Below are 60,948 nucleotides of genomic sequence, written 5' to 3'. Positions count from 1 at the left end.
GGTGAAGCTCAGTGCCATGGGAGGCCTAACCTGAGAATAGGGGTGTTGTTGCGCTACCTGTTGGTGCTGTGTTGCTGCTGTGCCATTTTAGATTAGGGACCCTTGGCATGGTGAGTAGGCTTATGCATTTTGATCAAAAGGTGTACAAAGTGCCTTATTTACTATTTAAAAACTATGCTGAGTAGCATTAGATGACTGTATAGCATGTAGGTGTGCTTTTTTTCTTTTTGTCAGACTATTAATTTGTGCTATTGTTCTGTATGTTTTATACAGTTATCAGAAATTGCTTATATATTTTAATGTACCGTAATTTGTTTTAAATGTAACATATTACATAAATATATCAATACCTTTTACTCCCTCTTTCTCTATTGCATAGCAGTTGGTGGTATATGGCATTTGGCAGCAACTTTATTATATATTGTTGTCCCTGCCTTTGTATTTTAGATAACATTTTAATTCATACACTTCTCCTTTAACTAAATATAGCACTGCCTCTTTAAACATTTCAAGCAGTCCCTCCCATCTCATCTCCATTAGGCACAACTACAGGGCGCACAGTCCAAAAGAGATCACTAGTGCTGCGCTCCCAGCAAAGCCATTGAGAGGTAAGAATCATTACTGCAAACTACATAGTTCTGCTGGAAAGTGTGGATCAGTATAAGGATTTGCTGGTTTTATGCTGAGCTCTACACTGCAGGGTGAAAGGCGTGTTCTCTGCGATCATGTGAAAAGCTGAGATGTTTATTCAGTCAGGCTGGGATTCTTTTAGAGCTAAGGTCACAAGAACCGGTCTGAATTCTAGCTAGTTCTGTGCCACTGCAAGAGCTGCACTTCCCATCAGATAGCTTAGAAACCAAGGATCTAGGTTGATTGTTTGGTAACCTTCATCACGTATTATATATGTCCATGAAAATTAAAGGCCCACACTAGATTTGAATGTTTTGTGTGTAATGTAATAATGACCATTTGAGGCAGAGTTCACACTTTATTTGGTCAGTTATTGTGAGTTATTTGACCAACACAGAACAGGTGCAGATCTTTCCATTACACTTCATCTGTGAGTAGGCTTCACTACTAGTTTTGGCTCACAGTAAGGACCTGTTCACACCACTGTATTTTTCTGTCCGCATCCGTTCCGCAGTTTCGGGCCGTGTGCTGTCTGCATCTGCACTCCCATTCCTGCAAAAAAAGATAGACCATGTTGTATTCTTGTACCATTTTTGCAGACAAGAATAGGCATTTCTATCATAGGAAAGGACATTCTGCAAAATGCAGAACGCACGCCGCTGGTATTCATGTTTTGTGGTCCACATAAACGGATAGCGTCGTTTGAATGGACCGTAACTGATGGAAATAACTAACCGAATAACTGAAGTGTGAACTCAAATACACTTAGGCTGGGTTCAGACCTGAGCGTTTTACAGCGCGTTCCTACGCGCTGTAAAACGCTCAACAGGCAAGAACCAATGATTCCCTATGGGAATGGTTCTCATCTGAGCGTTTTACAGCGCGTACGATCGCGCTGTAAAACGCCCGACGCCCCAAGAAGTACAGGAGCTTCTTTGGGGCGTCTTGTCGCGCGTTTCCTGCACATAGACTTCCGGGAACGCGCGACAATGGGCGTTTGCTTGTTCCGGAGCCGCGAATGTAAACGCGCATACAATCGCACATAAAGAGCGCTCCATCCCGAACGCGCAGGTATGAACGCAGCCTAAGGGTACTTTCACACTCGCGTTTTTCTTTTACGGCATAGAGTTCCATCACAGGGGCTCTATACCGGAAAAGAACTGATCAGTTTTATCCCCATGCATTCTGAATGGAGAGTAATCCGTTCAGGATGCATCAGGATGTCTTCAGTTCAGTCGTTTTGACTGATCAGGCAAAAGAGAAAACTGCAGCATGCTACGGTTTTCTCTCCGGCGAAAAAAAAATGAAGACTTGCCGTATCCGTTGTTCCGGCATGCGCATGCGCAGATCGGTAGAAATGTACAAGACGGATCCGTCGGTCCGCATGACAAGCGGAGAGACGGATCCATCCTTGCAATGCATTTGTGAGATAGATCCGCATCCGGATCCGTCTCACAAATGCTTTCAGTCAGCGGCGGATCCGGCGGGCAGTTCTGACGACGGAACTGCCCGTGTGAAAGTAGCCTAAGTCACCATAGCCTTTTTAAACCATTCTTATCCTACCCATACAATTTCATATTTCACATAAGAAATGTTATGCTGTAAAGCCAAGCGGCTGATGTGACAGTGTCGGTTATGCTGCCTGCAGCCATCTCCTGTGTTTGCTCAGTCTTTTAGAGAATACATTATGATTTATTTTAAAGCACGTTTAATTCCAGGACATTGAACATATGAAAATGGTTTACATGCATAATATAATAAAGCATGAGCTGTGTGACATACTGGTATAAAGAGAACGGACCCTATTTACAACAGAAGGGAGAAGGGGACAATAGGTGAGGCAGGGTTATCAAAGGTTTTAGGCCACCTGCACACAAGTGCAGGTGAACGTACATAAGATGCCTAAGGTCTCTTTCACACAAGTTTTCTGCACGGGTGCGATGCGTGACATGAACGCATCGCACCCGCACTGAATCCTGACCTATTCTTTTCAATGGGTCTGTGCACATGAGAGTTGTTTTTCACACATCAGTTCTGCATTGCGTGAGAATTGCAGCATGTTCTATATTCTGCAGGTTTTTTTACGTAGCCCTAGCCCCATAGAAGTGAATGGGGCTTCAGCGAAAAACGCAATGCATCTGGAAGTGAGTGCAGATGCAATGCATTTTTCACTGATGGTTTCTAAGAGATGTTGTTTGTAAACTGGACGCAATTGCAGACAGAACTGACTGAACTTGCTTGCAAAATGATGCAAGTTTCCCTGAATGCACCCTGAACGCATCCGAAGCCTAAGGCCTCTTGCACACAAACGTATTTTCTTTCCGTGTCCGTTATGTTTTTTTTGCAGGCCGTATACGGAACCATTCATTTCAATAGGTCTGCAAAAAAAAAAAAAAACTAAAGTTACTCTTTGTGCATTCAGTTTCCGTACGTATTTTCGTTCCGCAAAAAAAATGTCCTATTATTGTCCGCATTACGGACAAGGATAGTACTGTTCTATGAAGGGCCAGCTGTTCCGTTCCACAAAATACGGACCGCAAAATACATACGGTCGTGTGCAAGAGGCGGGTGCTGCAGTTCTGACATGCATTCAGGATGCAGTTTAACAGCCTCATTAAACCCTGGTGTTTCTGCATAGTGGAAATGATTTTATTAATTTTAGCTAGATACAATAAAAACAGCATCCATTCCTGAATGCATGTCAAAACGGCACCCTAATTGCGGTTTTTGGTGCGGATTTGAAATGGTTTTGCCGCAGATCTCGCCCTTCAATTGTAAAGGGTAAAATCCTCAGCTAAAACTTCAGACATAATTGACATCCTATTTAAATTGAAAGGCAGGAAAAAATCTGCAAAGTGTACATCTGATAGTGTCATCTCATACACTTTGCTTCTACTGTAATATGCTGTGGTTTTTCCACACGGGAATCCGCGTGGAAATATTGTACGTATTCCTCAATGTGTGCAGGTGGCCTTGGGCTTTCCAGGAGATGCGAGTTTGGATGTTGGGGGAGAGTCTGATGTGTTGGGGTAGGGAGTTTCCAGCGTGTGAGGGGTGCACGGGAAAAATCTTGAAGCCAATTCTGTGAGGACCAGACAAGAGAAGGGCAAAGGAAGTGGACTTGGCAGGATCGGAGATGGCTTACGTGGAGGTAATAAGAGAGTAGAGTCTGATTCACATGACTGTGCTTGGTCTGGGAAACGCAGCTTGTGGACCAACCACATCTCCCCTGACCTGAACTGAGTGCATCATTGTCATTTATAATAGTCAGTTCCTATCTGACTAGTGTACGCTGCCTTGCAGAGTCTTAGGCATGGTACCAGTTTCTAAAATCTCTAACTTCTGTTAATCAGCAAACACATGTGTAGTCTGTCACTTTAAGGGTATGTTTATGCATGGAAGATCTGTTAAAATTCCTGCAACTGAACATCTGTTCCCTATATCTGTATAGATTATGTCTGCAGCATGTGCATAGAATTTTACAAACCCTATTCAGATATATGGAACAGGCAAATACATTTCTGCAGCAAATCTACCTTGCGTCTGAACGTACTGTAACAGGACTTTAACGCGTGCAGGTGCAATGGTAAAAAGCTTCATTGCATTGCTTCTTTAAAGAGTAACTAAACTTTTAATCAAGTTTTTTTTATTTTTATGTTCCAATAATATATTATTTATGGATTTAGTATTTTTAATAGAGATATTTCCCACCCTCCCCACCCCCCCCAAAGAGCAGATTTCCTGCGAGCATTAAATTCACTATTCTCTACATCGCTGACTTCTCAGTGGTGTATGGAGTACAGACTCTACACTTTATGAATGGGGCCACAGCGCATGCAGTACGGGCAGGAGGAGCAATGTGTGCCCCCCGGAGGTTTACTAAATGCTGGCATAGCACATGGGTACCCTGTAACCATATACTATGCCAGGATTAGCTGAGCGGAGCGGGCTCCTGCTTCACTAAGCTAAGAGCCCTGCATGTCAGGTTTTAGCACAGGCAGGAGCCCGCTCCACTAAGCTAATCCTGGTATAGTACATGGTTACAGGGTACCCATGTTCTATGCCAGCATTTAGTAAACCTCCGGGGGGCACACATTGCTCCCCCTGCCCGTACTCCATGTGCTGCGGCCCCATTCATAAAGTGTAGACCCTTTACTCCGTACACCGCAGAGAAGTCAGCAATGTGCCAGGAGAGTGAATTTAAAACGCACAGGAAATCTGCACTTTGGGGGGGGGGGGGGGGAATATCTAGAGTAAAAATACAAAATCCATAAATAAAATACATTTTAGGGCATTAGGGACATTTTAAAAATAAAATAATTGATTAAAAGTCTCGTTACTCTTTAACTCCGGGTTCTACATGGAGATCTACTATGGTGCTAAGCAAAGTATATGTTAAGTAGAGTTAAAAAAATGTGCCAGGGAAGGTTTTGGGTGAGGAAAAGCGCCAGGGGAATACTCAGAGTAGTAGGAAGAGTTGGAGGAAATCTGACATTTAGGCTGCACCCTACGTGATCAATTCAACCACGATGGGTGAACTGTGTATATTATGAGGGATAAAACCAATAGAAAAAGTTTACACCGAAGTGCATAAAATGTGTAGGGGCGGCAAAGAAAGTGCCAATATAAGGGGCTAGTGGTGTGTTGCTGGTTGGTTAGTAATTGTATATATAGAAGATGAAACTACATCATTTCGAGTGAAATATATACTATACTAGCTTGGAAGGTATATTTTCTACTTCACCAGGGAGGGGAGTAGGAGATAAACTCAATACACTCGTACCCTCGCCTCCCTCGCCGAGGTCGCTTTATAGATGTAATAGATTCCTTATCCCAGAATGGTAGACACTGATTGCAAAGGATGTGGCATCAAAAGGTTGCTTTATTTCAATTAAACTAAGGTTGATGTGTTTCGGGGAAGTATATATGTCCCCTTCCTCTGATGCTTGTATATCTAGCTCCTTTTTCAGTCCCTGTCTACCATTCTGGGATCAGGAATCCATTACATCCATAGCGCGACCTCGGCGAGGGAGAAAGTGGCGTAGCGTGGAAGGGGTGCCAGCAGGGCCGCAACGCCAATTAGGCAACGTTAGGCGATCGACCCAGGCGGCGCGGCCCTGCTCACAAGTGGGGGGGCGGCGGCAGGTCACAGGGATGTAAGCGTTTCCATTGTGGAAGCGCTCATCCCAATAGTCATCTATATCGCCATCCTCAGGACAGCGATACAGATGGATGTGCTGCGGGGGAGGGAGAGGCGTCTCCCTTCCCCATTCCTCTGATCTCGCCGCCTGAGCCATATACAGCTTGGGATACAGGCCGTAAGAGGCCTGCAACACATCACTGCTGTGGAGGTAAGTATAAGTGTTTATTTTTTTATATGGTACAATACTGGCTCTGGCTACTGTCACATTATTGGGGGGCACTTGTTACTGGCACATGAGTGGGAGGCTATCTATCTGGGGCATATCTTACTGGCACATTATTGGGGGGCACTATGGGGGCACATCTTACTAGCACATTATTGGGGGCATCTACTGAGGCCACAAAGAAGGAGTGTTTTATATGGGAGGCTCTGTAAAGGGGCATTTTATACTGGGGCACATAATGGTGGATACTATGGGGAAGGGGAGAGAGGAGTACTATGGGGTCATCTACGGCGGCACTAAGAAGGTGTATTTTATACTTTGAAATTATGGGGGAACCTGAGGGCATCTATTGGGGCACTATATATGGGGCATTTTATACTGGTACATTATGGGGGCACCAGGAGGAAAGGGGGAGAGGAGCACTATGGGTGTATTATGTATTGGCACATTATGGGGGCACTATTGGGACATTAGCTCAACTGGGGGCATTAAAATGGGGTATTTTTTGCACTGTCACTGGGGGGTCTAGGGGGAACATGATTACTAGTATGGGCACTATGGGAGCATTATTACTTCTGGGGCACAGTGGGGACATGTTGGGGGCACTGTAGGAGCACTTACTACCATGTGTGCTCTAGCAGAGAATTATTCCTATTGGTGGGACTTTTGAGAGCACTATTACTGTGGAGGCACCTTGGCACAGTATCGGCTTACCACAAATATTTTTGGGGGATGTTATGTTTACACTATTAGTGTCGGGGGCACTATTTGCTGGGCTCAGTTATTTTAGGGCACTGTGTGCCATTAATTATTAAAGGGCACTATCTGCATAGTACTACTATCAGGGGGTGTATCTGTTTCTGCAGTATAATATTGGGGAGCACGGCAGGCAGAGTATTGGGGATAGTAGGATGATTTGTCCAGAAGATGGGAGGATGATGGAAAAGTAGTAAACTAAGATTATAATTTTTTTGTCAAACTGCAGAGACGAGAAATGTCTGAAAAGTAGTAGTCTGGTCTGAAAAGGAGAAGATGAGGAAAGAGAACATCTACATCAAAAGAGACATCACTGGATGTAAGAGGTATGTGCACTGCATTATCCTGTATGTTCTCTAGTAATGGGAGGATGGATATAGAATTTGGCCCACACTGTAGCAGCCTGGCCCCAGACTTCAGGTCACACTCTGTGTGTTCTGAATTCTGGGGGCTCACACCCATCTACTACATTATCTGTACACAGGGAGTTATCACCGTGTTATCTGTGGTGTTACATAGGACTGCATGTGATATCTACTACATTATCTCCAAAAGGGGCGTGGCCACAGGTTGGGTGAGGGGCACAATACTTGGCTTGCCCCAGGTGCTGGAAACCCACGCTACGCCACTGGAGGGAGGTGAGGGTACGAGTGTATTGAGTTTCTCCTACTCCCCTCCCTGGTGAAGTAAGTGGAAAATATACTTTCCAAAACTATACTATATTTCACTCAAAATGTTGGCGCCCATACACATTTTATACACTTCAGTGTAAACTTTTTCTATTGGTTTTATCCCTCATAATAAGCAAAGTATATGACAGATAACGTGACAGAACAGTCCAAACTGTTGCATGGGGATGTCATCCCCCACATATGTCTCTAAGGCTACTTTCACACTAGCGTTCGGCTGTCCGCTCGTGAGCTCCGTTTGAAGGGGCTCACGAGCGGACCCGAACGCTTCCGTCCAGCCCTGATGCAGTCTGAATGGATGCGGATCCGCTCAGACTGCATCAGTCTGGCGGCGTTCAGCCTCTGCTCCGCTCAGCAGGCAGACACCTGAACGCTGCTTGCAGCGTTAGGGTGTCCGCCTGGCCGCGCGGAGGCGTGCGGATCCGTCCAGACTTACAATGTAAGTCAATGGGGACGGATCCGTTTGAAGATGCCACAATATGGCTCAATCTTCAAGCGGATCCGTCCCCCATTGACTTTCAATGTAAAAGTCTGGACGGATCCGCTCAGGCTAATTTCACACTTAGCTTTTTTTTGCAAATATAATGCAGACGGATCCGTTCTGAACGGAGCCTCCGTCTGCATTATTATGATCGGATCCGTTCAGAACGGATCCGATCGAACATTAGTGTGAAAGTAGCCTTAGATATGCCATTGCATAGCGATACAGTAACCAACATGACACATTGGCCACTGTGTTAAAAAACATATATGGTGTGGTATACATTTTTCTTTTAGGTGGCCCTGTGTATAGGAAAGCACAGTTAAAAAATGTACCCCATTTGGTGTATGTGCCAGGAGCCATCTGGGTGCATACAGAGAACGGGTTCACATAGCCTTACCAGCTGGGGCATTGCTGGCTCAGGGGCTACATCCAGCCAAGTCTCATTGTTACAATGTTTATCAGAGAATATGTTATTAAAGTTAAATATTACATGTAGAATCCCTGTAAACTTTGTCCTGTGATCAAGGTCAGTAAACTCTAAGCTACTATCTACAACACTTGTTAATATCTGATTTTTCAGGACACTAAAGATCAAGCATTAGAAACGTTCACACAAAGATGGCAGAATTTCAGCATCCTCCGAAATCCACAGGCTTTGTCTCAAAGGTAAGAAAATAGTTTCCCTAACAAACTAAATACAAATTAGTTGCATTGTTTTCATGATGATATGCTACTAATTTTTAAGCTCCAACTGTTTAAAACTGTTGTTTTTTTGTTTGTTTTTCTTGTTTTATCCTTTTATGTGACTTTGTTGATGTCAAAAATATTATTAGTTGTTGATCATAGAGACATTTAGTTCTATGATGAACTTGCATAACATTTATATCCCACAGTCTATATCGTAAATGTCACATTGGACTAGCATATATAAGTAAGGATTTATAGACGTTAACCCCTTAAAGGGGTTTTCTGGGATTTTGATACTGATGACCTATCCTCAGGATAGGTCATCAGTATCTGATTGGTGGGGGTCCGACACCCGGGACCCCACCGATCATTTGTTTGAGAAGGCATCGGGGCTGAGCTGCGATACCAAGCACAGCCGCTACACAATGTACGGCACTATGCTTGGTAAGCACAGAAAAGGCTACGGCGCTCACAGGTGTCTTCTCAAACAACTGATCGGCGGGTGGTCCCAGGTGTCGGACCCCCAACAATCAGATACTGATGACCTATCCTGATGATAGGTCATCAGTAGTAAAATCCCAGGAAACCCTTTTTTATGACCGCCGACTGACAGTGGGCAGTGCAGGTCCCAGATCTGCAGCAACGTCTTTTGGCATTGCAGCAGATGAGGGGGTTGGATCACTGCTGCAGCACTCCAGCGCTAAAAAACAGCTGTTACTAAAAACCTGTTTTCTAAGCACTGGCTCCTGCTTAACAGGCAGACGAAGCTCTGACCTGGCTGTTAACACTTTGATCATGCCCCATACTGTGGCATGATCAAAGGGGACTCAACTCTACAACCAGGTCAATGTCTTTCTGAGTGACCCGATTGTAGCTGGGAAAGCGGAGTATAAACCATTAGCATACCAGAGGATAGTAATATGTTATAAAAGTGAAGTAATATTATAACCCGATTAAAATGTTATAAATAATGTAATACAAAAAATGTAAAAATAAACCACCCTTCACTCCCTTAAAGTATTGTCATTATATACTGTAAAATACATTATATTGTGAACACATTAAATACAATTTTAAAATGTAGGTGTCCGAATGACTGTAATAACCTGAAAAATTAAATTATAAGGATTTTGTGTAAAATGTGAACGATGTAAAAAAAATACAAAAATCACTTTTTTTAATAATAATTCTGCAGCAAAAATAAACTGTAAGTTATAAGTATCCCTGAACAATGTCAATAATAATAAAAAATTTCCCCACGCCTCCCCAACGGCACCACCTGGAGGGTACCCTGCCTTCTCAGGGACAGGAAACAACTGTGAGATCAGCAGATAAAAGCCCCCTCCCTCCCTCTTACCTTCTCCAGTTGTTTCCTGTCCCTTTTTAAGGCAAGAGGTGGATCAGTGCAGGGCCCTAAAGGGATTCTGTCACCACATTTTACCCCCTACAGTAAAACATAACTACTTGTAGGTCTCCCTGAGCTGTATTAAATTATGCCCTTATTAACTAATACAATGTTGTCAACTAGCGCTACACCACATAGAACTCGCAGCGGTGTATTAGCAGTCCCGTGACCTGCTATGTAAAGTAGTGTGCAGACCAGCTGTACAAAACGCAAATATATAGCTGTATAAAATAGTGTAACACCGCGCGCTATAGTGCGACTAAAACCAAAGAACTACACAGAGCGCCTTCCTCCTTATCACGTAATTAGCAGACCGCTACAAACATATATCTGTGTCCAGGTCCTACCTTCATTCAGATCTCTCTGCTGCGGTGCAGTGTACTGTGATGGTCCACGTGTCTATTCTGTATCTGGTACAGGGCAGGGGGAGTGGATCCAGGGGAGGATGGCTGTAGCATCGGCTTTGTATTAATATTTAAGTATTGGGAAATTCGCCCCGGCCGGTGGCAGAATATACCCGTTACCTGTTAGATTAACGCTCACGTCTGAGCTGGTGACGTCACCGCAGGTGAGCTACGGGTAGCAGTGGAAGTCAATCCTACGCGTTTCAAGTGCAACGGCACTCTTCGTCAGGGAATGTTACATCCACTGCATTTATAGACCATGCTGTCCATCCTTCCCACCCCTCTGTTTCCGTAATAACTATTCAAAACCAAATAATTCAATTTCTGAGTTTAAGCCCTTTGGCAACATTGTATCTAGATTAAATATCCATTCTGTCTCTTTTTTTGATTGCTTCTTTATATAATCTCCACCCCGGGCATCCAGTTCTACCTTTTCTATGCCCATGAAAGACATACCTTCTAATTGTCCTCCATGTTCCTCCGTAAAGTGCCTAGATAAGGGATGTCCTATAGATTTTTTTCTTTATATTGTTCATGTGTTCGCTGATACGTTTTTTTATTTTTCTCTTGGTACGTCCAATGTACAGCTTATTACAGGGGCATTTGATGGCATAAATTACCCCTTCTGTATTGCAGGAGATATGACCCTTTATCTTTTGTTCAAAACTGCCCTCATAGTTTTTTATGTGCTGTATTTTAACTGTATTCTTTGCTGTATTTCTGCATGGAGCACATCTTTTACAGGGAAAAAAATCCTTGTGGGAGATTTCCTTTTGTATTTGTCTTTTTCCCCAATATTCCTGCACCTTTACTAGTGGAAGCAATCTTACTACCTATATTGGTTGCCCTTTTATATATGAAGACTGGTCTTGCTGGTATGAGGTTACCTACAATTTTGTCCTCTTTCAATATATCCCAATATTTTCTTACGATTTTTTTAAGTATATAGGTTTGTGTGTTATATGGGATTATAATAGGTGGTATTTTGTCTTTCATTTCTATTTCCTTCTGTTTTTCATCTTCATTTTTCTTTGTTATTAATTTTTCTCTTTCTATCATTTTTATTTCTTTTTTCTGAGCTTCCACTATATCCACATTATATCCCTTTGCTGTAAACTTTTTTCCTAAAATTTCTGCCTCTTTCTCATATTCTTTAGTTTCAGTGCAGTTTCTTCTTAGGCGAAGGAATTGACTCCTGGGGATATTATCTAACCATCTGGGCAGGTGACAGCTGTCTCTATTAATATAACTATTTGAATCTGTAGGTTTTGAATAGGTTTTTGTGCTAATATGGTGTAGATATAGTGGAAGCTCAGAAAAAAGAAATAAAAATGATAGAAAGAGAAAAATTAATAACAAAGAAAACATCTCTTTTTATTTATTTTTTTGTTCTGTTTTCTGAACATGATTATGGGGGCTGCCATCTTGCCTGAGCTGTTCTTAACATCATCACTATATTCTAACCCCCCCCCCCCATAGCTTTTTTTTTTATAGTTATGTCTACTGAACTGTGTGGGGGCTCATTTTTTGCAGTATGGTCTGTAGTTTTTATTGAGTGTGTGTGTGTGTCTTTTTTTTTTTTTTAATCAAATTTTTATGGGGTAAGAGAAGCAGTAAAATGTTGAACTGGCCATTTTGATACTTTTTTCCAATTACGCCATACATCATATTGTAAAAATATTTTTATATTTTAATAGTATGGGCGTTTTTGGATGCGGTGATGCTTGATGATTATATTTATGTATTTTTATTTGAAGGAAAGGGGGTGATTTAAATGTTTGTTTTTACTTTATTTTTTTTACATTTATTTTATTTTTACTTTTTTGTAGCCCCTCTAGTAGGCTACAATGTCCGCTACTTTTTTTTTTTGTAAGTAATTCTCTAATTGCTGATCTCCTATGTTGGCCTGCCACCTTCTGGCCAATGTAGTAACTGCAGCTCTAATACCCTGGATCTCGTCGGAAAGACCCATCCTATTAGAAGTAATGTATAAGGTAGATATATCACCCGTGGGGGATATATGACATCAGCGCTGATACACAATCAATTCAGCTAGTCCTACTAGGTTGACACTATGCTTGGTGTCAGTCTAATTATTCATATGAATTTGCTATGTGAGCTAGTTGTATTAAGATGTGAGTGGCTGTCCTTGTCAATTGAGGTGTGTGGTCGGTCACTGGGGGTGAGCAGACAATGAAGTTGTTAACACTGGAGATAAAGCGGCAAGTCAGAGGTGAATACTGGTATAATCACTATCCTGGGTACCTTGTCGGTTCTTTCTCTGAAGCGTTCCTTATGTCGGTGTTCTATTGTGTTGTTTTCTTCTATATTCTTCTTGTTGCTTCCGTTTGATATTCTTTCAAGTCCCGGCGTACTTCTTGCTCTCCTATCAGCAGCAGCGCGGCCCCGGCCGGAAGCACGCGCGTCGCGAGGGAGCTTGGTCCGTTACCCGGGAAACCGCTGGTGGTGACGTCACCTGATACGAATATGGTGGCCTCCGTGGGGCAAAAGACTGTAACCTACGCGTTTCGGAGCCAAAGCGGGCTCCTTCGTCAGGGTCAGTCTGCTTGTTGTGCGTCGGAGGGTTAAATAGCTCGTCTGGTTTCCCATGGCAACGGGTAAACACTGTTTTTGGAGTGAAAGAAGTGCCGATTTGTAATGGATATGCTGGGTGCGATTGATTTCCTCATGGATTATGTAATCTATTCTGTGTTTGTTTGTATGATTATTATTGCAATATTCATTGCTAAATAGTAGTATAAAGCAACGGTTAGGTTTTAGGACACCAATAGTGTGTTGTTTATTTTTTATATATATATTTTTTATATATTATATATCTATATATTTGTTGGTGGTTATTTATTAATGAAAAGCGAACAATTCAATTTCCTGGTTTAATCCATTAGGGGCTAGGCTGTTGCATCTAAAAATCCACTTGCTCTCGGCTCTGGACATAATTTTAATGTAGTCGCCTCCCCTCCTATCTTGCTTCACTTTTTCTATGCCACCAAAACAAGATCCTGAAAATTTCCCCTGGTGGAATTCTGTGTAGTGGCGTGATAGTGGGTGATTCTCTGATTTCTTTTTAATATTATTGACATGTTCTCTTATTCTAACTCTTAGTTCTCTTTTAGTTCGCCCCACATACATTTTATCACATGGGCACTTGATGTAATAGATGACTCCCTTGGTGTGACAGGTAATATAATCCTTTATCGTATATTTTTCTTGTGGGGTGTTTATTTGAAATAATGGTTTTACCTGATGCTTCAGGCTTTTGCAATTGATACACAATCTACAGGGGTAAAAACCCTTCTTGGCACATATTTTCGGATTTACTGTGTCATTCTTGATGGAGGGGGCCACCAAATTGGCCAAGTTTGGAGCCTTTTTGAAAATGAAGGTGGGGTTATTGGGGATCTTATTACCAATAATTTTATCATACTTTAAAATATCCCAATATTTACGTATGATTCTTTTAAAGTTTTTGACCCCTACGCTGTATGTTGTAATGATGGGAATTTTGATATCATCTTGGTTCTCGGGTCGTTTTTTCTTCTTTTTCTTTTTCCCTAGGTTTTTTTTCCTCTAGTAGGGTATGGCGGTCCAGGTTTTCTTCGGTTTTGGTGATAGGGATTAGTTTTTTTAGTTTGTAACCTTTTTCTGTGAATTTAATATTTAGCATGTTCGCCTCTTCTTGGTAATTGGTATTGGTGGTGCAGTTTCTGCGTGCTCGTATGTATTGGCTATAGGGAATATTGTTGAGCCATATGGGTAGATGGCAGCTGTCCAGGGGAATAAATCCGTTAGTATCTGTTGGTTTATGGTATGTTTTCGTATGTAGTTTCCCATTTTCGACAAATATGTTCAGGTCAAGGAAATTTATTTGTGCCTTATCATAAGATGAGGTAAATTGTAGATAAAAGTCATTTTTATTTAAATTGATTAAAAAGTTGTCAAGGGATATAGTGTCCCCTTGCCAGATAAAAACAATATCATCGATGAATCGCTTCCAGAGGACCAGACCCGCACCGAGTCTCCCATGGGGAAAGATGGTGAGCTCCTCCCATCTGCCCATGTAGAGGTTTGCGAAACTCGGTGCGAATCTGGTCCCCATCGCGGTCCCCCACGTCTGGAGGTAAAAGTCAGGTCCGTATTTAAAATAGTTGTGGTCTAAAATGAACGTGATGCAGTCACCTATTAAATTTATTTGGTCACCTGACATGGTATTATCTTTGTTTAAAAAGTATTCTACGGCTTCACGTCCCTTCGTTTTTTCAATGACTGTGTAAAGGGCAGGTCACATCAAGAGTACCCAAAATGAAGTCTGCCTGCCACTGGATACCCTCTAATATTTGTAGGATGTGTTTTGTGTCTTTCAAGTAAGCAGGTAATTTGACTACTTTGTCCTGCAGCATAACATCGACATATTTTGATAGGTTAGAAGTGAGGCCTTCTATACCAGAGATTATGGGTCTACCAGGGGGATTAGTTTTATTTTTGTGATCTTGGGTAGGTAATAAAATATGGGTATTCTGGGGGTTTGGTTGTTGGTGAATTGGATCTCGTCTTTTGAGAGTGCACCCAAGCTTTTACCTTTTAGGATTAATTTGTTCAGTTTGAAAGTGTATTGATTTGTCGGATTGTCTCGTAATTTTTTGTAAGTTTTTGTATCTGAGAGTATTCGTAAAGCTTCTTTATGGTAATCATCTATATCTAATATTACTAGGCCTCCTCCTTTGTCGGCTGGCCTGATAATGATCTGGTTGTTTGTTTGTAAGGATCTAATAGCACTTGTCTCACCCTTGGTGAGGTTCTGAGGACCTTTTTTCCTGTTTTGATTCATATGGAGGAGGTCTCTAGTAACCAATGATTGAAAGGTAATCAATGAATCTGAATATTCAGTGATTGGATTAAATTTTGATACTGGTTTTAGGTCAGTGTGTCTGAATTTGTCATCTGAGATCGGTATAATATTTGTGTCACTTTCTACTGATCTGATATACTCTTTATTTTTATTTTTATCAGATCTAATCCTTTGATGGGTGCTGGCGGTTTTAATGGAATCGCTCTTTTTTCTTTCCATTTCAATGGTGTTTTTTTCCGGGTGGTTTACTTGTTTATTCAATTTAGTAAATTTTTATTTTTTAATGAAGAATTTTTTTAGGGCTAAGTTTCGCAGAAATTTCTTGACCCCAATAAAGGCGTCGAAGCTGTTAAATTTCGAGGTGGGGGCGAAATTTTAGGCCTTTATGAAGGAGGGAGAGTTCTTCCATACTGAAGGGGGTGACTGCTTAGAATTGAATATACCTTCTCCCATGGTTTTCTGTTTCAGTGATATTTTAGTTAAGTCCTCGGCCTCTTCTCCCTCTTTGTTTTTTCTTTTGTTGGATTTCGTGCGTGAAAAAAATCATTTTTAATGGTTTTCTTTATTGTTTTTTTATTGTTATTGTTAGTGGTGGTAGCTGTGTGCTCTGGTTTGTATAGGAGCTCCCTCTTTGTTCTGGCGCCTAAGTCCGGTACCTTGCAACTGTGGCATAGCTGACTTGTTGTTCCGACTTGTCTGTATTGCTAGTTTGGTCGGTGGTCCCTAGTGGTGGGATCCTCATCCTTCAGTGCCCAATGTCTTCCTCTATCTCTTCTAATATGGCGTACCTGTTCGGTGATATTATGGAGCCATTTTCATGATTTTTATTGTTTCTGTCTTTGTTAGTCCTGATTTCCTGTATTAGTGGCATTGGGGTTATATGTATTTCATTATCCTTGTTGTTAGAGTTGGATATTCTTGTGGGACTTTCTTCATGGACTGAAAAATTACTTATGGAGTAGTTACTGGTGTTATCCCCTTTTGTGGGGCTTTCTTCATATACTGTTAGATTGTTTATGGTGCAGCCGTACCATGTATTGTCAATGGTGTCAAATTCTTCCTCCGTTATTAGGGAGTTCTCTTGTTTATTATTATCTATCATGGTATTGTTCTTCATTTTTAATTCATCTCTTTTAAACTTCCTCATTTTTTTGGTTATTATGAGGTCTTCTTTATTTTTTATTCTGTTTTTTATCGATCTGCATATATTAATCAGGTCATCCTCCTCTTTATACGGTCTTATTTTATCAAATAGTTCTAATATTTCTCGGCTGTTTTTGTTCAGATTGGTTTTCCTCTTCTCTATTATAAATGTGACTGCTCTTTTTGAAAAGTCATGAAGTAGGCTGTCCCATTCTTTTAGGGTTATTGTATCCCCCAGGTCTCCGTTTAGACATTTGGTTATTTTAAGTCCCTTTGGTACAATGTCATTTTCCAGGTATTCTTCTAGCGAGGACACTTCCCATAGGTCCCGCATTTCTGTGATTAGTAATTGTTCTAATTTTTTTATATTATTAGTAACCTCATTTTTATTTTCGTTCCAGTTGTAGTTAGGTTTGTTAGTTTGCTCTTTCTTTTTATTGAAGAATGACTGGACGAAAGTGATCCTTTCTCTCCTATCATTCCACAATTCACTCATATTTGGTGACTAGAGGTATGCTGCAGGGAGATGGTAACAATAGTAATGGTAGGGTTAAGGAAAATATAGAGATCCTCCTGCGCTCCTGTTGAATAGATACATGTCAGTCTGCCTTTGTGGGGGAGACTCCGCTGCTAAATGTCTTGAAGGAGCTATTGTTCTCCCTAATAAAAATTGTATAAGGTAGATATATCACCCGTGGGGGATATATGACATCAGCGCTGATACACAATCAATTCAGCTAGTCCTACTAGGTTGACACTATGCTTGGTGTCAGTCTAATTATTCATATGAATTTGCTATGTGAGCTAGTTGTATTAAGATGTGAGTGGCTGTCCTTGTCAATTGAGGTGTGTGGTCGGTCACTGGAGGTAAGCAGACAATGAAGTTGTTAACACTGGAGATAAAGCGGCAAGTCAGAGGTGGATGTTAGTATAAACACTATCCTAGGTACCTTGTTAGTTCGTTGTCTGAAGCGTTCCTTATGTTGTTGTTCTACTTCTTCTATATTGTTCTTCTTTCTTCAGTTTGGTATTCTTTCAAATCCCGGCGTTCTTCTTGCTCTCCTTTCTGCAGCAGCGCGGCCCCGGCCGGAAGCACGCCCGTCGCGAGGGAGCTTGGTCCGTTACCCGGGAAACCGCCGGCGGTGACGTCACCTGATACGAGTACGGTGGCCTCCGTGGGGCAAAAGACTGTGACCTACGCGTTTCGAAGCCAAAGCGGGCTCCTTCGTCAGGGTCAGTCTGCTTGCTATGCGCCGGAGGTTTAAATAGCTCGTCTGGTTTCCCATGGCAACGGATAAACACTGTTTTTGGAGTGTAAGATTGCATAATCCATGAGGAAATTAACGCACCCAATATATTCATCACAAACCAGCACTTCTTACACTCCATAAACAGTGTTTATCCGTTGCCATGGGAAACCAAACGAGCTATTTAAACCTCCGGCACATAGCAAGCAGACTGACCCAGACGAAGGAGCCCGCTTTGGCTTCGAAACGCGTAGGTCACAGTCTTTTGCCCCACGGAGGCCACCGTACTCGTATCAGGTGACGTCACCGCCGGCGGTTTCCCGGGTAACGGACCAAGCTCCCTCGCGACGCGCGTGCTTCCGGCCGGGGCCGCGCTGCTGCAGAAAGGAGAGCAAGAAGAACGCCGGGATTTGAAAGAATACCAAACGGAAGAAAGAAGAACAATATAGAAGAAGAAGAACAACAACATAACAGAACACCGACATAAGGAACGCTTCAGACAACGAACTAACAAGGTACCTAGGATAGTGTTTATACTAACATCCACCTCTGACTTGCCGCTTTATCTCCAGTGTTAACAACTTCATTGTCTGCTCACCCCCAGTGACCGACATTTTACTTCAACTTACGACAAGGCACAAATAAATTTCCTTGACCTGAACATATTTATCGAAAATGGGAAACTACATACGAAAACATACCATAAACCAACGGATACCAACGGATTTATTCCCTTGGACAGCTGCCACCTACCCATATGGCTTAACAATATTCCCTTCAGCCAATATATACGAGCACGTAGAAACTGTACCACCAATACCAATTATCAAGAAGAGGCGAACATGCTAAATACTAAATTCATAGAAAAAGGCTACAAACTAGAAAAACTAACCCCCATCACCAAAATTGTAGAAAACCTGGACCGCCATACCCTACTAGAGGAAAAAAAACCTAGGGAAAAAGAAAAAGGGGAAATAAATGACCCAGAAAGCCACGAAGATATCAAAATTCCCATCATTACAACATATAGCGTAGGGGTTAAAAACTTCAAAAGAATCATACATAAATATTGGGACATTTTAAAGTATGATAAAATTATTGGTAATAAGATCCCCAATAATCCCACCTTCATTTTTAAAAAGGCTCCCAACTTGGCCAATCTGGTGGCCCCCTCCATCAAGAATGACACAACAAACCCGAAAACATGTGCCAAAAAGGGCTTTTTCCCCTGTAGATTGTGTATCAACTGTAAAAGCACGAAACATCAGGTAAAACCAACATTTCAAATAAACACCCCACAAGAGAAATATATGATAAAGGACTACATTACCTGTCACACCAAGGGAGTAATTTACTACATTAAGTGCCCGTGTAACAAAATGTATGTGGGGCGAACTAAAAGAGAATTGAGAATTAGAATAAAAGAACATGTTAACAATATTAAAAAGAAATCAGATAATCATCCACTATCACGTCACTACACAGAATTCCACCAGGGGAAATTTTCAGGATCTTGCTTTGGTGGCATAGAAAAAGTGAAGCAAGATAGGAGGGGAGGTGACTATATTAAAATTATGTCCAGAGCCGAAAGCAAGTGGATTTTTAGATGCAACAGCCTAGCCGCCAATGGATTAAACCAGGAAATCGAATTGTTCGCCTTTCATTAATAAATAACCACCAACAAACATCTAGATATATAATATAAAATATACATATAAAAAAATTATAAAATATATATATAAAATACTAAACATAAATAACACACTATTGATGTTCTAAAAACCCAACCGTTGCTTTATACTACTATCCAATAATGAACAATGAATATTACAAGAATAATTGCACAACCGCATAATAGATTGCATAATCCATGAGGAAATTAACGCACCCAATATATTCATCACAAACCAGCACTTCTTACACTCCAAAAACAGTGTTTATCCGTTGCCATGGGAAACCAGACGAGCTATTTAAACCTCCGGCACATAGCAAGCAGACTGACCCTGACGAAGGAGCCCGCTTTGGCTTCGAAACGCGTAGGTCACAGTCTTTTGCCCCACGGAGGCCACCGTACTCGTATCAGGTGACGTCACCGCCGGCGGTTTCCCGGGTAACGGACCAAGCTCCCTCGCGACGCGCGTGCTTCCGGCCGGGGCCGCGCTGCTGCAGAAAGGAGAGCAAGAAGAACGCCGGGATTTGAAAGAATACCAAACGGAAGAAAGAAGAACAATATAGAAGAAGAAGAACAACAACATAACAGAACACCGACAAAAGGAACGCTTCAGACAACGAACTAACAAGGTACCTAGGATAGTGTTTATACTAACATCCACCTCTGACTTGCCGCTTTATCTCCAGTGTTAACAACTTCATTGTCTGCTCACCCCCAGTGACCGACCACACACCTCAATTGACAAGGACAGCCACTCACATCTTAATACAACTAGCTCACATAGCAAATTCATATGAATAATTAGACTGACACCAAGCATAGTGTCAACCTAGTAGGACTAGCTGAATTGATTGTGTATCAGCGCTGATGTCATATATCCCCCACGGGTGATATATCTACCTTATACAATTTTTATTAGGGAGAACAATAGCTCCTTCAAGACATTTAGCAGCGGAGTCTCCCCCACAAAGGCAGACTGACACGAATCTATTCAACAGGAGCGCAGGAGGATCTCTATATTTTCCTATTAGAAGTAATGACTGGCATCCCTGATCGCCGCACGGGGATGCCGGTCTTAACTCGGAAGCACGCGCTTCTGGGAATTTCATCCTTTAGATGCCATGATCACACTTGAACACAGCATCTAAAGGCTATAATGTCTGCGATCAGCATTATTGATGGTCACGGACATTAGCTGCCGTCCACTCAGAGACCCGTCAGCTATGGCCTCGCTGAACACGCGAGCGGCGCCATGTTTAACCCCTTCACGACTGCAATCTGTTTATATACGTGCTATTTGCACATACCCCGTGCAGCTAGCATGTGTATAAACGTCAAGCCCGCTCTTTATTCCAAGCGCTGCAAAGCGTTTGGATTAAAGCTTCTGCCCCTGCCCTGCTGCTGTCACAGACAGCATACTGTGCAGTAATGCCGGCAAGAGACCAATCAGAGTGGTCCTTTGCCGGCAATCGATCCGATTGGTTAGTCTGTGCAGACTAACCAATCGGATCGTGGCAGTGTTAAAATGCCGGTTTCAGGCTCTGATCTGCACTCTGCAGATCAGTGCCTGAAATCAGGTAGTGTCCTGAAGCCCCCCGATCTGTGCCCCCTTCCTGTGCGCCTCCAACCGCCCACCACCACCGTGAGCCCTGCCTCTGCCTGCCACCTGATGCGGTCTGCCCCCTCCCCGCCCAATACATTCATCCTGCCCCCATCTGTGCCCCCTCCTGCTGGCCGTACCCCCTGTTTCCAGCCCTACCCCATTTGTTCCCTCTGCCCCCGATGTGGTCCCTCTGCTGTGTTTGATGGCGGCAGCTCCATTCCTGAGCCGCCGACATCGGCAGCGAGTGTCAGCTGTATGCTGACACTGCTGTAACACCTTAGATGCCGTGGCAGCAGCATCCATGGGGTTAATAGAGGGAGGGGGCTCCCTCTCTCCACCATCGGGGCTGGTGCACTGCAGATTGCAGGGCCCGATGATTGCCATTGCACAGAATCTGGTAGTATTATACTTTGCAATGTAAGAGCATTGAAAAGTATAGTACAGCCATCAGCCCCACTGGATCTTCAAGATCCAAGAGGGACTTGATAAAAAAAAATTGAAAATAATAAAAGTATAAATAAATAAAAATGTAAATAAAAAAAAATTAATTGCCTTTTCCTATAAAAAATGAAAAAGCAAAACAAAAACCACACATATTAGGTATCACCGCGTCCGTAACGACAGTCTCTATAAATATATCACATGATCGACCCCATCCAATAAACACCATAAAAAGTAAAAACTGTGTAAAAAAAAAGCCATTTTTGTCACCTTACATCACAAAAAGCGCAACACCAAGCGATCAAAAAGGCGTAGTATACACCCCAAAATAGTACCAGTCACCTCATCCCGCAAAAAATGATGCCCTATTTAAGACAACCCCCCCCCCCCCCCCCCCAAAAAAAATAAAAAAGCTATGGCTTTCAGACTATGGAGACACTAAAACATATTGGATATTGTCACGTCCGTAACGATCTGCTCTATAAAATTGTCACATGACATAACCCCTCAAATGAACGCTGTAAAAATAAATAATAAAAACTGTTCCAAAACAGCCAATTTTTTTGGTCACCTTGCCCCATAAAGTGTAATAATGAATGATCAAAAAATCATATGTACCCAAAAATGGTACCAATAAAAACCTCAACTCTTTCTGCAAAAAACGAGCCCGTGCACTAGACGATCGGCCGAAAAATAAAAAAACATATGGCGTTCAGAAAATGGACACACAAAAACATAATTTCTTTAAAAAAAATGCTTTATTATGTAAAACTGCAACAAACAAACAAACAAAGGAAGTAGACCTATTTGATATCACTGCCTCCGTAACAACCTGCTCTATAAAAATAGCACATGATCTAACCTGTGAGATGAATGTTGTAAAAAATTAAAAATAACAAAACGGTGCCATTTTTTTGTTACCTTGCCTCACAAAAAACATAATATAGAGCAATTAAAAATCATATGTACCCAAAATAGTACCAATAAAACTGACACCTTATCCCCTAGTTTCCAAAATTGGGTCACTTTTTGGGAGTTTCTACTGTAAGGGTGCATCAGGGGGGCTTTAAATGGGACATGGCATCTAAAAACCAGTCCAGCAAAATCTGCCTTCCAAAAATCATATGGCTCTCCTTTCATTCTGCGCCCTGCTGTGTGCCCTTACATCAGTTTACGACCACATGTGGGGTGTTTCTGTAAACCGCAGAATCAGGGTAATAAATATTGAGTTTTGTTTGGCTGTTAACCCTTAATGTGTTAAAGAACAAATTTTATAAAATGGAAAATCTGCCCAAAAAGTGAAATTTAGAAATTTCATCTCCATTTTGCTTTAATTCTTGTGGAACACCTAAAGGGTTCACAAAGTTTGTAAAATCCGTTTTGAGTATCTTGATGGGTGTAGTTTCTACAATGGGGTCATTTATGGGGGGGTATCCACTATGTAAGCCCCACAAAGTGACTTCAGACCTGAACTGGTCCTTAAAAAGTGGGTTTTGGAAATTTTCTTAAAAATTTTAAGAATTGCTTCTAAACTTCTAAGCCTTGTAACGGCCTAAAAAAATAAAATTACATTTCCAAAATGATGCCAACATAAAGTAGACATATGGGGAATGTTAAGTAATAAATATTTTATGAGGTATCACTTTCTGTTTTAGAAGCAGAGAAATTATAAATTTTAAAAATTGCAAATTTTTCAAAATTTTGGGTAAATTTGGGGATTTTTTTCATAAATAAAGGTGAAATATATTGACTCAAATTTATGACTGTCATGAAGTACAATGTATCACGAGAAAACAGTCTCAGAATGGCTTGGATAAATAAGTGTTCCAGAGCTATTACCACATAAATTGACGCATGTCAGATTTGTAAATTTTGACCTGGACACTGGGACATCAATGACCGTTGGTCATGAAAGAGTTAAAGACCCCATTAGAGCCATACATGTACAGTACTGGTAGAGAAGGGGTTAAATATAGTCACGTGGAAAATTTAAAATATCATCAAGAATTCTTTAAAAATATCTTAAAGATAAAAACATGATTTAAACAATGTCATTTTCTGATGATAACATTCCCATGTTTGTGAATTTAAACACCACAGTGACCAAATTTAGTCGCAACTGGCCTTTATACACCACCCTCGCCACTTGGAGAAAGTGGTGTGGTGAGGGTTATGAGTGGGTGAAGCCAGTGGGCCTGATGAATTTATCTTAATTTCCAGTTTTCAATTTAGGTGCACAGACTGCTGGAGGATGCACTTAACTTATGATGAGACTTGCACCTCATCATAAATTGAGCGCAGCCTCCGACAGTGCAGGGGATATCATGATAAATTCCCCCCCTTCCATAACTACATATGACTATTGCTTATTTGATTACATATTCAGGCAGTAATAATTATTGTGTGAAGAGTCTCATTGAAGAGGTCATTGAACAAGGAAAGTATAGATAAGCTTTGACAATCCCCTATCGTGAATGGTGGACCCTGTCTTATCTATACACAGAGATGCTATCATCAAAGGCAGGATTAGAATGACAGATAAGAAGGTAACTGCAGTAAGGCGATCTGTACAGACCAAGAAGTGGCGCCTATTATTGGGTTTAGTGTCAGTGTAAAAACTCGAGGATTTTACTTGCATTTTTTACATAAAATGTATTTTAATGGAAAATATATATATATTAGCGGATGACCCTTCGATAAATATCAGATGCATGGTACATTTGACTTTTTATTCAAAGAGTTAGCATGTATTGAAATATACAATTGTGTACTCATCCTATCTATGCCAATTGAAGATGTATTAAAAAAAATTAGAAAATAGTTAACAAATCTTTAAGGAAAAATCTCAGCTGCAAAATGATGTTGCTTAAATTGACAACCCAGGAGACAAGCATTCCAAAAAATGTGACTTTCCATTTTCTCCAGTATTGTTTCTAAGGGTACATTAACCAAGACCAGCAATCCTTTTTGGCTAGTCCAAATAATTTATAGTCCTTCGATCCAATTATCAGAATTTTACTACCCAGGGTACAGTTTATCTCTGACTAGCAAAACTTTTCTTAATAATTTCTTGCCAGTAGAGGGTTTGGCACCTTTGCATCATACTCCGATGCTTCCGGCCTGTGTCAGTCATTACACTGGTTAACCATACAGTAAAGGATTCTATTTAAGCTGCTCTCACACTCACACAAAGCTCTACACAGTGCTGCAGGGTCCCCCTTCTTACATCTCTTCCATTTCTGTTTACCATCCCATCCTTGCTCTCTGTTCTGCCAACGACTAATATCCACCATAATCTGAACCTTTCACTCCTGTCTCCGCTCCGAGACTTCTCCTGAGCTGTACCAGTTCTCTGGAATGCCCTACCCCAAGCAGTTAGGTTAATTCACAACATCTACAGTTTTAGGCACTCCCTCAAAACACATAATTTTAGGTAAGCCTATCACATCCCCAGATATAATTCTCCTCTATTCACCGTTCTCCCCCCCCCCCCCCTCCACATCACCCTTCAGCATCATTCTTCTGAACCTGATCCAACTTCAAATATCCACACCCCATACACTCAGAAGCACTACAGATATCAGCCAGTGACTAGCTCATGCAGCCTTATATCTACTCCCCTATTCTGTCACGATAGCTGGACCATTGAACAAATCACTTGTTACATTCTGTGTCACCCTCATCTGCTCATAGATTGTAAGCTTTTGTGAACAGGGCTCTCATTCCTCTTGTTTTAATTGTTGACTTGTTTGTTGCTATGTTTTTTATGACTCTGTACATGAACCCCTCTTTGTAAAGTGTTATATAATATGTATATATAGTATAAATAAAGATTACTATTATTATTAAATTATCTAGTATAAATAAAGATTACTATTATTATTAAATTATCTTTTCGTTCTTTCAGTGGGTATTGCCAGTTATTCGTTTAGCCAAATGTTTTCAACATTTTTAGGGTGTAGTATACAATGTGTATTGACAGAGAACTATTTCTGGTTAATGGATAAGGATTGGTTAGTTGTTCAATAATTATTATTTTTTTTGTTTGTTTTGACTTTCAGGGAAATCAGAATGTCCACCTGGAACCACGTATGGTATCTTCTAAGCCTATACCAAAATATGAAACTATTCAAGTTGTCTACCAAGATAAAATCACTAAAATAGTGCTGAATAGGCCAAAGAAAAAAAATGCTTTTAGTGTTGAGGTAACGTATAGTTCTTCTCCATATTCATGATAATGCTAAACATTCTTATCACGTTGTATAACCTAACAATGTTAACATAAGGCTATGTACTTTGTACTTTACATTAGTAACTAGCAATAGCATAATTCATAGCAAACCAGATGATGACTGGTTATCTATTTAATCTAATCTATGCAATCTAATCTTATCTGTCTAATCTCTCATATCTATCTGTCCCTATGTATGCAATTTCCGCAGTGATTCTGCATGTTGAAAGGAGTTTCAGTCCTTGCATATTTGGTAGATCACACTAATTTTTCTACCATTACTAAGTGTTTTTCTTCTTTTTTTTTTTCATTGTCGCCTTCCAAGAGTTATAACTTTTTTATTTTTCCATCTATGTAGCTGTATAAGGGCTTGTTTTTTTACGGGAAAAGTTGTAGTTTTTAATAGTGTAATTTTTGGGTACACATAAATTTCTGATTAACTTTTATGAACTCTTTCTGGGAGGGAGATGGAGAAAAAAACCAGCAATACTGCCACTAAATGTTTACATTATAAATTTCACGTTTAGTTTTCGGTATAAATAACATAATATTTTTATTTTCTTGGTCAGTACGATTACAGCAATATCAAATACATATAGTTTTTTCCTTTGTACTACTTCTGTGCAATAAAACCCCTTTTAAAAAAAAAAAGGAAGAAAATCTTTTTGCATTGCCGCTTCCCAAGACCCATAACTTTTTTTTATTTTTTTATTTCTATGGAGTTGTGTGAGGACTTGATATTTGTAGGATGAGTTGTAGTTTTTCATTGGTATCGTTTTGGGGTTAAATTCACTTTTTGATCGCTCGTTAACTTTTTTCGGTGGTGACTAAGAATAAACTTTTAATTCTGCCCGTAGGGGATAATTGAAATATTTGTGTAGTGCGGGTTGTTACCAAACGTGGGGGAGATTTTATTTTTGCTATTTTTTCATTGAAAAGCATATTTTCAATGAAAAAAAAGCATATTTTTCATTGGAATTGTTTTAATGTTTTTTTTTTACATTTTAACCACTAAATAGTCCCACAAATGGACTAGAACAGGCAGTATTTTGATTGCTTTTAAAATACAGTGCATTGCATTTAAATGTCAGTGCTATACTGACATTGACGCGGCCTGCTGGAAAACACTCAAGGCAGGCTTGGGGCCTATATCTGGTCCCAGCCAGCCTTTACACACATCAGTACCCTACAATCGCATTTGCGGGGTACCGATGGGAGACGGAGGAAGTCTGCTCCTTCTGTCACTGCTTACACACGACAGGCACCCTTGCCCGCGGCATGTAAGGGGTTAAACAGCCCGACACTCCTGCCAGTCCGGGCTGTTAGAGCAGGAGGTGGCTCTCATGTGAGAGCCGAGGCCCCACTCTTCGCTGCAGGCCCCTAAGGCCCCTTTAGTGATCGCCATAAAAAGGCGTATTGGTTGTCACTAAGGGGTTAAAATAGTAAGGAAAGAGAGATGGTTTTTAACCTCTTGTCAGTATAGCTGGAGTAATTGAGCTTCTATTGTATTATATTTGTAACCTTGTCTGCAATCACTAAAGTAGTCACATGACATATATTCTAATTACATAAGACTTTTAAAGCGGTTGTACAGGCAATATATATTGATGACCTATCCTCAGGGTCATCAATATCTTATCTCTCAATAAACCCGTACTTATCAAATCCGGTTTTGATTTGCGCCTCACGTCCACCAGCTCACCAGACCACAAAAGTCGTGACGGGCATCGTCAGTATTTCTAGTAATTAACGAAGTGGCGACTTGGCCCTCGCCCTTAGTTCTTTTGGACACGGCAGCTCCAACCTGATACCTAGTTAATCCAGCGGACCTTCATCACGGTTGCACCCAATCGGTGCAACCTAAACAGGTGAGCAGCACATATTCACCTTAAATTTGAAGAACGCTGTTTCATCTTTACCTATTTACCCTATGAGCGCCTTTCTCATCCTGTGGCCACATATTTGCTTATCAATATCTGATCGGCAGGGCGTCTGACACCCAGCTCCCCCACCAATCAACTATTTGAAGAGGAGGTGGCTCTCCATGCAAGCATTGATTCCTCTTTATTACACTACACACCATCTCCCTTGCAGTGGCAGTGCTGTATAATTACAAGTACTTGCTCTATTCAAGTGAATGGAGCGAGTACATATAATTACACCCCACCTCTGAGACGACAAGCAGTGTAATGAAGAGAAAGTATTATTCAATTGGAGTGCCACCTCTTTAAACAGCTGTTGGGGGGGGGGGGGGATGGGCTGCTGGGTGTCATTTCTATTCTTTCTTTCTTGACCAAAAGTTCTGTAGTTTTCTCTCTCTTGACCCCTTCTGTGTTGAGATGTCAGCAGATCTTGTGACTGAAGGGGTTTGGCTGTGTTCTGGTACCTTCTACTAGCCCCTCTCCTTTGGGCCAGCTCCCTCAGGGTCATCATCCTGCGCTGAAAATAGCCACAATGGCAGTGGTTATATGATTGGTGAGCTTGTCGTTCTTTTAGGTCTGTAAGTACAATAAAAGCAGATTCTTAGAAATAGAAATGAAACCCCAGAGCAGACATTTGATAATCCCAGATAGTATATGGCGTAAGACAGCTGTAACTCATCTTGTGACTGCAGTCAGAAGTTCAGCTGGAACATGATGGAGAGTGGGCAGAACGATGATGACGCTGAGGGGTATGGCCAGGAGGTGGTGGCTTTGAGCAGGGGCCAGAGGACAGCCAAGCAGCCTCTTCAGTCACATGATCTACTGACATTTCCACACAGAAGGGCGAACCAGCACTTTCTTATGTTCTCGGACAGACAAAAATTACTAACTTCCAGCCCAGAAAGAAGGGGCTAAAAGTGGTGGAACACTTGGAAATTTTTAATCAAGGTTCTTTAGAAAAATATATAGTTTGCTAGTTACTGATATTGCAAAAAAACATATTTTTCTTGCTGTTCAAATGAACAGAGAGAAATGGTGAAGAAAAATGAGTATTGGAAAAAAAGGAAGGCAAGTGTGAAGGACTGGAAGGGAGGTGTAATCTTTTGCTATGTCTATGTAAATCAATGTAATACAAGTTGTAGTGTAGTACTTAACTACAAAATACACAAAATAACCTCTGTCCAGTAAAATACTTTTTCACACCAACAAACAATACACACTCGGCTTCACACATATGCAGCTTGTCCCTTCCACTAGGCATTCTAATGGCGGGTTTACATGACCCGATAGTTGGACAGATTATCTTACGAATGCTGATTCCAAACAATCTGCCCACCTAAAAGTGCAGCCGATCACCCGATGAATGATTGAAACTCTCGTTCATTGGGTGAAACTGTTATTCCTACAGGTAAATTTAATTATCGTTTCTGGGCAGCAGATCATGCTGTCTAAACGGCAATCTGCTGCCCATAAACAATGCAGCTGTATGAGGACTAGCGATCACAATAGCAATCGCTCGTTCGTATACTGTGGAGATGATTGCTGCATGCAAATGCAATGTTTTTCCCGCACTGACCGATCAGCCAGTTGTTGGGAAGGAATGTTTCCTTCCCAATAATCGTCTGCTCCTCATCCAATGTAAACCCACCATAACTCTCCCTCTTCCGAAGGGGCATCAAGTATATTAAAGATTTCGGCTGGAGAGGGGTACTTATCAGCCTGTGGTCTGAGAATCTTGTTGGTGGAGGTGGGTCTGCTTGTTGTCCAGGAGGTGATGGTAGATGTTCTTCGCTTCCTCTGTCCTTTACGTCCACTTTTTATCCATATTTTAGCCATTGACTATAATGCGGCATGTCCCGATTGGTCATATCATCATTTAGTAATGTAATGTGCTAGTATACATCTAAATTAGAAGAGTTATAATATATCATCCTTCTTCTATACTGACATTTATGGATGTGCCCAAGCTATCACCACCAGCTGTGATATGGGTTCTTGGGACCTAAGATCAGCTCCCTGTGTATTCCATCACAGTACCCTGATCAACTCAACACCGTAGAAGAAATATACAACCAAATATAGCTATGTAGACTCTTCCATATCAACACCCCACATCAGCATTTCCTGACTAAAGCCTTATTCACACGTCCGTGCTGAAATCCGTGAGCAGGTGGTCAGTGATGCATCCATGAAGCTGTCCGTGAAGGATCCTTGCTGGGTCCCTGTGTCCGTTTTTTGCTGTCTGTGTTGCATCCGTGTTTCACTGACACTGAACAGCTGAAAAATAATTTTCAAAGCATCTCTTCTTAATGATCTGTGAAACACGGATGGCATCCGTGGTTTTCACGGACCCATAGACTATAATAGACGTGATGGACAAAATAGAGCATGCATCGGTGCTAAAAACACTGACCCACGGACTGTGCTAAAACACTGATGTCTGAATACACACATTAAAATGAATGGGGACGTGTGCTGTCCGTGGAGCACGCGTCCGTGAAACACTGATGTGTAAATGAGGCTTAACATTACTCCTGAGGCAAGCTCAGGAATACTATAGGCATTTACTGAGGTGTGGTAGACATTCAAGAACCATCCAGGTGGGGTGAAACACTGACCATTGATGCAACATTTTCTATTAGTTGTAAATAGGTATAAGGAATGGGGAGCCTTCTAGGTTACGGATGTGGGGACATTTAGAGGTACCTACACATTTGTGAAAGTGCATGAGTTGACTGTCAAAGAAAGATGCAGTGATTGCTGCTATCCCTTTGTTGAGAATCAGGAAAGTTACATTTCAAGGGTCCCAAGCAATGAATATAACAAAAAAGACTTCTTGTATATGTGGTTATCTTTTATCAGTCAGACTATAGAAAGCACACAAGTATACAGAAAAGAATATAACAAACCATAAACAGTCTCTAATTGCAGATGTACCAAGAAGTGTGTACTGCACTGGATGATGCTGGAGAAGATGATTCTGTATTAACAGTAGTAACAGGTACTGCACCATGCTATTTCAATCTTTGAATATATCTTATTCAAAGCTTATTCACCTGTGTTTTATATCATGAAGAACAAGGGGTGCACTCAGACATCGCCCTCTGAGGAGGTTGGTCTCATGGCACAGTGGGTTCGCACCCGCTGATCATTACATATACAAAAGAGGGATTGTAATAGCTCTGCCTCTTTACTTGTGAAACCAAACGTTATATTTTAATGAATATAAGGTTGTATTATGATCAATTTTTATTAACAAATGGCCCTAGGCTGATTTTAATTTTTAAATATCATTTGAATTAAAAAGGGACACATGGAACTAAATATCTTCATTTTGTGTTTGTACAGGGCAAGGAGACTACTTTAGCAGTGGCAATGACTTGAGTAATGCTCTTCGGCCTCTCACAGGAAGTCCTGAAGAGATGATGAAAGGAGGATCCGGGACAGTAAGGTATTTTACTTTCTAAAGTTTTACGCCAGAATGCATACATCACGATTAAAAATACAATTTTGTGGGGTAGTTCTACTCATAGCTAATCTTAACACAGTGACCCAGATTTCCTAATGTGTAGGCGCCTAAAATCTGTCTAAAATGTCATGCAGATTGGCACAATTTTGGCGCAACCGGGGTTTCTGCAATTTTTTCTAACTTGCTCTGAAAGGAGGCCGGCAGGGCTTATCAGAAAGGGGACAGAGTTTCATCAGAAATGGGCTGTGGCCTAAGATGAGTGTGTAAATGATCCAATTATGAAACTTATTACTCACATTGAAATTCTGGACCTTTAACCCCTTAAGGACCAGGCTCATTTTCACCTTAAGGACCAGGCCATTTTTTGCAAATCTGACCAGTGTCACTTTAAGTGCTCATAACTTTAAAACGCTTCGACTTACCCAGGCCGTTCTGAGATTGTTTTTTCGTCACATATTGTACTTCATGACACTGCTAAAATTGGGTCAAAAAAGTTAATTTTTTTGCATAAAAAAATACATTTTTTACCAAAAATTTTGAAAAATTAGCAAATTTCAAAGTTTCAGTTTCTCTACTTCTGTAATACATAGTAATACCCCCAAAAATTGTGATGACTTTACATTCCCCATATGTCTACTTCATGTTTGTAGCATTTTGGGAATGATATTTTATTTTTTGGGGATGTTACAAGGCTTAGAAGTTTAGAAGCAAATTTTGAAATTTTTGAGAAATCTTCAAAATCCCACTTTTTATGGACCAGTTCAGGTTTGCAGTCATATTGTGAGGCTTAGATAATAGAAACCTCCCAAAAATGACCCCATTCTAGAAACTACACCCCTCAAGGTATTCAAAACTGTTTTTTCAAACTTCATTAACCCTTTAGGTCTTCCACAAGAGTTGATGGCAGATGGAGAAACAATTTTGAAATTTCTATTTTTTGGAAAATTTTCCAATATAATCAATTTTTTCCAGGAGTAAAACAAGGGTTAACTGCCAAACAACACTCAAAATGGGTTGCCCTGATTCTGTAGTTTGCAGAAACACCCCATATGTGGTTGTAAACTACTGTTTGGCCGAACGGTAGCACATAGAAGGAGGGGAACACCATATGGGTTTTGGAAGGCAGATTTTGCAGGACTGGTTTTGTTTATACCATGTCCCATTTGAAGCCCCCTGTTGCACCCCTAGAATAGAAATTTCAAAAAAGTGACTCCATCTAAGAAAGTACACCCCTCAAGGTATTCAAAACTGGGTTTACAAACTTTGTTAACCCTTTAGGTGTTCCACAAGAGTTAATGGCAGATGGAGAAACAATTTTGAAATTTCTATTTTTTGGAAAATTTTCCAATATAATCAATTTTTTCCAGGAGTAAAACAAGGGTTAACTGCCAAACAACACTCAAAATGGGTTGCCCTGATTCTGTAGTTTACAGAAACACCCCATATGTGGTCGTAAACTACTATTTGGCCGAACGGGAGCACATAGAAGGAGGGGAACACCATATGGGTTTTGGAAGGCAGATTTTGCTGGACTGGTTTTGTTTATACCATGTCCCATTTGAAGCCCCCTGTTGCACCCCTAGAATAGAAATTTCAAAAAAGTGACTCCATCTAAGAAAGTACACCCCTCAAGGTATTCAAAACTGGGTTTACAAACTTTGTTAACCCTTTAGGTGTTCCACAAGAGTTAATGGCAGATGGAGAAACAATTTTGAAATTTCTATTTTTTGGAAAATTTTCCAATATAATCAATTTTTTCCAGGAGTAAAACAAGGGTTAACTGCCAAACAACACTCAAAATGGGTTGCCCTGATTCTGTAGTTTGCAAAAACACCCCATATGTGGTCGTAAACTACTGTTTGGCCGAACGGTAGCACATAGAAGGAGGGGAACACCATATGGGTTTTGGAAGGCAGATTTTGCAGGACTGGTTTTGTTTATACCATGTCCCATTTGAAGCCCCCTGTTGCACCCCTAGAATAGAAATTTCAAAAAAGTGACTCCATCTAAGAAAGTACACCCCTCAAGGTATTCAAAACTGGGTTTACAAACTTTGTTAACCCTTTAGGTGTTCCACAAGAGTTAATGGCAGATGGAGAAACAATTTAGAAATTTCTATTTTTTGGAAAATTTTCCAATATAATCAGTTTTTTCCAGGAGTAAAACAAGGGTTAACTGCCAAACAAAACTCAAAATGGGTTGCCCTGATTCTGTAGTTTGCAAAAACACCCCAAATGTGGTCGTAAACTACTGTTTGGCTAAACGGCAGGACATAGAAGAAGGGGAACGCCATACGGTTTTTGGAAGGCAGATTTTGCTGGACTGGTTTATTTACACCATGTACCCTTTCAAGCCCCCTGATGCACCCCTAGAGTAGAAACTCCATAAAAGTGACCCCATCTAGGAAACTACGGGATAAGGTGGTTGTTGTTTTGGGACAATTTTTGGGGTAAATTAGATTTTTGGTTGCTCTATATTACTCTTTTTTGAGGCAATGTAACAAAAAAATTTAATTCTAAAATTGTTTCTACATTCGCTATTTAGTTTTGTGGAACACCTAAAGGGTTAACATAGTTTGTAAAGTAATTTTTGAATACCTTGAGGGGTGTAGTTTCTTAGATGGGGTCACTTTTTTGGAGTTTCTAGTCTAGGCTACATCAGGGGGGGCTTCTAATGGGACATGGTGTAAAAAAAAAAAACTGTCCATCAAAATCTGCCTTCCAGAAACCGTATGGAGTTCCCTTCGTTCTATGCCCTGCCGTGCGGCTATATAGCCATTTACGACCACATATGGGGTGTTTCTGCAAACTACATAATTGGGGCAATAAATGTTTAGTTTTGTTTGGCTGTTAACCCTTGCTTTATTACCGGCAAAATGGATTTAAATTTAAATTTTGCCCAAAAATAGGTGTTTTGGCACCGTTTTTATTTTATATTTTTAACACCGTTCATCCGAGGCGTTTGGTAAAAAGTTATTTTTATAGCGACGACTTTTACGCACGCGACGATGCCCAATATGTATGGCTCTCAGACTTTGGAGACACTAAGCAGGCATCCTAAAACTGCGGCCCTCCAGATGTTGTAAAACTACAATTCCCACCATGCCCTGATGATGGCTGTAGGTTGTCTGGGCATGCTGGGAGTTATAGTTTTACAACATCTGGAGGGCCGCAGTTTGAGGATGCCTGCACTAAAACTAATATTTTTTGGGGAAAGAAAAATTGTTTTCGTGTCTCCAAAGTCTGAGAGCCATAGTGTTTTATGTTCTCTAGTGAACTGTTGGGGATTATAAAAATTTAGTACTCCATGGAAGTGTGATACTCCCTGAAGCAATCGATAATGCAGAGGCCCGGATGATCGGGGCACGTGTCACATTGAGTTGTGGTGTCCTTCCGTATCCCCCTCTTGTGACACACTCTGCACTTTTTTTGGGTTCGTCCCTTCTTTCCAGTATGGGGGACCACACCTGGAAAGTGTTGGCCAGGGACGATCCGGGCGCCTCCAGTTCCCGAGGTACTCCGGCCTGCTCTTTCCCGGTCCGAAAAGATCAGGTCTTTGAGGACTGCCTCATAGAATTGGAGGAATGTCCCTGTGCTGCCAGCGCTTCGGGATAGTACAAAAGAGTTGTACATGGCAACCTGCACCATGTAGACCGCAACTTTTTTGTACCATGCCCGGGTTTTGCGCATGGCGTTATATGGCGTGAGGACTTGATCAGAGAGATCAACTCCTCCCATATACCGATTGTAGTCGACGATACAATCGGGCTTGAGGACCGTTGCCGCGGTACCTCGCACAGGGACTGGGGTGGTGCTGTTACCGTGGATTGTGGACAGCATAAGGACATCCCTCTTGTCCTTATACCTGACCAGCAACAGGTTTCCACTGGTAAGTGCACGGGTCTCACCCCTGGGGATAGGTACCTGGAGGGGGTAGGCAGGGAGGCCGCGTAGATTTTTCCGCACGGTCCCACAAGCGAACGTGGATCTGGCGGCAAGGGACCTGAACAAGGGAATGCTGGTATAAAAGTTGTCCACGTACAAGTGGTAACCCTTATCCAGCAGTGGGTACATAAGGTCCCACACGAGTTTCCCGGTAACACCCAGAGTGGGGGGACATTCTGGTGGTTGAATCCGGGAATCTCGCCCCTCGTACACACGAAATTTGTAAGTGTACCCTGAGGTACTCTCACAAATTTTGTATAGCTTCACGCCATACCTCGCCCGCTTTGTGGGAATGTATTGGCGGAAACTGAGTCTCCCCTTGAACGCAACGAGAGACTCATCAACCGCGACCTCCCTTCCAGGTACGTAGGCCTGCTGAAATGTGGCCCCAAAGTGATCGATGACCGGCCGTATCTTGTACAGCCGGTCATAGGCAGGATCACCTCGGGGTGGACATGCTGCATTATCGGAATAATGCAGACATTTCCGGATGGCCTCAAACCGGTGACGTATCATGACCATACTGTACAGTGGGGTCTGGTACAGGACGTCCCCACTCCAGTATTGCCTGACACTGGGTTTTTGGACTAGACCCATATGCAGCACGAGGCCCCAAAATGTCCTCATTTCGGCTGCACTGACCGGCGTCCAGCCACCGGGTCTAGCCAAAACTGAGCCTGGGTTTTGAGCGACGAACTGTTGGGCGTACAGATTCGTCTGCTCCACCATCAAATTCACCAGTGGGTTACTGAAAAAAAAACTAAAAAAGTCTATTTCAGTAAACCCCACTGTGGGAATCTGGATTCCAGGATTGCCAGCGAAATCCGGAATCTCAGGCTCAAAGTCCACTGGGGGACACCAGCTAAGTTCATCGGCAGGGGGCTCCGGTGAACTTATTTGGTGGGCCGGGAAACCAGTACGAACCCCAGGGCGGCTCGTACTAGGGTGGGCCACAGGATCCCTAGCATGTGTGGCCCCTGGCTCCGCCTGGCGGCGTCTCCGCTGCCTTGGTGGCTCATCGTCATCCGATGATGATGAGGAGGATGCGGATGACAAAAGGAACGTGGGGTCATCCTCATCCTCACTGGGGCTCTCAGAGTCGGAGGCAATCTGGGCATATGCCTCCTCGGCCGAGAACACCCGGCGGGCCATGGGTGTGTGTGTGTGCGTGTGTATGTGCGTGCGTGTAAACCTTTATTCTATGTGCGTGTGTGTGGGGGCACGGGTGTTCACGTACTAAAAAGTCCAGGCAAAAAAAAGTGTTAGGAAAAAAAAAATAAAAAAAGTTCAAACTTGCTGATCTGCGGTTCAACGCTGATCAGCGGTCGGTGGGGTGGTGGGGCGGGCGATGCGCTAACAGTGGACGGACGCTAAAAAGTGCCGGCCAGTCAGCGCACGCAGAAAAAAAAAAAAGTGGTGGTGGGGGAAGGGTCTGGTGGTGGGGGGAGGGGGTTGGTGGGGGGGGGGCTGGTGGTGGTGGGGGGGGGGCTGGTGGTGGGGGGGATGCGGGGGGGGCAAGTGGCAGGGGGGGTCTGGGGTCTGAAAGTTGAAAAAAAAAAGTTTGGAATAAATGTGCTTTTTTTTTTTTTTTTTTTTTTCTAACTTTTCCCTTCTATCCCTGCCTAAAGGTGCCTCTCCCTCACTGACCCTAACCTACCTGGGTGGCGATGGGTGCAGGAGGGTGATGGATGCCGATTTAGGGGGACACAGGAGCTGGTGCTGGACGATGCTGCACGGTCAGGGTGCTGGACAGGAAGAGGAGGGGAGAGAGGAGCGCAGGAAGTTTGAATCTCGCGCCTCTCTCCCCTGCACCAATCAGCACCCTGGACAGCGGCGTTCAGCACCAGGGCCAGCTCCGCCTCTGCAAATCCTCGGACTGCGATTGGTGGTGTAAAATTACGCCACCGATCGCAGTCTTTTTCCGGTTCATCGGGTCACAGGACACCCGAATGGACCGGAAACGCAGAAAACCGCAGGTCTGAATTGACCTGCGGTTTTCTGCGATCGCCGATACGGGGGGGTCCAATGACCCCCCCCTGCGTTGTTACGGGATGCCGGCTGAATGATTTCAGCCGAAATCCCGTTTCGATTAACCCCCGCGGCGCCGGAATTCAGATTTTAAGTCAGGACGTACCGGTACGTCCTCGGTCCTTAAGGACTCGGGAAATAGGGCGTACCGGTACGTCCTCGGTCCTTAAGGGGTTAAATTTTTTATTTTTTTTTATAACTTAAATCACACTCCTTTGCTCAACCGGCCTTCTGTTCCATCCAGACAGTCCTTTTGTCCAAAAATGAGTGCAGTTGGAGAGGCATGAGACCAAACGTATCATTCAGTCTCCTACATTGAAACACACTGGGGGAGATTTATTAAACTGTTGTAAAGTAAAACTGGTTAAGTTGCCCATAGCAACCAATCAGATTCCACCTTTCATTTTGAACAGCTGCTTTGGAAAATGAAAGGTGGAATATCATTGGTTGCTATGGGCAACTGAGACAGTTCTACTTTACACCAGTTTGATAAATCTCACCCACTGTGTCTGCCATCTGTGGATGCGTAGGTCCTGAATGTCAGGAGTCTAGAACACTGTTATAATACGGGAGGCTCCATGTGCAACCATAATATTGACAGGCGAGCCATATGGATGAGACAGAAGGGTAGTTGGGGTGAGGGGCATGACTTAAGTAATAAAGTAACCGTGCAGAACTACATTAACTTTTTTAAAGAATATCCTAGCAAGTTGCATAAATGCATCATTAGCATGCTTTGATAAACAAGTAAAGATGTTTGTAATATATCTTGTTACAGAAAAATGGGTCTTTCTCCACTTATCATGCTTCCTTCCTCCCACACACCCCTCCCCTCACCTCTTTAAGGAAGTTAGCCAATCTCTAAAAATATATTCCGGTAGTCCATAATCAATTTTTGTTGCTACATACAGTACAGACCAAAAGTTTGGACACACTTTCTCATTCAAAGAGTTTTCTTTATTTTCATGACTATGAAGGCATCAACACTATGAATTAACACATAACAAACAAGTGTGAAACAATTGAAAATATGTCATATTCTAGGTTCTTCAAAGTAGCCACCTTTTGCTTTGATTACAGCTTTGCCCACTCTTGGCATTCTCTTGATGAGCTTCAAGAGGTAGTCACCTGAAATGGTCTTCCAACAGTCTATTATGTATATAATTCCACATGTGTTAATTCATAGTTTTGACGCCTTCAGTGTGAATCTACAATTTTCATAGTCATGAAAATAAAGAAAACTCTTTGAATGAGAAGGTGTGTCCAAACTTTTGGTCTGTACTGTACATGTATATGTTTACTGCTATACTGCGCAGTACTGCAGATGCTTATGAGGGTTTCCGAGTGATACGAGACCATCTCTGTGTGCTGTGTATGGGAAATCTAATAGCAGATCTCCTGCCCCACCTCTCCATAGGCTTGCATGTAACCCGTTCTCTCAATGGAGCCAAAAAGTCAGTTAGAGTAACTTTATTGAGCATATACGCTATTCTTCTGGAATACAAAAAGTTGAAATTTTACGCCACATTCTTTAAAAGTGGGCACAGCTTAGTGGAAGAGATGGTGCCACCACAGTCCAAAATATTTTTAATAGAAAACTACTGTAACTTGTAACTGAAAGATGTGCTTATTCCCAAACCAGGTTTCAGTTTCTGCTACATGGATATCACAAATGTGAGAAATAAAATGAGAAGCTTGTGTCAATTGTTCACACTTTAAGTTGACTTTTTAAAAAGATTGCCATGTTAAATACCAGTCTTTAGTGAATGACCCCCAATGAATTCACAGTGAATGAACAGATTGAGGCAGTGCAGGGAAGAGAAAATGAGCCTGACAGGTGGAGAAAGAGGCAGTTGTCTCTAATAAGATAGATTATAAAGTTTCTTATCTTCCCTTGTATTATTAATTTATGGAAAGTGTTTATAATAAAATAATCTAAGGCTTCTACACTATAGCAGGCATGCTCAACCTGCGCTCCAGCTGTTGTAAAACTACAACCCCCACAATGCCCTGCTGTAGGCTGTTCGGGCATGCTGGGAGTTGTAGTTTTGCAACCGCTGGAGGGCCGCAGGTTGAGCATGCCTGCACTATAGGATATAGACATATTATTGTTAACTGATTCCTAAAAATTACTATGTTCTTGCTGTTAATAGGGATTTGATTGGTAAAATCATTGATTTTCCGAAACCTCTTGTAGCCATGGTAAATGGGCCTGCAGTTGGGATTGCCACAACTATTCTTGGCCTGTTTGACCTTGTGTATGCTTCTGATAAGGTGAGCAAGAAAGTGACAACATGCAGTATGTACTGTGGCAGTTAAGTTATATAATGTGTATGGCCTTTCGGGGGTTATTACGTATATTGGTACAACTGTGATTGATGTTTGTAGGTTGTAGTTCACTAGGCAATCGCATGTGTAATGGCAGCGATTACCATGCAATAAAATGTCTGGTGCGGACCACTGTGTGCACAAGCATGTGAATAAACATGTATGTACAAATTAATCTAAAACATTTTGATCATGGTTTAATTATTCCATTGTAAACTGTTAAAGAGGCTGTCCCTCTAAAGACAACCCTTGTCTATATGTCTATGAAGCATAAATGATACATATCATAGAGAGGATAGTCCTCTTACAGCCAAAGCTGAGAGCAATTGCAAAGAGCGGCACCTACAGTATTTGGAGCTGGGGAGGCAAGAAGGACTGTACTGAAGGTCACACATAGGGAAGAGTAAATACATAACAATCAAAAACTTTCCACTCCTTAACATCTTAAAGGGTTATTCCAGCTTAAAATAAAGTGTTCCCATGAGATGTCCAAGCTGTAAAAAAAAATCAGAACTTGGGAAAGACTGTAAGAGAAATATCCGAACTTAGGCCCACTTCACATATATCAGTTGTGTTCGGCCAGGTATTTTAGGCCAGCTTCTGTCTTGATACTGCAGAAAAATTGTTGTTAAAGTCACTCAACAAATGGTTGGCTCCAGTAATTTCCTGCCACGTCGAGACAGAAGCAGGAGGTGGAGCACAGCTGAACCCCAGCACCATCAGAACACTGGCGCTGGGGGATCAGTGCGTTAAAGGGATTATCTGGGAAATAGTATTGATGACCTATCCACAGGAAAGGTCGTCAATATCGCATCAGCAGGGGTCGGAGTCCCAGCACCCCTACCGATCGGCTGTTTTGGGAAGCTGCGGTGCTCACTGGAGCTATGGTGAGCGAGGTGGCCCCCCAGGTGCTTTCCAAGCACAGTGCTGTCCATTGTATTGCAGCTGTGCTTTGTTTTGCAGCTTAGCCCTATTGACTTAAATGGGATTGAGCTGCAACTAGGCCAAGAGACCGATGTACAGTGACATCACATGGACTAGAAAGAGGCCACAGTGATCACTAAGTGCTCAGACTAACAGCTGATCAGCCGAGGTTCCAGGTGCCGGCCCCTGAAGATCTGATATTGATGACTTATCCTGCGGACAGGTTAACAATATTAATTCCTGGATAACACCTTTTTAAGGGCTCATGCACACAAACGTATTTTCTTCCTGTGTCTGTTCCGTTTTTGTTTTTTTGCCGACCATATATGGAACCATTCATTTCAATGGGTCCGCAAAAAAAAAACTGAAGGTACACAGTGTGCATTCCGTTTCCGTATGTTCGTATTTCCGTTCCACACAAAAAAATAGAACATGTCCTATTATTGTCTGCATTACGGACAAGGATAGTACTGTTCTATTAGGGGCCAGCTGTTCCGTTCCGCAAAATACGGAATGCACACGGATGTCATCCGTATTTTTTGCGGTATCGTGTGCATTAAGCCTAAGTATAAGCTCTATGTTTTTTCAGCTTGCCAGAATACCCTTTTTTGACCTGCCACTGTCTTTTTATAGCAGACAGGTCCTGATTCTGCAGTGATGTCTTTCAGCATTGCTGCTTTAAAGCTTCTTCTTCTACAGCCTAGAAGGAGTAGGTCTGATGCCACACTGTTAGAAGTAACCGGCCATGGAAAGGAGAAGATAGAAGCCACGTATAACAATTTATTTCCTATATAGCTACTGGGTTTTAGCAGACCTAGATCAACCCTGCCAATGACTACTGTTACAAAAAGAGCCCTAATGGAAAACTGCAAGACCCAGAGGTCATTTATGATCTCTCTGGATACATATTATATAACAAAATCTACACAAGCATAAGTAAAAAAAATATATATATATATATATATATATATATTCATCCTTCTTCGCCTTTCGCTTTCTAAAACTTAACATAGATAAAACAGAATTCATAATCTTTCCCCCATCTTGCTCAACCAACTCAAAAACATCTCCTGCATCTGCGCTTTCCTTAACTTTCTTTAACTTTGAATCTGCGAAAATGCTTGTACATGCCCTCATGTAACTCCCTACATCTCTGAGCTACTTTCCTGATACAGCCCCACGCGCACTCTCCGATCTTCACAAGACCTCCTTCTCTCCTCTTATCACCTCTTCCCACAATCGCCTCCAAGATTTCTCCTGTGCATCCCCCACACTCTGGAACTCTCTAACCCAACATATCAGACTCTCACCAACAGTGGAATCCTTCAAAAGAAACCCCAAAACCCACCTCTTCAGACAAGCCTACAACCAGTGGCCCTGCTGCCTCTATACCGCCATGACCAACTTCACCCACACCTACTGTGTCCTTCTCCCATACCATGTAGATTGGTAGATTGTAAGCCCTCACGGGCAGGGCCCTCTCTCCTTCTGTACCAGTTTGTAACTTGTCTTGTTGCAATTGTCTGTATTATGTATGTATGCCCCTTTTCATATGTACAGCACTATGGAATGAATGGCGCTTTAATAATAATAATAATAATAATGAAAAATGACATCATGCCAAAACTGACTGGCCATGCCATCCCAAACGGTCTATATAGCCGTGTCATTCACCTGTCACTAAACAGATTACAAAATGACTGAAACAAATTGGGGAGCCCATTCTAATACTTTATCATTTAAATTTGCAAATTTGACTTTAAAATAAATACCTATAAACTGTTTTTGTTTGTTTTTCTACTGTTTTGTACACTTCACTTAAAATTAAATCTAAATAGAAAAAAAATGTATCTTAAAAAAAAAAGGTATTTAAATCATCCCTATGCTCCATAAAAATGTGTGCAAAACTGCTAAAAAGGTTCTGGACATTTAGGACCGGAACTCAGGTTGTTAAAGGGTTAACTACATTTTTTTATGTATGTCTAATGGTCTCACTTTATTAAATGCCCAGTTATACTATTTCTGAGGTCAACTGCATTAACACAAATTATGTCTGCACTTAATTTGAAAGTTTGATACATGATTATCTAAATTTCAATAAGCATTCTCATACTCAAAATTGGAGCAGGTTTAAGACATTGGGGCTCATTTCTAATATGCCAATGGCAGCATAAGTAAGTATACTTTCACACTCGCGTTTTGGCTTTCCGTTTGTGAGATCCGTTCAGGGCTCTCACAAGCAGGTCCAGAACGGATCAGTTTGCATTCTAATGCATTCTGAATGGAAAAGGATCAGCTCGGAATGCATCAGTTCAGTCACCATTCCGCTTTAGAGACTGACACCAAAACGCTGCTTGCAGCGTTTTGGTGTCTGTCTGATGAAACTGAGTCAAACGGATCCGTCCTGGCACACAATGTAAGTCAATGGGGATGGATCCGTTTTCACTGACACAATGGAAAACGGATCGGTCCTCCATTGACTTTCAATGGTGTTCAAGACAGATCTGTCTAGGCTATGTTACAGATAATACAAATGGATCCGTTCAGAACGGATACAGACGGGTGTATTATCTGAACGCATCTGTCTATGACGGATCCGCACAAAACGCGAGTGTGAAAGTAGCCTTAGTAAGATGTGGCCAATTTATTAAGAGGTGTAGACCTTTTAATAAATTTATTGCATGTATGTCTGATGTCTGTACATGTCAGCTAGGAGCTGCCTTACATTTCAGTAAAAATTGACACCAGTTTTCTGGTGGGCTGCGGTGGGACAACCCCTTCCGCTAAGCTCTGTTCACTTTTTTTTTAATAAAGTGGCGAGAGCAGTGAAGAAAGGCAAAAAGCTCAGAAGGCCACTTGTGCAAAAATTTGTGATGTCTGTATGTGACCGCTGTTTTGTTTGACAAGAAATCAGATATGTCCCATCACTGTACATTATCAGTGAAAGGCATAACAAATATGGAAAGCTTTAAGATAAAACTATTTACACAGTGATAGATAGATATATAGATAGATATATCTACCACTTGAACATCTGCTGATCTTATTTCTCTAATGTAGGCCACATTTAATACACCATTTAGCAAGTTGGCATTATATCCCGAGGGATGTTCTTCTTATACATTCCCTAAGATTATGGGTTTGTCAAAGGTAAGGCACAATTTTTAGGTGGAAGTAAGCATTCATGCACCTTATTTTTTGCTTTACTCTTGTTGCACTTTAATTATTTTTATTATTTAATTTAAACTTAACGGGTTTTTCTGAAAAAAATCCATAAAACATCATAAACCTAAGGGGGTTTCCAGGCTCCTCATACTAATCAATAATAGGGGGGGGGGGGGGGTTTCAGTATGGTTAATAATATCCGATCAGGGAAGTTCTGACACCACACAGCATCACTGATCAAAGTTCTGGTTCCAGTGCCAGAGGTTGCAGGGAACAGCTGAACGGAGCAGAAAGCACTGCTGTGTTCAAAGTGTAGTGGCTGTACTGGGTTACTCCAGATAAGCTCCCTCTATAGTGAATACCCTCCACGCCACTACACTTTGAATAGGGCTACGTTTCTAATATTGCAGGCTGCAGGGAACAGCTAATCGTGGTGGTGGTGGTGGTGTCGGGTGTTGGACCCTCCCCAATCTGATATCACCTATCCTGGGGATAGGTCATCAATATCAGGAGCCTGGAACCCCTTTAACCTCCTAACAGTCACAGTAAAATTGAAAAAAACATCCCAACAATGTCACTTTTTATTGTAGATTTTTAATGTGTCTTGTTGGCGCAAAAATCAGGGGACACAATTGCATTTTTAACCCCTTAGTGGCATGATTAATTTTAGCCTTAAGGGCCAATAATATTCTACCCCAGCAAAATGTGTTAATTTTTTCTTCTAAATTTTTTTATTTTATTTTGCGGGATTAGTTGTAGATTTTTTTTAGTACCCATTTTGGGATATGTATAGTGTGGTAAATAACTTTAAATATTTAATTTTTAGTGGGAACAATAAAAAAATACATTTTATTTTTGTGAAATTTTATTTACTGTGTTCACTGTGTATCAAAATAAGATAACTTTATGTGGATTACAACAGTGATCGTAATGTCACATTTCTATATCTTTTTTTACTATTTTTCCTTTCCTCCTGTAGCCGGTCAGCTCTACCATAGCTCCTCCTCCAGACTGAAGGGGCGGGGTTGGCTGCATTAGCTGCTCAGATCTGTGGTTTGGTACCAGCTAGATATATGGCTTTTTGTATTGTTAGAAAGCTGGCATTTCAAGCTTTCAATGAATGACCACAATATCTTCAGTATATTGGGAGATTTCAGTGTTAGAAATTGGGATGCAGGGAATACAGCTGAAAGTAAAAGTAAAAGCAGGTTTTACCACTTATTCCCGACTCGATTTCTAACAGTGATATCTCCTGTTTAGCTTTGACTAATGCCTGGAATGCTTTCAAACAAGACCAGTTCTATGCTTCTAGCGATTACCATTCAGGAGATATCAGGTAAAGCAGCCCCCCTCCACTTTTGCCCAAGCCTAGCCCTGGCAAAACAGTTAAAGGGGCTGTCCGGGCTCAGAGCTGAACGTGGACATATCCCCATTTTCACCCAGGCAGCCCCCCTGATATGAGCATAGGAGCAATTCATGCTCCAAAGCTCTCCTTTGTCCTGTGCTGAATCGCGCAGAACAAAGGCTTTTTTAATTTATTTATTTTTAGATCCGGTGATGTCCTGGGCTCTCCATGGGTAAAGCTAGGCAGAGGCTTCCTGTAAAATGGCTAGGGCAGCGCTAAAGCTCGCCCATCAGTGGCACCGCACGTCACCGGCAACACTGCTAGGCGGAAACTTCCGCCTAACAGTGAAAAATATAAACAAACGGCCCTGCGCAATACAGCACAGGGCAAGGGAGAGCACCGGACCATGAAATGCTCCGATGCCCACATCAGTGGGGCTGCTTCAGTGAAAATGGGGATATGTCTGGGTTCAGCTTTGGACCCTGACAATCCCTTTAAGTTCTTTTCCCACAGCTGGAGCAGAACAGTTAGGTGGTTAAGGGCACTGGTATCTTCACATGCAGTGACAGTTTTCTGAGTTGTCATACACAAAGATGATCCAGGGCAGTAGTCATATGAGTCACAGGAGTTTTTATTTTATTTTAATGTTCAGGAAAATAAGTATTGTATTGTAAGTATTGATTTTGTATGTATTCACTATACAGGCTATTGAGGTACTAGTTTTCAACAAAATATTGACTGCTCAAGAAGCTTATCATGTAGGCTTCGTGGCTGAAGTCTTCCCTGACTCTACATTCCAGCAGGAAGTTTGGTCCAGACTGACAGTTTATGCCACTTTGCCAAAAAATGTAAGTAGATATTTGCTTCCAAACATACCAACATTATTCCCAAATTCATAGCCCCTGAGGCTCTAGGTATTGCCCCTTGCAGATGAGCGTGAGCGGATTAGGTCCGGATGCATTGTGAATGCGTTCAGTGAAAAATGCACGATTTTGCAGGCAAGGGCGTTCAGTTTTGTATGCGATCGCTTTCAGTGTTCAGTTTTTATCGCGCAGGTGCAATACGATTCAATGCGTTTTGCACACGTGTGATAAAAAAACTGAAAGGTATACAAACAACATCTCTTAGCAACCATCCGTGAAAAATGCATCGCAACCGCACTTGCTTGCAGATGCGATTTTCACGCAGCCCCATTCACTTCTATGGGGCCATCGTTGCGTGAAAATCGCAGAATATAGAACGTGCTGTGATTTTTACGCAACACACAAGTGATGCGTGAAAACCAACGCTCATGTACACAGCCCCATTGAAATGAATGGGTCCGGATTTCGTGCTGACGCAATACGTTTGCATCACGTATTGCACCCATGCGGAATACTCGCTCGTGTGAAAGGGGCCTATGTGTCCTGAAGCTAATAAACGGCATAATCCAGGTGCAACCTTTCAGTCTTTTTCAAGCATACATATATAAAATAGTTATGGTGACAAGCGATGGCATTCGCGATTGCGCCTCCCAATACAGTGGAGGAGATTGCTGCATGTAATAGCAGTGGTCTCCTGCGCTGACTAGCAGGAAATTGCCGGGCAGGAATGCTTCTTTCCCGACAATCACCTGCTTAGTCTGCAGGTCTGATACAGCCTTAAGTACAGTATCACACTCTGCAGTGAATCTGAGGTTGTCATCATTCAGATTGAAATAGTTGAGGAATATCTGAAATAAGATTAGGATATTATACCATACCAGGAGAAGGTCATCTATATAATATAAAGACAACTTGATGGCTGTCCAATATACAGGGAGTGCAGAATTATTAGGCAAGTTGTATTTTTGAGGATTAATTTTATTATTGAACAACAACCATGTTCTAAATAAACCCAAAAAAACTCATTAATATCAAAGCTGAATATTTTTGGAAGTAGTTTTTAGTTTGTTTTTAGTTTTAGCTATTTTAGGGGGATATCTGTGTGTGCAGGTGACTATTACTGTGCATAATTATTAGGCAACTTAACAAAAAACAAATATATACCCATTTCAATTATTTATTTTTACCAGTGAAACCAATATAACATCTCAACATTCACAAATATACATTTCTGACATTCAAAAACAAAACAAAAACAAATCAGTGACCAATATAGCCACCTTTCTTTGCAAGGACACTCAAAAGCCTGCCATCCATGGATTCTGTCAGTGTTTTGATCTGTTCACCATCAACATTGCGTGCAGCAGCAACCACAGCCTCCCAGACACTGTTCAGAGAGGTGTACTGTTTTCCCTCCTTGTAAATCTCACATTTGATGATGGACCACAGGTTCTCAATGGGGTTCAGATCAGGTGAACAAGGAGGCCATGTCATTAGATTTTCTTCTTTTATACCCTTTCTTGCCAGCCACGCTGTGGAGTACTTGGACGCGTGTGATGGAGCATTGTCCTGCATGAAAATCATGTTTTTCTTGAAGGATGCAGACTTCTTCCTGTACCACTGCTTGAAGAAGGTGTCTTCCAGAAACTGGCAGTAGGACTGGGAGTTGAGCTTGACTCCATCCTCAACCCGAAAAGGCCCCACAAGCTCATCTTTGATGATACCAGCCCAAACCAGTACTCCACCTCCACCTTGCTGGCGTCTGACTCGGACTGGAGCTCTCTGCCCTTTACCAATCCAGCCACGGGCCCATCCATCTGGCCCATCAAGACTCACTCTCATTTCATCAGTCCATAAAACCTTAGAAAAATCAGTCTTGAGATATTTCTTGGCCCAGTCTTGACGTTTCAGCTTGTGTGTCTTGTTCAGTGGTGGTCGTCTTTCAGCCTTTCTTACCTTGGCCATGTCTCTGAGTATTGCACACCTTGTGCTTTTGGGCACTCCAGTGATGTTGCAGCTCTGAAATATGGCCAAACTGGTGGCAAGTGGCATCTTGGCAGCTGCACGCTTGACTTTTCTCAGTTCATGGGCAGTTATTTTGCGCCTTGGGTTTTCCACACGCTTCTTGCGACCCTGTTGACTATTTTGAATGAAACGCTTGATTGTTTGATGATCACGCTTCAGAAGCTTTGCAATTTTAAGAGTGCTGCATCCCTCTGCAAGATATCTCACTATTTTTGACTTTTCTGAGCCTGTCAAGTCCTTCTTTTGACCCATTTTGCCAAAGGAAAGGAAGTTGCCTAATAATTATGCACACCTGATATAGGGTGTTGATGTCATTAGACCACACCCCTTCTCATTACAGAGATGCACATCACCTAATATGCTTAATTGGTAGTAGGCTTTCGAGCCTATACAGCTTGGAGTAAGACAACATGCATAAAGAGGATGATGTGGTCAAAATACTCATTTGCCTAATAATTCTGCACTCCCTGTACAGTTATGCCAGCTAGTGTGAAAATTTCTCCTCCTTGGAGACATCCCCAAATGTAGAGGTGGTAATAATAATATTTATATAGCGCCACCAAATTCCACAGCGCTTTATAAAATGTATAGGGTTCATGTACAAAACAAAAGTAACTTGCTAATATACAACTGAAACACTAGAAGTCAGGGCCCGGCTTGCAAGAGCTTACAATCTATGAGGAATTGGGGTGACACATAAGGTAGTTGATTGTGATCAGTAGGCTTTGAGCCATTATTGAACTGAAAGGAGTGGTGCCGGACAATCTCTGCTTTGGGTTTGGAACTGTTAGAGGATCGAGTTTAGGCCAGAAGAGTTGGTGGGAGACAGGTTTACTTGGGGAATAATAGTTTTAAGTAGCTTGATAAGCCTGCCTGAAAATATGTGTTTTTAAGGCATGTATGAAGATGGAGAAGTTGTGAATTGACCTGATATTCGGGGGCAGGGTATTCCAGAGAGTAGGTGCAGCTCGACAAAAGTCTTGAAGATGGGAGTGAGAGGTACGAATTATGGAGGTTATTAATCTTAGGTCACTAACAGAACGGAGAGCACAAATAGGGTGGTAGATGGAAATGAGAGAGGAGATGTATGGAAGTGCAGCACTGTGGAGAACTTTGTGGGTGAGGTTGAGAAGTTTGAACTCTATTCTGTGGTGGATGGGCAACCAGTGAAGTGACTGGCACAGACTAGTAGCATCAGTGTAGCGGTTGGTTGGATAGATGGATGAGCCTGGCTGCAGCATTTAGGACAGACTGAAGGGGGGGGAGAGTTTAGTGAGAGGGAGACCAATTAGTAATGTGTTGCAATAGTCATGACGAGAATGAATCAAGGCAACAACAAGAGTTTTTGCTGTTTCCACCGTAAGAAAAGGGCGGATTCTTGAGGTGCAGACGGAAAAAGTGTGTAAGTGAGTGAATATGGGAAACAAAGGAAAGATCTGAGTCAAACGTGGCCCCAAGACATCAGGCATGTTGCACAGGAGTTATGATAGTGCTGCGGACTGAAATTGAAATCTCAAGTTTAGGTGAGTTAGTAGATGGGAGAAAGACAAGAAGTTCAGTTTTTAAGAGGTTCCGTTTTAGATACAGAGATTACTGGTGTTTTGGAGTAAAGCAGGGGTGATGTCAGGGGATGAAGTGTATAGTTGGGTCTCATCAGCATAGAGATAGTACCAAAAGCCAAATCTACTGATAGTCTGTCCGATGGGGGCTGTGTAGCGAGAGAAGAGTAGAGGACCTAGTACTGAGCCCTGAGGAATGCTGACATCAAGAGGAAGAAGAGAAGCCAGCGAATGATACACTAAAGGAGCGGCCAGAGAGATGGGAAGAAAACCAAGAGAGTAATACTCCGCATTAGGCCTCATTCACACAACTGTATTTTAGTCCGTGTGCAATCTGAATTTTTTGTGGTTCACATGTGGACCCATTCATTTCTATGGGGCCGCAAAAAACACAGACAGCACACAGATGAAATCCATGTGCTGTCCGCATACATGCTGCCAGTGATAGAATATGTACTATTCTTGTCCGTTTGGCAGGCAAGAATAGGCATTTTGACAATGGGGCCATCAAAAAGTGTGGGATAGTATCTGCATTTGCGTGAATGTAGCCTTAAATAAAAAATATAAAAAAAAGTTAACTTTAAATCCCGTGAATGGTTGCTACACAATTAGCAATCTGAGCATTATCATGGGGAAATAAGGTATACAGTTATGTAGCATCACAGGGTTCCCCTCCTTATAGTCTCCATTATAATGGTATTGTGGACATTTTACAGAGATATATCCCAATGTTGTAGCAAGACGAGGTTCTTCAGAACAAAGGGGAGATCCCAGCAGTGGAAGAGGTCACTCTCCACACCTAGGTTCTGATAGGAGTGTGTATGTGTGATCTGAACGTACTTTCTCCCCCTCTCTCCTTCACCTGTTTAGGGGTGTAAGAAAGGAGTAAGGGGAGATTTTCGGAGAAGAAGTCACTCTCCACACCTATGTATGACTGCTGACTAAAGCGAGTATACACAAAATCGAATGTTACTCCAATAAGTAGCCTGTAGCCAGACCACAGTGAAACCACTAGACCTGGAATGTATTGGATACCTATAAAGTCATACTGGTGGATTAACCCACCACCAGAATTTCATGTGCACTTTAAGCCAACACCTCACTTCAATATCCTATCGTATGATAGATGTGGTCTTTACACCATAACAAGAGTGACAGAGGGACCCGGATAGTTTTAATTGATCACACTTGTATTTTATTTTAACATAAATAGTAAAAGTTTAATTTTATCTCAATAAGGGTGACCCTATACAGGGACTATTTTTTGTGTTTATCAACCCTCTCATTCAGTTTTTGTGAATCCCTATGGGCTTCACTCTCTAGGGACCTATCTTTGTTATTAAGTGGCTCTCGAGCTAGAAACGGTTACGGGGCTGCCTTCGTTTCAGTACAAGGAATTTCTTCATTTCATAATTCCAGTTGCATATTTGTCCTTTATATGCTAGTTAACATTCTGATTGGTGAAGTTCTAGTATTTCTATTGTGTATTAGAATTATAATACCTAATCAGTAATCAGTGGCATACCTACCATAGAGTCAGGGTAGTGTCATGGGGCTGTTTGTGGAGGGAGTTTGAAACTGAACAAGTGGTTACATTTCCTAATGACTACATTGAAGAGTTGCGATCACTCCTCCTGACATGTCTGTATTGTGCTGTTCCTGTTATTCCTTCTAGAAATTAATGAATTGAATATACTGACAATAGGGTGTCACCATTCTTTTCAAAGGGGTGTGTTCCTACACTGGTCCCAACATTGAGTTGTCAGTTTATTCATACATTTCATGGGTACTCTCATCTCCACAGAATGTCATAAATGTCTGATAGATGCAGGTCCTACCTCTGGGACCCGCATCTGACAAAAACAGCCAAGGTCACGGCTGTACTACCATAGAAGTCAATGTAAGTTATGTAAGCAGGTCACATCTGCATCTATCATATATGTATGGCATATCTTCTTTATTTACTCATCACAGATCAGCTGGAACAGCTCTCAGGATGGAGTGGGACCCATTCTAAGTTTTGCTTTAAGGGCATATGGCTTATTTGTATTATTCAATAGACCATTTCAATTTGTATATATTACAGCAATAAGTACATACAGTATATTGTATAATGGATTATATATTGGATAATTTATAAATATTTTGTAACAATTATTGTGTCACATTACCAGTGACATCAGGTGCCTTTATCTATAGTGATAATCAATATATTATTATATTCAAGATTTGATAAATTAAACAGTTAACATATTATTTAGTAATATTGTAAATAATGATATTGTACTTTTTCATTTAGTGCTTGGCCCTGTCCAAACAACTGATTCGCAATTTAGAGAAAGAGAAACTTCATGAAGTTTGTGATAAGGAGATGGAAGCTATTGCTAAAGGATATTTTTCAGAAGAAGCCAAAAGCGCTATACAAAATTTTTTCCAAAGGAAAGCAAAGCTGTGATGCTTTATTTCTTTCTAATGAAAGATCACATAGATATTTACTGTTGTCTAATTAACACTTATTACACAAAGTACATAGTCTTAATAAACATCTATGTATGAGTAATCCTTAACATAAATTTACCAATCGGTTAGTCTGGATTTTTTTACATGCTATGACATGTGATGTAAATTCATTTAATCAATGCTCCAGAATGCCAGAATTTATTGATTTAATGGTCCATTAATAGAAAAGGTGTCCTAAAATTACACGTAACCAGTGTGCTTCCTGGAGAAGAAATGGAAAATGAATACTTGCTTGTTATTTGTATATATTGCTAATTTACAAGCATTCTTTTCTCATGAGAAAAAAATGAACAAATGAAGATTTAAAGAGCATCTTTCAGCATTGACGGAATGCGGTGCCTAGGCCCCACCAGTAAAATTAATTCTGGGGCCCGCTGTACAGCTTCATGCAAATAATACTTGCTTACACAGTGGCAGGCAGTAGACAGACGCTACAAAATAGCTGATTATCTGGGTCCCTGCAACGACTTTGAGAAAGCGGTTCCTGGGTGTAGAGGATGCTGGCCGGCCTGCCTTTATACTTAGAATTCATCTCAGCCATTTAATGCATCTATAATAAGCTGGGCAGTTTGCTAAATAATTTACCCAATTTTTATATGAACATAGCCACCTTGCAGCATCTAAACCAGCCTATCTATATGTAATGCAGTCAATCTACTCTATCATGTGCCACTTGTGCAAGAGTGGGGGACTATAGGCCCACCGGGGGGATTCACCTGTATCCTTGTGGGACAGTCTGAGAGAATTATCGTTTATTAAACCAGGCCCTGTGACCTTTGAGTGACAGGTCCAGGAAACCTTACTGTCTTGCTGCCTGGCCCTGTAATCAGAATCAGAATTAGCTTTATTCGCCAAACACGACACAGTCGATCGTGCTCGGAATTGGTTTAGGCACAGGTACAGGCATAGTAACTAGGGGGTGGAGGGGAGGGGTTAGCAATGGGCACATTAGGGGCGAGGGAGGGATTATGGGCGGGAGATAGGGCGTGATGAGTTCAGCAGTCTGACGGCCGTTAGGAAGAAAGTGTTCAGCCTCCTTGATGTCCTTGCAGGGATGGCCTGATACCTGCGGCCGGACTTTAGACGTCTGAAGAGATGATGGCCCGGATGGGAGTGGTCATTGAATATTTTCAGAGCCCTGGAGCGCAGTCTGTTGAAGAAGATAGAGTCAAGGGGTGGTAGTGGCAGTCGAGTAGTTCTCTCCGCCGAGCTGATGACCCTTTGTAGTTTGCGCTTGTCACTGGCTGATGAGCCGGCATACCACACCAGAAGGGATGAGCACAATACCGACTCGATGGTACAGGAGTAGAAGGACTTCAGTAGGTCCTGTGTCTGTGAATGCTGATATGGCACATGTGCAGTTGCGATATCAGCATCGGGCACAGAGGGCCAATGATTTAACATGCTTCACCTGTAAAAAACAGAAGTGCTGTAAAAATGTATGGGTAGTGCAAATTAGATCATCAGTGCATGAATCTACTCACGTATGTAATGGCCATGGCTATTTTCAAGCGATACAATCAATATATTTTTTTGAACTATGTGAGGATTGTTTTTTTTTTTTTTTTTTCATTCTGTGATCCTCCAGACTGTAAGGCCTCATGCACACGGCCGTTCCGTGCATTGGGGACCGCAATTTGTGGTCCCCAAGGCTTGGGCAACAACAGCGCGTATTCCGCAGACCGATCCAGACCCATTCAACTTGAATGAGTCCGCTATCCGTCCGCACCGCAAAAACATCGGACATGTTCTATATTTTTGAGATGTGGAGGCATGGAGAGAAACCCCATGGAAGCACTCCGTAGTGCTTCCGTGCCTTCATTTTGCACCAAGCAAGGCAATGGCCGTGTGCATGAGGCCTAAAGGGGTTGTCTGGTTTCTAATGATCCACAGGATTGGTAATCAATGTTATAACCCCGGTTCCCAAAAAGTTGGGACTCAGATGTTGAAAGTGAGGCAATTTTTTTTTTTCATGAAAAAAATTTACTCATTTAGAACCTGATGGTAGCAATGCATACCCAAAAAGTTGTGATAACCATGTCTACCATTGTGTAGCATCTCAGCTTCTTTTAACAGTCTGGAAAGTAAGGAGAAAAATTGCTGGAGTTTTGGAAGAGGAATGTTGTCCCATTCTTGTCTAATGTAGAATTCTAGCTTCCCGTCTTTGCTGGATTTTCCATTTCATAATTTACCAAATTCTATTGTAGTAAGGTCTGGACTGCAGGAAGGCCACTTCAGCCCCCAACTCTTGTTCTGCAAAGCAATACTGTTGTGATAGATGCAGTATGTGGTTTAGCATTGTAGATTGTGGGAATTTGACTCCCAGCACACCTACCATTCAGCTGTCTGAAGGGTCTGTGGCACTTGTGCTCAATGTTTACCTTGCACCATCATTACAAAGCACACAGTGGGCACATAAACACTAAAGAGGACACAACACTTAAGGCTGTATTACACTAGCCAATTGTCGGGTAAATCATCGCTGCCGAGCATTCGTAGGAACACTCGTTAGCGGTGATCTGCTTCAGTGGGACGGCTTGTAATTACATCTGCTCACCGCTGTGGTATCGACGGCAAGCAGGTAAGTGTACCCCCTTCCCTTACAAACTAAATTCAATACAATGAATTAGAAGCATTTTTTTTAAAGCAACCAGTCAGAAGTATTATAGAAAAATACATTTAGACATTATGTACAAGCACATGATTTGAAATACAGCAATAAGCCCCTTTTATAAATTTCATAATATCCTGCTATTTCAGCAGTTTATTATTTGCAATTTGCAAATACAGCAGAATCAAAGTTCCTTATAAATAATAGCTGTGAAACTGCTTAACCCCTTCAGTACCAAGCCATTTTTCACCTTAAGGACCAGGCCAAATTTTTCTAATATGACGTGTCCCTTTATGTGGTAATAACTTTGGAACGCTTTTACTTATCAAAGCCATTCTGAAATTTTCTTGTGACACTTTGTAGTTCATAATAGTGGTAAAGTTCAGTCAATATATATCCCCTTTATTTGTTAAAAAAAAAATCCTGAAAATTGTGAAACATTCAAAATTTTTATTTCTCTGCTTTTAAGGCAGATAGTGATACCGAATCACGGAAGGTGTGGGATACGCTAAAATGTAACTTTTATTGGTATATCAATAAAATATGGGGAATAACGTGACCTAAAAAATCCCTAATAATTATAGGCAGGTTGGGTGGCACGAACCAAGTGCTCAAACAAATAGTGACATGTGAACCCACCATGTGTATAGTGTCGCCACCTCCACTCTGTAGCCAAAGGGATATGAAAATGTGTCCCATTATCAAACCACCTCCTTGATCCTGGAAGGCTATCCAGGTACAACTATGGAGAGGTATGATAGGAATCACATACAAGCTAATCACCAACAGCTGATGCTATAGTGGTAGCATGAGAGCCAGGAGACAAGAGTGTATTTGTGAGATAGACCCTACAATGTTCCAGCGCTCTGAGACAAGCTGTGGTGATTAAATTGGAAAAGAACAGGGTTGGGTGCAGATCAGGGTGCCCTGGTAATACGGCGTCCTGATGCACTGTGTCAAGCATGGATCATCTCTGTGCTGTATGATTCAGGTTGTAGCAACACAGCCAAAGGTATCCTGCAGGATCGCACCCAATCCTACTTCCCAAGAGAACTGTCATCTAGCTCATGCTATCGCAGTAATACTAGCTCAACGCGTTTCCTCTATGTAAGAATCATCAGGAGCAAAAATAACCTGCCTATCTAAGCTGAGCAACATTCATTCAGAGCAACAGCATATCCGGCGCTAGTACGGATTTTTTTAGGTCACGTTCTTCCACCTATTGATTTCCGTGAATTATCAGATAGTGATACCTCATAAAATAATTATTACTTAACATTCCCCATATGTCTACTTTATGTATGGTTTTTGGAGGGCAAATTTTGCTGGACTGATTTTTACACACTATGTTCTATTTGAAGCCCCCCTGATGCACCCCCTACATTAAAAACTCCCAAAAAGTGACAGGTTAGATCATGTAATATTTTTATAGAGCAGGTTGTTACGGACACGGTGATACCTAATATGTGCATTTTTATTTTTATTTTGGTTTAACACAATAAAAGCATTTTTTTTTTAAATCATGCGTTTGTCTCCATTTTCTGAAAGTAATTTATTTTTTGGGCGATTGTCTTGTGTAGATAGAGGCTAATTTCTTGCGGGATGAGGTGATGGTCTGAAAAAAATCTAAAATCACCAGGATACAAAGAGTTTTCTAGTCTTCTAGTCCCTATCAACTACAAAACTTATTCCACATCTTACGGAAATACTATTAGTAAAAGCTTTACAGCTTGCCATTAAGGTGTATATAACTAGAACTGAGGCCTGGATGAAATATCAATTCCCAGGTTAGAAGTTGTGGAAAGCGAGGCAGGACAAGAGGATCCTTTGAAGTCATCTCCCTCAAAAGAGAGAACCAACATTATCTGGGCCAAAAAAGGGGGCTATTGATATTTTTGATTTTTCCCTCTGAATCTTTTGTAGTGCTCTTGGAAGTAGACTGAAAGGAGGGAATTCATAATACAGATGTTGAGTCCATTTTATTGAGAACACATCTATGGCGGTTGGCTGATATTTTGGTCTGTGAGAGCAATTTTACTGCTCTGAGTGCTGATGAGGTTCTGGCTACGTGCTTGTTCTATGTTCCTTGGAAAGAGAATACTAGTAAATTTTTACTTGAGTTAAGAGTAATGGTCTGATCTAATTAGAGAGGACTTCTGTTCATTGTTTAACACCAATTTCTGTAGGCATCTGGAATGATACTATGTACAGGGAACTGCAGAAATGCATGCTGTCATATGACGTGCAACTGCATAGCCTGCCTGATCAATCTTTGTCTTTCCCCTGAATTGTCTAATGAGACCCATCAAATTCCCTATTTTGTTCTGAGGCCGAAATGTCTTCTGGGCCCCTGAATCCACCAGATTATATATAATCCGTGTCTCGACCATGTGTGGCAGGGAGACACTACATCGGACGAAGAAGGAGAGGGATAAAGGAACAAGGCCTGAAAGCAAGGGTAGGTGAGTTCATACACAGGAGTACCTAGAGTCCTAACTCAACCTATAAGGCCCTGGCGATAGTGACAGGACTGAGACTACCTGTTCCTCCAGAAAGGAAGGACAACCAGGAGTCTCTCTCAGGCCTACAACAAAGAGTAGGGGAAAAACAACACACAGATGAACCAAAACAAAATGCAAAACGGAAAGGAAACACTTAACTTTCCAGTAGCTATGGCAGCAACAGGAACTTAGCCGAGAACCAGCACATGAACACCAGCAGACCACAGATACCACTGAAGCACAGCATTGTGGCAGAAGCAACTATAAATAAGGAAAGTTAAATGACCAAATGGCAACACATGGAGGTTAGAGGTGTGGTCAGTATCGGAAACAACACAGATGTATATTGAGCCACAGATCTTCTGTCACCCACTGTCGCAGGGACATCCATATGTCTCGGTACATCTGTGACAATCTGGTGGCCAAATTTATTTGATTCATTGGTGATGGTGTTCCTAAAAACAATTTTATTTTATTTTATATAAAATATTGTTTAATATAACTTCCCCTTTGATCATTGGTGGTATCAGTGGGAATAAAGCTCTGTCCAATTAGGAAAATACTGTCATCGATAGGGTCCACCTAGCAGTGATATCCAAATGTTCCCCCTAACAGTGTCATCTATAGTGTCTGCCTAACAGTGAAATGCATGTTACTGGGTTTTATAGGGACCATGATAAGCAAAATATGGAAAAAGATAGGACATGTCCTATCTTTTGCGTATCTTGAACCCAAGAGAATTATTCCACAACGCAATACGGGATTCATAGGTCCGGTACCCGTGCATTGTCGACCATAAAGTCGTGTGAAGGAGCCCACAAAATCATAATAAAATATATATTTATATAGAAGTTTTACATTATTTTTTTTCCTCTCTCTCTCTCTCTCTCTATAATATATATAAATATATATATATTAATCTCGCTCAATATGTATATAGATCTCTCTCTCTCTCTATATATATATATATATATTTATTTTTATTTTTTATATATTTATATATTGGTTGATATACGTGCATATATAAATGTTTATATATTTATCTAGAAATATATATATATATATATATATATATATATATATATTAGTACAGACCAAAAGTTTGGACACACCTCATTCAAAGAGTTTTCTTTATTTTCAATTGTAGATTCACACTGAAGGCATCAAAACTATGAATTAACACGTGGAATTATATACATAACAAAAAAGTGTGAAACAACTGAAAATATGTCATATTCTAGGTTCTTCAAAGTACCCACCTTTTGCTTTGATTACTGCTTTGCACACTCTTGGCATTCTCTTGATGAGCTTCAAGAGGTAGTCACCTGAAATGGTCTTCCAACAGTCTTGAAGGAGATGCTTAGCACTTGTTGGCCCTTTTGCCTTCACTCTGCGGTCCAGCTCACCCCAAACCATCTCGATTGGGTTCAGGTCCGGTGACTGTGGAGGCCAGGTCATCTGGCGCAGCACCCCATCACTCTCCTTCATGGTCAAATAGCCCTTACATTGTCCTGTTGAAAAATAAATGATGGTCCAACTAAACGCAAACCGGATGGAATAGCATGCCGCTGCAAGATGCTGTGGTAGCCATGCTGGTTCAGTATGCCTTCAATTTCGAATAAATCCCCAACAGTGTCACCAGCAAAGCACCCCCACACCATCACACCTCCTCCTTCATGCTTCACGGTGGGAACCAGGCATGTAGAGTCCATCCGTTCACCTTTTCTGCGTCGCACAAAGACACGGTGGTTGGAACCAAAGATCTCAAATTTGGACTCATCAGACCAAAGCACAGATTCCCAATGGTCTAATGTCCATTCCTTGTGTTCTTTAGCCCAAACTAGTTCTCTTCTGCTTGTTGCCTGTCCTTAGCAGTGGTTTCCTAGCAGATATTCTACCATGAAGGCCTGATTCACACAGTCTCTTCTTAACAGTTGTTCTAGAGATGTGTCTGCTGCTAGAACTCTGTGTGGCATTGACTTGGTCTCTAATCTGAGCTGCTGTTAACCTGTGATTTCTGAAGCTGGTGACTCGGATGAACTTATCCTGCGCAGCAGAGGTGACTCTTGGTCTTCCTTTCCTGGGGCGGTCCGCGTGTGAGCCAGTTTCTTTGTAGCGCTTGATGGTTTTTGTGACTGCACTTGGGGACACTTTCCAAGTTTTCCCAATTTTTCAGACTGACTGACCTTCATTTCTTAAAGTAATGATGGCCACTCGTTTTTCTTTACTTAGAATTTGTATTATGGCAAGAAAAAAGCAGCTAGCAGTCTATTCAGTAGGACTATCAGCTGTGTATCCACCTAACTTCTCCACAACGCAACTGATGGTCCCAACACCATTTATAAGGCAAGAAATCCCACTTATTAAACCTGACAGGGCACACCTGTGAAGTAAAAAAACATTTCAGGTGACTACCTCTTGAAGCTCATCAAGAGAATGCCAAGAGTGTGCAAAGCAGTAATCAAAGCAAAAGGTGGGTACTTTGAAGAACCTAGAATATGACATATTTTCATTTGTTCTCACTTTTTTGTTATGTATATAATTCCACATGTGTTAATTCATAGTTTTGATGCCTTCAGTGTGAATCTACAATTTTCATAGTTATGAAAATAAAGAAAACTCTTTGAATAAGAAGGTGTGTCCAAACTTTTGGTCTGTACTGTATATATACACACAAATATATATAAATATGTATATCTATGTACATACAGTATCTCACAAAAATTAATACACCCCTAACATTTTTGTAAATATATTATATATTTTCATGGGACAACACTGAAGATATAACACTTTGATACAATGTAAAGTAGTCAGTGTACAGCTTGTATAACAGTTTAACCGCCTCCGGACCGCCTAACGCAGGATCGCGTTCCGGAGGTGGCTGACTCAGGCACAATCACGCATCTACGCGTCATCTCGCGAGACGCGAGATTTCCTGTGAACGCGCGCACACATATAGACTCCCTGATCACCCCCCTGTCATTGATCACCCCCCTGTAAGGCTCCATTCAGACGTTCGTATGTGTTTTACGGATCCACGGATCCGCAAAACACATATGGACATTTGAATGGAGCCTTACAGGGGGGTGATCACCCCATATAGACTCCCTGATCCCCCCCCTGTCATTGATCACCCCCCTGTAAGGCTCCATTCAGACGTCCGTATGTGTTTTACGGATTCAATGGAGCCTTACAGGGGGGTGATCAATGACGGGGGGGGGGGGGGGATCAGGGAGTCTATATGGGGTGATCACCCCCCTGTCATTGATCACCCCCCTGTAAGGCTCCATTCAGACGTCCGTATGTGTTTTGTGGATCCGATCCATGGATCCGTAAAACACATACGGACGTCTGAATGGAGCATTACAGGGGGGTGATCAATGACAGGGGGGTGATCACCCCATATAGACTCCCTGATCACCCCCCTGTAAGGCTCCATTCAGACATTTTTTGGGCACAAGTTAGCGGAAATTGTTTTTTTTTGTTTTTTTTGTTTTTTTTGTTTTTTCTTACAAAGTCTCATATTCCACTAACTTGTGACAAAAAATAAAATCTCACATGAACTCACCGGAATCCAAATGCGTAAATATTTTTTTTGACATTTAGATTCCATTCTTCTTCTTACGCTTTAGGGCCCCTAAAATCCCAGGGCAGTATAAATACCCCACATGTGACCCCATTTCGGAAAGTAGACACCCCAAGGTATTTTCTGAGGGGCATATTGAGTCCATGAAAGATTGAACTTTTTGTCACAAGTTAGCGGAAAGGGAGACTTTGTGAGAAAAAAAAAAATCTATTTCCGCTAACTTGTGCCAAAAAAAAACAAAAAACTTCTATGAACTCGCCATACCCCTCACGGAATGCCTTGGGGTTGTCTTCTTTCCAAAATGGGGTCACATGTGGGGTATTTATACTGCCCTGGCATTTTAGGGGGGGGGGGGTCAGCCTGTCAGTGCTCAGAACATACACCACACACTACATCAAATTGGTCTGCATGGCTGTCATCTCAGAAGGAAGCCTCTTCTATGTCGCACAAGAAACCCTGCAAACAGTTTTCTGAAAACAAGCAGACTAAGGACATGGATTACTGGATCCATGTCCTGTGGTCTGATAAGA

At 41.6% G+C, this 60,948-nt stretch overlaps 1 protein-coding gene across 1 annotated transcript; it reads left to right on the top strand.

Annotated features, from left to right (window-relative positions):
- Positions 1–500: 500 nt before the first annotated feature.
- LOC122938953 (enoyl-CoA delta isomerase 2-like) lies at positions 501–51,783 on the top strand. The gene is made up of 9 exons (XM_044294840.1): positions 501–608; positions 8,506–8,591; positions 25,456–25,599; positions 30,479–30,548; positions 30,896–30,998; positions 39,142–39,262; positions 43,301–43,390; positions 45,455–45,598; positions 51,497–51,783. The coding sequence occupies exons 2-9, from the start codon at positions 8,544–8,546 to the stop codon at positions 51,650–51,652; spliced, it is 876 nt and encodes a 291-aa protein (XP_044150775.1). The 5' UTR covers positions 501–608; positions 8,506–8,543; the 3' UTR covers positions 51,653–51,783.
- Positions 51,784–60,948: the final 9,165 nt, after the last annotated feature.

Source organism: Bufo gargarizans, chromosome 5 (assembly GCF_014858855.1).
Source record: "Bufo gargarizans isolate SCDJY-AF-19 chromosome 5, ASM1485885v1, whole genome shotgun sequence".
NCBI classification, from domain to species: Eukaryota; Metazoa; Chordata; class Amphibia; order Anura; family Bufonidae; genus Bufo; species Bufo gargarizans.
The sequence above is the reverse complement of the archived record's forward strand: the minus strand, read 5'-3'. Positions and strand labels throughout refer to the sequence as shown.

Bases quoted from the DNA above. Each gene is read 5' to 3' on its own strand.
- LOC122938953 (XM_044294840.1), top strand. From the start codon at position 8,544: ATGGCAGAATTTCAGCATCCTCCGAAATCCACAGGCTTTGTCTCAAAG. The intron at 25,600-30,478 runs GTAACGTATAGT...CTCTAATTGCAG, and splicing joins AAAATGCTTTTAGTGTTGAG to ATGTACCAAGAAGTGTGTAC. The intron at 39,263-43,300 runs GTGAGCAAGAAA...TCTCTAATGTAG, and splicing joins TTGTGTATGCTTCTGATAAG to GCCACATTTAATACACCATT.